This window comes from Mercenaria mercenaria, chromosome 3, assembly GCF_021730395.1.
Source record: "Mercenaria mercenaria strain notata chromosome 3, MADL_Memer_1, whole genome shotgun sequence".
Classification (NCBI taxonomy): Eukaryota; Metazoa; Mollusca; class Bivalvia; order Venerida; family Veneridae; genus Mercenaria; species Mercenaria mercenaria.
The window spans coordinates 80706671-80778759 of NC_069363.1; the positions used below are offsets into that span (position 1 = coordinate 80706671).

Sequence of the window (72089 nt, forward strand, 5' to 3'; positions counted from 1 at the left end):
TTTTCTTGCCACCAATATTATCATTTAAAGTTCAAAATATTTTCATTCTTATTTCCTGATGTGAAAATTTTAGTGAGTTTATTAATGTAGTCTGCTTCTATCCAACTGTATTTAATTTAAATAAATACTATATCATACTTTTGCTTCTCAAATAAATAAGAAAAAAGTTTTGTTTTATAGGCAATGTGGTCATTTACATGAACGTTTCTCTGGGAAAGTTAACTGGAATTTTATTACCAGAGCTAATGTCTTAGTCATTAGACAGTCATTATTTTTATTCAGCATAATACTGTACTGACTGATTTCTCTGAGAAATTATTAAAATCACTGTTTATGATGTGGCCTTTTTCAGAACTGTTGGAAATTTGGTCGTTTTATTGTTATTAAATTTTTATTCTGACCTGATCAGTCTATGTTTTTCCATAGATATAAGACCTAACCATTTTTTCTTCTTTGGTTTTATACTGCATTAGTTGGAAAAAGTAATTCAGAACTAGGCAGTTGCAAAAAAAGCTCTTACACAGAACTAATATCTTTTTCATGTATTTTGCTGAACATATTTTGTTTGGGAAAAATATTAAATTAAATGTGTTTTTTTCCCCCAGTTTGTCAGATGAATCAGGAGAACTAAAATTCAGCGAGGTGAAATCGGGAGAAATCGAAAAGAGTGACCTCGGAAGTGATGTAAGTTTTAAAACATGAGCAATCATAAAACTACCATTCTTGTTAGTTCAGTTGATAAACTATATATCTTTATGATCTAAAGAGAAGGATCCAGTACCACACTAACTGAATGATTTGTTTTTTATAACCTTTTGCACCTGGAACGTAACAGAACGTATTGGCGTCTGATGGCTCTGTCACGCTTCCGTAGAATCAACATTTATTACATGAAATTCATTTTGAACTCTCAAATACGGAAATATCTGATATCCAAAGCATATACTGACACTTTTAGACAACATCAAAAAGGACCTTTTGAACGATTTGACGAAGTTCCAAAGATCGCCATATACGCTTGCTCCGTTACGGACCCATGTGGTATTTGTGATATTTTTCGAGTGCAATATGTTTTTGTAGTCTAGATGAAAAGCTGACATGTCGTTCTAAAATCCAGTTATTTTCAAATCGTAAGAAAGTCCACGCGCATAAATTTTGACGGGCTGACCCTGCGCGTGGACCCAGACTACAGACCAATACAAATGCGACTTTCGAAAGTTAGCCTTTGTACTTTCATTCTTTTTCCTTCCGGGAAAAGCTGAAGGTCGTCTGACGTCATTTTCGTGTGTGTGACTGGCGTGATTGTATGATATGTATCGGCCGTCCTAAGGATACTGGTATATTACGTCGGCGATAGTCAAAGCAAATCAAAATCATTTATAATTAAGGCATAGTTAATTTTCCCAATCGTATTCCTAATGACTTCTAGAATTCCTTCCTTGATAATGAAAATAAAAGTTTTATTAAGTTTTCAATACCCTGCATGTAAACTGGGATATACTGCCAAGATGAAAATAATTTTATAAGATAATTAAACATGGAATAAAAAATATGTATCAATGACTCAGTGAGTTCTTATATTGCTGTAGGACGTGTTCCTGTTTGATTCATGTGACCAGATTTTTGTTTGGATTGGTAAGAATGCTTCGCCGGCTGAGAAGAGGAAGGGAATTGAATATGCCTATGTATGTATTTTATTATCTGCAATTTTTGTTTTGAATTTTCAATTACACAAAACAAGTTAAAACATGCATTAAAGGTGTTTTTATTTTTTGTATTCAGGATGTTCTAATGCTAACCTTTGTATGATATGCGGATGTATTTATGGTATTATGATTAAATGTAACACGACACTCATATGTGAAAATTAATTCAGTATAAACATGATTTTCTGGAGTAATTACACGAATGGATATTCTGATACAAACAAATTATTATATCTGCCCTGTACTGGGGGAGACATATTGTTTTAGCTCTGTCCGTCCGTCCTTCCGTCCGTCCGTCACACTTTATTTCCAGTTGATAACTGGAGAGCCATTTGATCTTGAGCCTTCAAACTTAATAGGATAATAGGACTTACAGTCTAGAGTAGATGGCTCCTATTGTTTTTCCATCAAAAGTCAAGGTCACAGGGGCCAGAGCATTGTTTGCGATCAGTAACTGAGAAATACTTGACCTAGAATGTTGAAACTTCATAGGATGATTGAATATGCAGAATAGGTGACCGCTACTCATTTTGGGGTCACTCAACCAAAGGTCACAAGGGTCAGAATCCGTCACACTTTATTTCTGATCAACACTGAAGACCCATTTGACCGTAACCTTTAAAATTTATAGGGTGTTAGGGCTTACGTAGTAGATGACCCCTATCGTTTTTGTTGTCATTCCATCTAAGGTCAAGGTCACATGGGCCTCAACAGGGAAAACCGTTTCCGATTAGCTGCTTAGAACCACTCGAACCAGAATGTTGAAACTTTATAGGATGATTGGACATACAGAGAAGATGACTCTTATTGATTTTAAGGGTCACTTCATCCAAAGTCAAGGTCACAGGGGCCTGAACATGGGAAACCATTTCCAACCAGTAATTTGAGAACTACTTGACCCAGAATGTTGAAACTTCATAGGATGATTGGACATACAGAGAAGATGACTCTTATTGATTTTAAGTGTCACTTCGTCCAAAGTCAAGGTCACAGGGGCCTGAACATGGGAAACCATTTCCAACCAGTAATTTGAGAACTACTTGACCCAGAATGTTGAAACTTCATATGATAATTGGACATACAGATTAGATTACTTCTATTGATTAGGGCCACTCGATCAAAGGTCAATGTCATAGGGCCCAGAACATGGAAAACAGTTTCCTATTCATAACTTGAGAACCACTTGAACAAGAACATTGAAACTTTATGGTATGATTGGACATGCCGAGTATCACGTATTTTTTCCCTATTGCATTTCAGTCACTAAGCAAACCATCAGTGTCTTTTTATTTTCGCTCCTGTCCCCTATTGACTTCTGGCCTTTTACTACTATGTTTTTGGGGATACATGCGCTTTCCTACCCAAGTATGTAGATATTAACTAAATATTTTGATAAAGATTTAAATAGTCTGTATGTGTTCAGAGTATTTTGATACAGTTGTAAGCAGGATATTCTGATGTCGATGTTTATAGGGTATTTTGATTCAGATGTATAAAGGATATTTGTAAATGATACAGTGTGTATAAGAATATCATATTATGTTTTTCAGAACTACCTTGGTGAGACAAATCGTCAACATTTGCAAATTCATAGAGTCGTAGAGGGTCATAACTCTGAAAGTCTCGATAATGCTTTGTCATGTTAAATATTCTGCAGGATTTATAACGAGGAGGAATGCCGTGTAAAGCTTCTAGACAATTTTAGGCACTTGTGAATAGAGATTTTATCATGTAGTAACTGTATATGTCAACAACATGATGAAATATACCCGCAGTTTTTGTCTTCCAGATTCAGATATCTAGCTTGAGTATTAGCAAATACGTGTGCATTGTTATTTCTTTTTGATAAAAATCTTATACTATTAAAGAGAACTCGGGGGAGTTTATATTTCAAAGCAGAAATGTTATTAAATTATGTCTTGTGTAAAGAGAGGTCCTATGTTCTTTTTATTATCATTGTTTTATTTCTTATGCTATTTTATTTATCTATAGAAAATGTTATAAGTAACTGCACTCACAATTTAAGTTTGCTATTTAAGGACCAAAATATTGTTTTAATTTTATCTAATACTTAGTGATATTATACTTGTGTGTGTATTTCATTTCTGTCAATCTTTCTCTTTCTAATAAGGTACTGTGAAGAAATGTGTTCACTGAGCTTGTACAAACTCATTTTTATAATAGTTATAAACAGAAATTAGAACTTGTTAATCAGCGTCGTAAGTGGCCCAATGTCTAAATAAACAAACTCCATCATTTGGGTATAATTTTGAATTTGAACTTGACCAGTGGCGAGGGTGCAGGCTTAGACTAGCCTTAAATCACTGTAAAAATTTTGGAACCAGTCCCAAAAGTTAACGACTGTGCCAAGTCTCAATCTCAGACAGATGAAATGATATAAAGAAATTAACCTTGTCACCAAACTCAATACGAATCTCAGAACACATGTCAAATGTACGACATGTTTCAATAAGATTATTTGAGCCGAGCCATGAGAAAACTGAAATAGTGGCTTTGCGACCAGCATGGATCCAGACTAACCTGCGCATCTGCACAGTCTGGTCAGGATGCATGCTGTTCGCTTTCAAAGCTTATTGTAATTAGAGAAACTGTTAGCGAACAGAAAGGATCCTGACCAGACTGCGCGGATGCGTAGGCTGGTTTGTATCCATGCTGGTCGCAAAGCCACTACGTTGGTTTTCACATGGCGTGGCTCAATTATAAAATCCTGTTGAAATATTTATGTTTTTCACGTTATATTTGCAATTATATATGGAATGATTTCATAAAATATATAACATGGGAATGATGATTTTAAATCTTATCCAGTAGTTTTGCTTGTAGAAGTAAGACACAGGTCTTGAAAAATAATCCAACAAAATGTGATTTATATAGAACCATTAATACAGGTGCTGTAATTTTAAACCTATCGAAGTTGCAAAACAACCCATCTTTCAAATGTTAAAACATAACACTGATATTTGGCCATTTTTGACAAATTTGAAGGCTTGTGTGGAGAACTGCTTTACTGGATTCTCGAAAGATTTGCTGGCAAAGCAAGGTAATCTGTCTCTCCTATACTGCAAGAAAAACTTGTTTATCAGCTGCTTCTATGATTTTACATTATGCTGCATAACAAGTGTTAAACAAACAAGAGCTGTCTAATGACTTTAAAGATCTTCCACCAATATTATCTTACACACAGAAGCTTTAGCAAAACTTTTAAAGTTTAAAAGTGTGGCATAATTTTGCTAAAAAATGTAAGAAATAAATGTAAGAAAATGGTACGATACCTGTAACATGAAGTCATTTAATAACGTCAAACTAATAAAGTTTGTGAATTTCGAAGTTGAGAAGGGGTATACTATTGACAAAATGAAAACTAGAGTTACGTAACTTGCCCTGTAAAATCATAAAATTTTATGACGCAAACAGACATAAATTTGTAAAATTTGAAAGCATTATGCCTAGTAGTTTGAGAGGAACCTGCTTACATACAAAACTTATGTGAGGCAGATGCTGATGTGATTTATTTAGCTTTCAATGAGGCAGAGCGCAGAACGGAAGTTTTTAACTATCCCCCACCCCGTTTGTCTTTGATTCTGTCTGGATAATAACTTCAAAATCTCTTTAAATTTTTGTACCAGTTAGCATAAGTAGAAGAGCTATTATTTGTACCAGTTAGCATAAGGAGAAGAGAGGCAGTTGAAGTACAGATACGGGATGTCAGACCATAAATATAGTGTCTAATGCAGAAGAGATGTCATACGTGAGTGACTTCCTTAAAGATGCTATTAAGGTAGTGGATCCGTGATAGTAATGTTTAAAAAATTGCATTAACTTGATACAGTCTTAAATTTAATATTGTTTCGCATTGTGTTGCAATTACCGTGTCGTTTTTTTTTTAAATTGTATAATTTACGATAATTCCTCAAGCTCAAATAAAGGCAAACTTCAAGGTGATAACCACTGTACAAAACGTTCGCAGAGAATTCATTATACCAATAATTTTGTTAAAAGAAACCTCAAAGTATTGATAAACAATTAAAGTACACAAAATAATTTTTTTTTTCTGGGAAGCCTCAAGTAAAAATATTTAATCGGACAGAAATTTAGCTCCCACACCGAAAAATAATGACAGAGTCCTGTGAAACTGTTTTAAATTTTGTTCTCTGCATTAGAAAATAACCATGGGGCAGAAGTAAAACCTACCCACATTTCTTATATAATATGTAAACTAAAGAGTAAAGGTGAAATAAAGAACTCAATATTTTCAAAGACGTCTTTCCCCTCACCTTTCTGTATCAGCGGTAAAATTCACTTTAACAGCACGAAATGGCTTATCAAATGAAAAATTTCCATTTTGTACAATAAATCAATAGTAAGCCTTGAAAAACACTTTAACTTACTAGAAAAAAAGAAATATAAAGAAAAAAAGTTTGGTCTTCGTGTGGTTTGAACTTACGCCCTCCTGAAAAACGGCGCTAACCCATTTAAAACATATGAGAATACATACAGGGGAGAAATGCTTTAAATTGATTTTTGTGATTATGCATGCAGACACAGAAATTATCTCAAAAGACATATGATAAAACATACAAAAGAGAAAAAATGCTTAAAATGTGATAAAGTTATAAATGTTAGGTGTATAAAAATGGTGTTTTTCAATGGCTTAATGGTTAAAGTCACTGGCTTCGAATCACTTGTCCCCTCGCTGCAGTGTATTCGACAATTTGACACGTGAATAGAAGTCATTCATGCGAGGAAACCTTCCAGCTGGCTTATGGAAGGTTGATGGTTCAACCCAGGTGCTCGTTCGCCTCAGAAACAATGAATGCGGGGGCACCAGTGCTTGTGTCTTTCTCCGCCACCAAAAGCTGGAAAGTCACCATATGACCAATATTTGTGTCACTGTAATGTCAAGTTCGATAAAGTACAAAATAAAATCAGTGTGGTAGAAATGTGAAAATATATTAAGGAGAAAACATCATTATGCATGTAATCTGAAGAAACCATATGTAGAAAGAGAATGAAAATTTATATTGGTTTGCCAATAAACACATCAAGGCTTGTGACATGAAAGACATATATGCACAAGTTCAGCTTCAAATAAATTGCAGATCTCAAAACAAAATGTTTCCAATGCTTAATCAGAACTTGATTCATAATTTAGTCGTATATAAAGCTAGTGATTTTACGAAATCAGCCATACATAAAGGCATAGATCAATTACCTTATAAATGTACCCTCCGCCTCCCAATTTGATTCACAACTCCAACTTTTATATACTACTTATCATCGGTTATGTAATTGGAAAGGATCCCTACTAGACCATTAAGATGAGTGCTATGGAGTGGAAAGAAATTCTTTCAGTGAATTTAGAATAATAATGATAATAATAATAAATCACAAGTATAGCGAAAACTCAATGTTTATTTTTGACTAACAGTATCTGCCAAAAAGGTGACATACCAGTGAAAAGGATCATAATGTTACATTTATATAATACAAGACTTTAAAAGATGCTAAAACTTTTATCATAAACTTGCAATCACATTAATTGGAATATAACATAAAGGGATAAAATCATATTAAAGTGTTTCAGCTGTATTGAATTTTCAATAATAAGTTGCATAAGGTATATATTTCTCATGCTTTAGTTTAGTACATAATACTTTGAAATGCACATGGGGTTGTCCATCTTAGACAAACATTTTTTAGCAATATTCAGAAAGCAGTAAATTAAATATTCAGATATGTGAATGTCACATTTTCTTAAAATTTCTATTTGAATTTGTGCCACTCTCAAACAAATGTACACCAGATAATGATTTCAATTCATTCTGAATAAAGTTGACAAAATAAAAGTAAATTTCTTTTTTAGCTCGTCGGAACTTTGTTCATGGAAAGCTATAGGTGGATGGTTAGTCGTCGGTCGTCCTGCATCAACATTTTTACTTAAACTTGTTCTCATCTGAAAGTACTGGTCAGATTTACACCAAAGTTGGTCAGTAACATCCTGGTTATACCCTAATCAAGTTTGTTTATTATAAATGGTTTACCTTTGCCCCTTTTATGAGCCGTCAAAGCTAAAAATAGAAAAAAACACTTTTAAACAACTTAGTGAGTAGACTCTTATGAACCGGGTGATGGATCTTCATCAAATTTGCTTTGTAACGTCATTATAAGGTTCTCTCCAAATTTTGTTCAGGTTGAGGTATATGGCTCCTTTCAAGGGCCGCTAGAGCTGAAAATAGAAAAGTGGTTAAACGCCTTCTTCACATGAACCATTTGACTAATCTTTATCAAACTTGATTTGTAGGATCATTATAAGTTTTTCTCCATCTTTTTTACAAATGGGGACAGTCGACCTCTTTTAGGGGCAGCTAGGGCTAAAAATAAAATTGCCATTAACCAACTTCTTCTCATGAACCGTTTGATGGATCTTCATCAAACTTTGCCTGTGCCATTATTAAAGGTACTCTCATACATTTATTTAAATGGGGGCAACTGGTCCCTTTTAGTGGCCACTAGAAATAAAAATAGAAATACCTTTAAACGACTTCTCCTCATGAACCGATGGATGCATCTCCATCAAACTCATTATAAGGTCCTCTCCAAAAATTGTTTAAGAGGGGGCAAACGGCCCATTTTAGGGGTTGTTTGAGCTTAAAATAGAAAAACCTTTAGATATTTGTTTGTTTGTTTTTAATGGGTTAACGCCGTTTTTCAACTGTATTTAAGTTATGTAACGGCGGGCAGTTAACCTAACCAGTGTTCCTGCATTTTTTACCAGTACAAACCTGTTCTCCGCAAGTAACTGCCAACTTCCCCACATGAATCAGATGTGACCTTTAAATGACTTCTTTTTATGAACCACTTAAGGATGTAGGAACGAATTTTTTCTAACGTTAAGAAGTTTTTCATACTCTGAGCTTGAAGAACATTAGTTTTGAAGACAAACAAGAGAAGAAAAAACACAGGTCACCGAACTCGTTTTAATTTTATAGAGCATTTTCTTCACCCTCTGTTTAAGCATTTCTGAAATTTTGTAAAATTAAAAAAATGGTGGTACTTTATAAAACATATAATATCCTATTTAATGTTATAGGGATTTCATGTCTTACAGGTTAATATGAATACAAGGTGATGTCAGTATTATATAAGCATAAATTTCACTAACAAATCTGTTTCATTTTTACATGTTGACATAATTACTCCACCCACTTTATTTTCAATGGAAAAAAAATTGTATTTGGACCTACAAAAAAATTCTGACAGTAAGATTTTAAAAATATTTTGCAGCTTTGATGAAACACAAAAATGCTTCAATATGGAAAGAAAAAAAGTTGGGGTCAGCGTTCATCTAAGAAATTTATTAAGAAAAAACTATCAAAAACTTGTAAATTTTGTTATTTTTTGTTCTTTTTGTTTTAATTCATATTTTCTAGATAAAATAAAGTGCTATCTTGAAAATGGTTATTTCAATTATAGCTTATCATTATATGTATCAGTTAGGAAAATATCAAAACCAAACCTGATCTACTTTCATAGATATTTGAAATTACCTACCCCTACCCCGTTGTAAAACTTACGTCAATTTTAGGCAAATGCCAGCCAAAATAAGGGTGAAAAATTTTTTTTCGCAAAAAGCAGAATCTATTTGTTTAAATGGTACATTATTAGCCATATTTTAATTATTTAGCATTAATTTTTGGCAAAACTTTTGTTAGAAAGCAATATTCGAAAAAATATTTTTCATAATGGCGGATATCCTGAAAAAAAAAAAACGCTCGTACATCCTTAATAGGTCTTCATCAAACCTAATGTGTATCATCATTATAAGATCTTCTACCAAGTTTGTTCAAATAGAAGCACTTAGCCCCTTTCAGGGGCTGCTAGAGCTTAGAATAGAAAACAACCCTTTAAATGACTTCTTCTCATAAAACGCTTGATCAATGTATCTGAACACTGACACTTTGCCTGTAGCATCATTATAATTTCCTCAGCCAATTTTATTCAAACAGGGGCGCTTGACCCTTATAAGGACTTTCCGTCCATCCGTCTGTCCGCTGATACAGCAGGATATTTATGTGGCTGGGAGATCAACAGTAATAGTAGATAACAGTAATGCTATTCATCAGTTTCTTTTATGTGGCTTAAATTCGTTAATGTGGCTGAAAAGAACAACAGAGAGAATATAGAACTTGCCACGTAATTACTGTACCGAAAGAACGTCCGTTTGTCCGTCCGTTCAAACCAGATTGCCTACAGCCCACATCAATGACTGGATTTAGTTCATACTCCAACAATCCGAATGGCAAGACCTACAAACTGACCTATATACATGATCCTCATATGACATTCACCTTCAAACTAAAAACCTTAACGAAAAACATCTTTGTTCCTACAGCCTACATAAATGACCCAATATAGTTCATATTCACACTCAAAAACATTGTGGCAAGACCTACAAAATTTAAACTGACCTATATATAGATGACCTTGCCCTTCATCCGTCAGTTCGAACAAGATTACCAACAGGCCACATTAATGAACTCATTCAGTTCATACTCACACTCGACACTCTTTGTTGCACGACCTATATATAATTGACCTTGACCCTCATATGACCGTTTACTTTAAACTTATAACCTTATTCAACTTAATAAACAACATTTTTGGTTATAATGATCATAACTGGCTACTAGTCAAGATTGAAATAAAACTACCAAGATGGCATTGACCCTCGTCCATTACCAGGCCAATATATAAATGACCTTTACCCTCAAATGACCTTCACCTTCAAACTTAAAACCTTAATAAACAATATTGAATTCCTTGGTACTACAGCCCACAAAAATGACCTAATTTAGTTCTTACTCACACTCAACAAGCCTTGTGGCATGACATACAAACTGACTTATATAGAGATGACCTTGACCTTCATATGATCTACACCTTTAAACTTAAAATCTCAGAAAACAACATCTTTTGTAATACACCCGGGGACATGATTTTGCGTTTTTTAAACCAGCTCCTTATTCGAAAACGTTTTTGTTTTGTATTGTTTAAGTTCTTTGACTAGTTTTGTTATTGCCAAAATACTTTTACAGAACACAATTAATCAAAGGATTCTTAGGAAGCATAGAACACAACCAAGCAAAAAGAAAGCAGATTCTTGCACATCGGACTGGCGTTTCCGGTGATTTTACACATGCCGGCAAAACCCATCTGGCCCCCCCCCCCCCCCATGCCAGATGACTCTCGTGCTGTTAATGACAACTAGTGGTTCATGCACTGATAATATATTGTTTATATTAAAATACGAAAAAAGCAGGTACCTTGATAGTTTCTCTCCGTTCCTTATAGTATATTTCTCGATTCAAAATACGTTAGTTTATCGTAAAAACATAACGTTACGCTACAACCGATAAAACTAATGTGGAAATTTGTTATTGTGCGTAACGCAAAACATCATGACGTCACTTCTGCATACGGACGTTAATTTCCCGCGCTTTGTGTTCATTTTCTATTATAAGAAAGAGTTTTAAAAAGAAACTATTTCTACCTTTTGTAAAATACGGTATGCAAGAAAAATAATTTGACAGAATAAAATGCTAACATGTATACGATATGCAAGAACAAATATCAGTCATGTGTTTACGAATCGGATGGAAATATCCGCCCCTCAGCCACCTGCACATGGGCGGTAATTCGGCAAGCCTCATTACCGCCCAATGCGCAGGTGCCCGAGGGGCGGATATTTCTATCCGATTCGTAAACACATGACAGATATTATTATTCTTTTGTTTGAGTCTGTTTGCGAGAGGTTATCAAATAAGCAACACACAGCGAAATTCTGTTATGTACAGTATAACTGAATGTACATCACGATTGCAAAGGACAAGAAAATCCAAGTATGGAGAGAGTTTTTACAATCGCCGCACGACTAGTTTGCTGTTGTGATAGTTAATGAAATGTATTAGAAGATCCTTTGGAAGCATAGAACGCAGTCAAGCAAAATAACAGAAGCCTCGATTTGATTGAGTGTATCATTGCGCAACACCACTCACGCCCCCTAGAAATCTTCTTACTAAATTACTTTAAATCATTCTACTACATTACAAACATGACCCCCAGTGGCCTTTGCAAAGATTCTTTTAATGGCTAAAGTGGATTGTTTGAGAATCCTTTTTGTCAAACTGTTGATGTTGATTTGATTCCATTTTTTTAACAGAACTGTTCTTTTAGTGACTCTCTATCGCATTACTTTGAATTACCCCGTTTCGTTAAAAAACATGGCTACCACAGGACGTGGATACATTCCCATATTATATGTGTAGTAGAAACGTTTAGAAACTGCTTATCCGAATTTCAAACAAATGCTTCTTTGAGCAGATCTTTGCCAAGATATTCAATTCATTCCGATTCGTCAAAAGCATGGCCGATAGAGGCTAACAACACCATATAAACTGTTTGTCTGATAATGAAATAATCCCACAAATACTCCGTGTACCAAGATTATTAAAACTATATATATGTCATTATATGGCTACAAGAGGGCTTATTCACATTTCCTTATTATTAATATGCAAATAATGATAACTCTAAAAGTTGTGTCAGAAATTGCCAGCCGGAAACCAAGCCCACCCGTTTAGATCAATAGGGAACGCAAATCTATAAATCATTGAGTCGTGAGTTTGGTCTCCGTCCGAAATGTCTGTTCTCCGTGACGATGTGATATGAACTATTTTATCTACAATCAGTCCTCCTCAACCTCTGATTCATGTAGATAAGTTTGCAATCACTTGCGGAGAATAGGTTAGTACTGATAAAGAACCAAGGAACACTGGGTAAGTCAATTGCCCGCCGTAACATAACTGAAATTAGGTTGAAAAACGGCGCTAAACCAATAATTAAACAAACAAAACAAACACGCGAGAACTCTGGCGAAATTGGAGAGAACTTCATCGAACGTTTTCTTGATGATCCGCAACCAGACTTGTCATCACGATTCCACCTATAAATCATGATCCGCAGTGCGTTAGGATACTTGTCAGTAGATTGCTGTATGTAAAACTGTGAAAGTCGTTCCTGAATCTAAATGTTATTATAATGATTCTCTAACAAAATTGTTACCTGTCTGAATTTTGGTCGATTTACACAGAAATTCAAACCATGATTGATTGGTGACCATTCATGGGTAGGACTAGCCCGGGAAGCCGTTGATAATATTTGTGCTTTGTCAGAAGAAATAATACGTAATATCTATGCATTAAAGATCCGACTTAATTTGCGCTAATTAGTGTTTTGTTTATGTTTATTTTTGGTTTAACGCCGTTTTTCAACAGTATTTCAGTCATGTAACGGCGGGCAGTTAACCTAACCAGTATTCCTGGATTCTGTACCAGTACAAACCTGTTCTCCGCAAGTAACTGCCAACTTCCCCGCATGAATCAGAGGTGGAGGACTAATGATTTCAGACTCAATGTCGTTTATCAAATAGTCACGAAGAACATACGCTCCGCCCGAGGATCGAACTCACGACCCTGCGATCCGTAGACCAACGCTCTACCTACTGAGCTAAGCGGGCGGGCTAATTAGTGTAAATTGGCATTTATCGAGTTTCTGATATTATCAACGCCTGGGGAAATCTGAAGGAGTTTCCATGTCACAATTGATTATCAATTTTCTATAATAAGCCTAATTAACATGTGATTATATAATGCGCTTGTTTGAAACGAAAACGAGGCAATGCTGCCGAAAATTCGTCAATTTTCGTAGGTCACTAAGTCTGTATTTATATAACATCTTGATAGCTATGACGCAAACTTAAATTTACTGACATATTTAAAAGTTATTACAACTCGCTGGAAAAGCTATGGGGGGTACAAACTGGTATTTGTCTATGACCCGGAAATGTTCGGAAACCTTCGGAGGTACACGATTCCAATCTTTTTTTTCCGTGAGAATTCCGTTTCTATTTTTAGCCATGGATTATTGCTTTCAGAAGTTATCGTTCTTTATCAAACACCCGCATATTTCGCGTGTAATATAGGTGGCGCTACGGTCGGAAAACAGGTTTCCACAGGCTGTCAATTTGCAGGTAGAAAAAAGTTAGAAATTGTCAGACTGGATTCTCAGGCTAGGGTAGGACATTCCTGTGAGAGGCGAATAAAAAGTTCGGCATATTACTTTATTGCAAGATTTATAATTGTAACTTAAGTCCATGTACATTTGACACCTCCAATAACATACACTAGGAAATACAAGTAAAGATCACATCAAACTAGTATTCGTTAAGTACTTGCAAGTCCTGTAATTGTAACTTAAGTCCATTACACTTGTACATTTACCACCACCGATATCATACATTAACAAAGACATATGAATAAATACAAGTAAATATCACAACAAAATAGTAATATATCGCCACTGAAACCACAACCTCTGTGATTAGACTTGTCATACGTCAGAAATTTGCCGATTGAAGTTACTTATAGGTCCGCTTTCTTGTTTATTTCCTTGCGAATTATTTCTTTCTTTTTTATTTGCGTGCGAACTATTACTAGCAGATCCCACAGTTTTCAAAGCGTCAGATATTTGGTCTACTTTCCTGTCAATGTCAATTACAATCTTTAAACCTTCTAACTGATGCATGAACTGCGTGAGAGCGTCAGGCAGACCTTGAAGGCTCTGTGTACTCGGTAAGCTACTGTATGGTATTTCAAAATCTTCATGTGGGCCTTTACCTTTTTTAAGTAACTGCATTTCATCCAAGTCACTGGATATGTGTTTACGTTTAATTTCTTCTTGGTACTCCAAAACCATTTCTGTGAAATAAGTGTTTAATTTTAGAACGTTTTCCCGTAAATATTAAATTGTACGTGTAGATAATTAAACCTGACTCTTCTTAATATGTTTTCTTTTATATAAATCGTCTCTTTATGCTTTACAAAGACTTAATTTCCCTGATTAGGATCTTTGTGCTTTTTATTGCCATTGGATCTTTTTTAAAGGCCTAGATCTTGGCAGTGGACCGAGCGATTTCAGTCTTCATTAGCACAGTAGGGGGGATAATAACTTTCACCACATGGTTTCAATAAAGAGGAGGCATAGTAAGTCACCCATATACTTGTATCGACCATTTAAGGTTTTTTATCACACGTCGCGGGATTGTAATAAAACCATTAGATAAAAATGATAATACACTAGTGTAATAAAGCTTTGACGTCGATGTCGTTTATAGTATACGAGACGTTGGTCAAATTGACCTGTTTATGTGGTAAAGGAAAGAAGAAGTTTTTATATTTTAACAGGAAAAGCTAATATGTCATAAAAAGATATTACATTTTTTACTTTCAACTTAAAATTTCTTAAAGTACTTGAATAAAATTGATAAAATGCTCGGCAGAGCCTCGCATTTTATTATTTTATTCAACGACTTTAATAAATTGGATATGAAAAGACACTCATGTAATATCCTCTATTTAATTGTAAAAGCTAGCTCGGCTGCGAAACACTTTACAAAGGAAATAACTATGCAAACTTTGTTTACCTTTATAATTGCACATGTATATTTTGACCTTTGATAAAAGCTTTACCTGTTGATAATTTTGATTCGTATACTTTTATTCTTCCAAGTAGTTGCTCTGCGTCGTTCTCTTCTGACAGTTGTAACCACTTAACAAGAATATCTACACAAAAGGTTCTGTTGAGAGGTTTATCTCTACTTGATTCTTCGACTTGTATTGATTCTATCCTTTCCACATATACTTCTTTCTTCTTCGTTTGGTCAGCATCTTGTGATGTTTCTGACTTTTGTTTCTTACCCTCCAGAACTTCAACAAATTCTCTTATGGTGAGGCGATCTGCAAAACAGTTTTATTAAAGTTAGAATGGATGTGGTCTTTTTTGGCAGTGTATATTTTGTAAATTTCAACCATTATAGTTTCTAAGTTTTTATAATAAGGTAAAAACGAAACGAAACAAACAAAAAATGTATTTCTGCTTACTTAAAATTCTGTTTAAGTATACTAGTTAAGAATAGACAGGCAAATAATTATAGGACTAATTAAAGAAATTCGATCACAAAAGCTCACAGTTTTTTATTCTAAATTCACTTCTAAGTATCCATCCATTAACTTTTAAACCACAATTCCTAATTTTGTATTACAAAATATTATCCTGAATTCAACATTATGGCGTAACTGTCACATTCTTGGTCTGCTGAGATTGTTGGAATAGCCGAATAGTTAAAATGAATCTACCTAAAATGATTTTTGAAATACCTTACACTTAAGTTCTAACTTAGCCCTAAAAGTACGATTTTGCACATGTACAGTTGTATGCTGTGTAGATTAAAATCATTACCAAATTTATTCAGTAGTCTTGCAACAGCAGCCTCAGCTGCCAGCGGCAAGTCTTTCCTGCTCTTTGAAGATATTATATGCTTTTTTAACTGTTTTATGCCGTCTGTAAGGATACGTTCATCAGATCTGTCTGACGTCAAGAACTCCAACAACTCTTTGTCTCGACCAAGTCTTTTAGAAGTTGTCTTGTCATGTTTAAGGTTTTGGAGTATTCTTTGTAGAGAATCTTTTATCTCTTTCAGCAAAACCTATGGTAAAATGTAAGAAAGCATTTATCATACATATTGTAATCGCACTGCATCAAAAGACGATTCTTTTGAAAGTATGACTTTTAATATTGTTGCAAAATTTACAAGTAAACATTGTTTGAAACACTTGACTGTTATATTAATTAAATATATACAATATACCTGTAGATAAAGTCACATTGAGCATCTTGGAAAACAGTTTGTTATATTTAACAACAGATAAATTTTAATAGGCTTACCTCATCACTACGCACTTTCATTTCCAGTTCTTTCCTTTTAATCATATGGTCTTCTATAGATACACACAATTTGTCTGCCAATTCTTTCCACTGTGCCATAATATCTTGTTTGATGATATTCGACTCTCCAACTTGAAGATTTTTGTAAGACCCTGTTACATACACTTTAGCCCGGCTGTCTTCCAAAAGTTTTGAAAAATGATGTGTAAATTTCCAGTGTTCCTGATATAAAAAGATAATTATAAAACTTAATTAAAATAGTAACTATTACTTTACAAGCATATACTAGCGTGCATGTGTACTGCGCAAGTACATGCCATGCATTATTTCTAGCTCTATTATTACTGTTACTAAAGTTGGTGTTATTTTTGAGTTTGTGGACCTATTTATTGGTTTTGTTTGTAACAATGTTCTCTTTGGCATAGGGTCTCATCATGAAATGCTAGGATGTCCTAAATATTCAATGATTGGGTTTAGAGATCCATCAACCAGCTCTGCAAAACAGTATTAAGATGGGTAAAACTATATATAAAGCGGATTTCCGTTGCTGTGTATTTGAATATTTTAGACATCTTAAGCACCGTCTCTTAACAATAATTTTGCCCATAGAGCATGTATTATGCAAAAAAACAACAACAATTTACACAATTGAACATGGGGCCTTCGTGGCTGAGTGGTTCATGTGAGGAAATCATCCAGCTGACATTGTGGAAATTCGGTGGTTATACCCAGGTACAGACCCGTGCTTTAAATAATGCTCAGATGGGACCTTGAGTCTTCCTCCACCATGAAAAGCTAGAAAGATGGCATATTACATATCACTGTATCTGGATGACGTTACACATTTGAACAATGCATCCATAAATAACTGGAAAATAGAAACGATTAACATTGATGTCATTATAGAATAGAAACCTGTATCTTTTGTAATATCTTTAAAACTTTGCTCACCCAAGGGCAGTGTAAACTTGAATTTGTTTTTAGTTCAGATAGTTTAAACGACAATTTGTTTAGCAAAAGTATTACATTTTAATCAGTAAATTAATTAGAAAACTGATGATAAACACCTTTAGAATGAAATTTTTTTGTAGCGAAAATCAATGTTTGAATTTTTTATTTCGGTTGTGAAATTATCGCACTTATAAAACAGACTCAATGTTCAATTTATTTCTAAATAAATGTAAGAAACGAATGCGTAGTACTAGACATTTACGAATTAAGTGTACGTGGACTGTGACCACCTAAGACGATCGATTTTTCAAGAGGACCGTCTCAACATGATAATTTTAATTTATGTGTGGTAGGAAAACATTCCAATAATGATGGTAAGGTCTGGCTTATTATGTTACCGCACAGGATAAGATTTGGATTTGTCTGTCCGTCTGTCTGTTCGCCAGAGAGGTGTTTTGAAGTATATGATCTAGCGTCATAACACTTTCCCGAAAGGTTTTTCAATATTATAAGTTGCTCATCTGCGACAAAGTTGAAAAGATGAGCTTATCTGTTCGCAATGTATCCGTATTCCATCGTCGTCGTCGTCCGAAATGAAAATAAATCTTAACTGGGTTAGCTGGGATCAAAATGTAGGTCAGCAGGTAAAACATTGTGAAAACTGTAGAAAACGTATTATCTTGCGTCTCCATTGCTTTGTTGTTATTATACGCCCGAAGGAACGTATTTTGGTGTTCGTCTGACCGTCTGTCTGTCTGTGTGTCCGTCTTAGGGGTCAAAGGTCATATAACTTTGTTTCGAGTGCGATGTGTAACTCTTAAACTGCTTGAAGGATTAAAAAAAAACTTGGCACAAATGTTCACCACATTGAGACGACGTGCAGAGCACATAGCTCGCTTCAAGGTAAAGGTAACACTTAGAGGTTAAAGGTCACATGACTTTGTTTTGTGTTTATGTTGCTTTGCATTGCGGTGCTCTTGTTTTTATTTGGCAGATTCTTTTTCGTTGTTCACTTACAATACTTTTTATTGAATTACTTCCCTTTTATGTTACTAGAAATAGGTTATTTTGTAACTATTTTATTATTAGCCGTAGGTAAAAACCGAGACCACTTTTCTTTGGTACAACATGGATGGTACCTGCAAAGTTAAGGTGTATTTTGACACATCTGTACCTGTTAATAATTTTAGTGGACTAAGAGTTTTTCGGGGAATTTCTTCCCTTTGTTGTCATTTTCCTTAGGACTTTGACCTTTGGGGGCCTCCGTGGCCGAGTGGTTAATGTTGCTGACTTCAAATCACTTGCCCCTCATCGATGTGGGTTCGAGCCTCACTCGTGGCGTTGAATTCTTCATGTGAGGAAGCCATCCAGCTGGCTTACGGAAGGTCGGTGGTTCTACCCAGGTGCCTGCTCGTGATGTAATAATGCACGGAGGGGCCCCTGGGGTCTTCCTCCACCATTAAAGCTGGAAAGTCGCCATATGACCTATCATGTGTCGGTGCGACGTTAAATCAAAAAAAAAAATATATCAAAAACTTTTACCCAAAATTCTAAGTTAAAAAGGGACATAACTCTGTCAAAATTCAAATCACAGTTATGAGGATTGTTTTTCCTGGTGTAGACTTCGATAGTAAATAACTATTTTAAGTTTCAAGTCAGTAGCTTTGAAAGTAACAGAAATATTTGACTTTATCAAAAACTATCACCAAAAATGCTAAATTAGAAAGGGGCATAATTCTGTAAAAATTCAATCAGAGTTATGTGGATTGTTCTTCCTTGTGTAGACTTTGATAGTAAATAAGTATTTTAAGTTTCAAGTCAATAGCTTTGACAGCAACAGAGATATTTGACTTTATCAAAAATTTTAACCAACGGAGACGCCGACGCCGATGCCGGAGCGAATGCAATAGCTCTACTTTTTCTTCGAAAAGCCGAGCTAAAAACAGGCACATCCAAATTTTATATCACCTACCGCATAGTGATGATATAATAACTCAAACCCTATTGCAGTTATAAACTATTTTTCATATCGCGCATAATATAATTAAACTATGTTGAGACGGTCCCCTTGAAAAATCTATCGCCTTAGGTGTCCACAGTCCACGTAGACTTAATCCGTAAATGTCTAATATGATTGATATTTAACGACTCGGAAACGATAATTAAATGTTAGTTGTTCATTTAACGAACGTTTCTGTAGGGTACAAAAATATTTGTTTATTCCAATAAAGGGACTCTTACACTGGCCATATTACTGTTCAGTGCAATAGAACCATTCTAGTTGTTGTGTAATTTTTTGAATACATACATACATACAACTATAATTTGCATTTGTCAGATCAAATAATTGAACTGCCAAACTGAACAAAACGTTCTCGTGCAATACCAATAAATACTTTTTGCTTATTATGTTCATCACCAACCTCTTGAACACAATTACTTTGTAATGTTTATATGAATTAAATGAAATCCGTATTCGTCATTAAATGTTGCAAAACAGTTTGAAATCAATTAAAACATTATAACAAGGCAGGTTTTGTCTTCCATACACATAGCTTACCGTTCGTTCTTTTGTTAGCTCTTCCATTTGCTTACGTTTCTCTTCCTCTAATTTTGCTTTCTCTCCATCGAACTCTATTCTCAACGTTTGCTTCTCCTGTCTTGACTTTTCAAGTTTTGAAGATAGACTTGATTTCTCTTCCCTAAGTATGGCTTTTTCAGCATCAAAATCTGTTTTTAATTTGAAGATTTCCTGTTTCGTCATTTCCATTTCTCTGTATAGGTTTGTTTTTTCCCTTTCGCTTTTTTCAAGCTGATTTTGCAAATAAAATTTGTCTTTATTCAGCTGACTATTTTCTGCATTGACATCTTTCAAGTTTACCTCAACCATATTCTTGGATGCATCTAAAACTATGATTTCCTGTTCTAACTGCTTCCTTGTTTTCTTTTTTACAGCTTCCCTTTTCTCTTGCAGACTCACAGAGTGGATGAGTTCATACGAATGTGACTCACCTTTATGGTGCACTCGTTCAGATGTTACAGATTTTGATCTTTTTCGAGCTTTTTTCCCTGTATTTGATTTCGGACCATCCGCCATAACTGTTCCGCTTCTTTTCTTTATAATTCCGTAATAGTGTATTAAATCACCACTGAATCTTTGAGCTTGAAATTGGATTAAATATACTTTATAACAAAGAATGATGTTAGTAATTTTCTATGTAGTCTGTAAAAATCTTTAAACAAAATATTAAATAACATGAATAAAATTCGAATAGTTTTTGTGAAAAATATCATTTATTTTGTATAAATCAGAATAAAGACACAATTCAGTTCTTTAAACTTCAAAATTTACCTTTAAATAAAACGAATAAAGACGCACATGTTGATATATAGTCTCAACTTAATTAAATATGTAATAATCGTACCTGTAATTCTGCAAATTAAACAAAACTGTTTTAAAATAATAGTCTATAGCAAACAATTGATCCTTCGTATACGGGTCAGTTTCTTGAAGAACTTCAATGGTTTTATGCAGGATATCGATACTCAAAAATATGATATACTTGAAATCGAAACTGCAAGGTAATCAATATATAAATATAGTATTTGCAAAACGTTGTTTATTTCATAATATTATGATATGATCACCTCATACCAAATTGATTTTTAGAAATATAAGGAACATTTGATTAGATCCTTGCTTTGGCAGTGCCGTGTTGCGATAGTAAATAGCCCTTCCGAATTTGACTCAGTTCAGTTATTATTATGGACTCCATTTAATGTTTCTATATAAGTGCCGCTTAATCCGGTGCCAGGGGGTAGGGAATGAGGGATGTTGCATAATACATTACCAGATGCAATCAAAATGAAAAGATGGAAAACTACACGTCGCCCAACTCGACATTAATAAAAATGTTGCAAGGTCTGTTTGAATGCGCCTACTATTATTTCGATTGTACATGCATTCTTTGCTTCCAAAGGATCTTATAGGTTTGGTAATTTGCAAAACAACGAATATAAAAATATCAAAATTATCTGTAAGTATATGTACATTTTATATCAATTGCTTATACGTCTTCGAAAGTATGACATGTCTGTCTATAGCGCAATGAAATAGTACAAGGACTGTCAACTCAAACACATTGCAATTCTCCTTCTTTGCTAAATACTGTACCCTCTATATGACGGAAGCACCATAAGATAATAAATTCATTAAAGAACTCTGTACATCCTTATAAAGTATGCAGTGGCTACATGTAGAGTATGCAATGGCTACATCCCTGTAGAGCTGTAGACTATGCAATGGCTACATGCATGTAGAGTATGCAATGGCATCGTTCCCGTCCACTATGCAATAAATTAATCTAATAACAACAATGACAAAATATATGTGTAACAACAGTGAGTCCAACTACAGAGAGACTTTCAGCACGGTGCTATAAACACAACTAGATCATGGGATTGCCCGACTCGTTTCTGTCTCTATATTTGGTTTGCAATATTTACTAAAAAGAATTTATCGTCATATTTCTGCCAACTACATATTCGCTTAATAGTGTAGATTATATTGCCATTCAAATGTTATATATTGTGATGTTAATGTGGCAAGTAGAAAATTTGTATTACCCGGGTAATTTTTCAAACTGCCTGTTAGTGCCCATTTCTACTCACATATTTAAGTTCATGTTGCGAAGCCAGTCAGTTGGGTAAATAAAAGCAGTGCAAGGGAAACTCGCATATGCGTTATCTGTTTAAGTTTTTTACTAAATACATTTATTTTTGTCGACATCACTTAATTAACTGACTAAAAATCAGGATATCTTGACGAATGTTACTTTAAATAGAAAGTTACAGCTTATATCTGGCCTCAAGAGCGCTACGAGTTTCGTTCGGGTAGGTTTTCTGTCGAATTTTGGCAAACTCGTACGGCGTCCGCACGGACATCGTTAATTCGTACGACCGTCGTACGGATATTTTGAACTCGTAGAGGGCCCGGAATGTTTCACGGAGCTTCCGAATTATTTACTAGCTCGTAGAGATTTTCGAAGTTAGGAGCTGCTCGCAAGAGCTCCATACGGGTACCGCACGGGCCCCGGAGGAGCTCGTACGGGCATCGCACGGATTTGGAACACTGCAAAGCTTGCTGATGCTCGCACGACTATCGTAGGGGACTCGCACGGTCAATGTACGATGTCCATACGATATTAAAGACACCGTACTGAGAACGTGCGATGTCTGCACGGGGCTCGCCACCGTACGAGCGCCGTACGAGCCAACGGACATCGCACGAGGTACGGTCGGGATCCTTGCGAGTTCCTTACGACTTTTCTGCGATGTCCATACGGATATCCTACAATTGAAAATGCAACTTTTTCAGACGTCGCCAAACTGGTTTATTCTTATCGCACGGACACCGTGCGGACATCGTACGAGTGCCGTGCGAAAGCAGTACAAACTCGCGAGCACCACACGAGGTATGTCCGGGCTCCCTGCGAGCTCCGCACGACTTGTCTACGATGACCGTACGGATATCCTACTACTGCATCATCTAAAGATCGCACGGGACCCGTAGGTACTGTGACCAGACGATACGATCGTACAGAGACCGTAAGGATTCTAAAATTGGTGGACTCGTACCATTTTTTACAACTGTACGGACATCGTACGGTTTTGTCACCGAGGCATAAGCGAGTTAGTGAATTTAGCACCATTTGTTTACAAAAAAATATAAAGCTCTCTAATGCGATTATAACGTGATATCAGTTTGATATCAGTTTGGTGCAAATAAGAAGAAATTTAGCAGCAATCTATCTTATACTTGAAAAACAATTATCTAAAAGTTTAGTAATAGTTCGTCCGAAAGCATGCGCCTTGCTCGGATGACATGAAAATTTATCAAAGAGATTAAACTTACAAGTATCAATATGAAGACAGTGTTCCATTTCAATGGCAAATACAAATCATTTTGAAATCTTAATGTAAAAACATAGCAGATTGCCACGTTGGGTACAAGTTGGATTTACTGGTCGGAGTTTGTAAGCCTGATCGGGATATAGCAAACATGATTTAAATAGAGACAAATACAAAAGAAGAAGTCATGCATCGCAAAGTACGCCCACAGCAAAAAGAAGCTGTAACGGAAAAAAAATGTTGTATGGAATGTAAGTATGCCTAAGACCACAGTTGTTTTACTATATGTTCTGTATAGACAGTATACACTATTGCAATTTTGCCTGCATTCCATCCACGGACAAAATATGCTGGCACAGGAATTGTGCCAAGACATTCAACCGATTGATTGTTTGACTTATTGGCTCAGACACCTTTTATTCAACATTACATCAGTTGATTTACCAGATCAATATTCCTGATTCACAACATAATTTTTTGAATAAACTTAAACCTGATTTTTGTGCTATGCATGTAACTGACAATTTATCAATGTATCTCAGAGACGGATGACGAATGGCACACTATCTCCTGTCACAGCCCACCGCGCCCGTGCTTTCTATTCATAGCCTTGTGCTCCAGTTTAAAAAAAAGTCATGCTTTCCCAGCCTGATTATTTCCAGGTTTTCTAGGGCAAACTATTATTCAAGCGATCTTTTTATTTAACGCCATATTTTTCGACTGTAACGGTTATGCAAAGCCAGCCAGTTACCTTAAAACATGTTTATGGATTCAGCACTATTACTGACTTGCCCTCTGCATATAACTGACAACTTCTCCACGTGACTGACATGTGGAGGATGAATGACACCAAATACAACTGTTTTCTGAGCCCGGATATCGAACTCGTCACATATTCATTCGAAGACCTAGCTGCCAAGGCGGACTGGCTGTTTAGTCATTTGCCTTCCTATTTTTTGTATAGATTTGCATTAGTGAAAGAGCTGTACAAAACAATTTTAGATATAAGCAGCTGCAGTTTATAAAGGTTCAACATGCACATCATAATTTTGTTGTTAGTTATCAAAACTTCCTACCGCACATGATAATATTCAAACCCATTTTACTTCTGCATGCCACGTTCTCCGACGACCCTTCTATACTATACATGTCCCTGACACATCTGAAGCCTTCATCAAAGTTTTCTCGTCATTTTTACAAGAGAATGTATACTGTAAATTACCATGCGGTAAGCCTCCGGGTCGGTATGCTTTGCGACTCGGCATCACGCATTACACGGGCTCAGGTTAGTATAGCGATGCCTACCTCCACTTCGGTCAGTATTTATTACATATTCAGTGTAAGCCCATCCGCTTAGCTCAGTAGGGAGGATCGCGCGGTCGTGAGTTCGATCCCCTGGTGAAGTGTATGTTCTACATTTCGATTTGATACAGAAAAAATTTGTCCTTCACCTCTGATCCATGTGGGAACTTTGCAGATACTTGCGGAGAACAGGTTTGTACTGCTAGAGAATCCAGAAACACTGGTTAAGTTAACTAACTGCCCACCGTTACATAACTGAAATACTGTTGAAACCCAAAATAACAAACGTTTTCAATGAGGCATTTTGGTGAGCTTAAGTAATTCAACGTTTGCTTGTCTTACCTTTCGATATATAGTATAATTGCTGTTATCAATATAGCTTACCCGCATTTACCATTCGAAGTCGTTTAGTGTCTTTGTTGTTTTTAAGAAAGTGTATGTCAGTAAGTCTTACTGAAATGTGTTTTGTTTGTTTTTCCTAGTATGGGTTCATCAATATCTAAATAATGTATCGACGGCCAGTTAGCCTGACCAGGTTCCTCCATTTCGTAACAACTGCCTAGATCTTTTAATTAACTTCCGTCCAAACATGGATGAAATACAGGAGTCAATTTAATTTAAACGATCTTAATTACAGCATTAGAAAGCACATTTACTTTGCTCGAAAATCGAACTTTATATAATACACCTATCACACTACGGGCGGAGACAGGCCAAGATAACCCGCTGTGGATTGCCTCGAAATAATTATGTAACCACATTTTGAATAAAGTTTTTTTCCAAGTTTTCCGAATAAATGACGTTAGCCATAACTTCCAGTTTACCAAACAAGTTTAAATAGCAATCTTTCGATCTTCCTTAAAGGTAGATCTGATGACAGCCCATTCAAATTCATCAATTCCAATGTTGCTATTTTTATTTCCACGAGTCTATTTGTTTGTTTGTTTGTGTATTTTGGGTTTAACGCCATTTTTCAACAGTATTTCAGTCATGTAACGGCGGGCAGTTAACCTAACCAGTGTTCCTGGAATCTGTACCAGTACAAACCTGTTCTCCGCAAGTAACTGCCAACTTCCCCACATGAATTATCAGAGGTTGAGGACAAATGATTTCAGATACAATGTCTTTTATCAAATCGTCAAGGAGAACATACGCCCCGCTCGAGGATCGAACTCGCGACCCCGCGATCCGTAATCATACGCTCTCCTTACTAAGTTAAGCGGGCGGGCCTCCAAAATAAAAATAGGAACTATCAAACGACTCGTTTCAACAAGCGTTTGGCTAAAATGGACTGAACAAATCATATTTCTTTACAATAAGTTTCATTATGTTATGAATATAAGAACATCAGATTTTGTTTCTTTAACAAAAGAGAAATCAAGAGAAAACCACGCCAGAATCGGAATCGAACCCTGGAATAAATATTTTCCTGCCTTCATCACCAATACACCATAGAGAAACACGTACTTATCGATGGTAAATATAAAGCTTTATGATTAAGGCAGTTTACCTCCGGTACCCCTTACAAACGCTTTTCAATTTTGAATAGAAAAACAAGGTAAAGGTAAATTTTATTTAAAGATCGCTTTGTGAAACAATGAACATAAGCTCTGTAGAGCTTTTGGGCGACCCTTTTGTAAAAACAGTTAAATCCAGTTAAACCTCCAGCAATTTGCTTGTACCCATTTACAACTGGGTCAACTGAGGTAATCGTGATGAAGTGTCTTGCCCAATTGTAGTAGCCAGGAATCGAACCCAGGGCCTTCACGTCCGTAGGAAAGCGTCTTAGCCCTCTCGACCAATGCGTCCACTAAGCTAATTCTCTATAAGCTTTCCTATTAGAATTATAAACCCGTATATCGAAAACTGGAATCCCAGGTTAAATATAGATTTTTTAAAACTTCAACTTTCACTTTCAAAACGCAAGTCTCTGCAGCCCGTCGTCAGATCCAATGCGTAGCGTTAACTGGAGATGATTTTAATCAGACTGTGTCACAAGTAGACCCAATTAAAATACAGTGCATTTCCCCCTTATGTTTTTCATTGGACATTGATTAACGGCACTGCTGTAGATTGTTACAAGTAATATAGATTGTGTAGATAACATAAGTACACAGTCCCTGGGGACATCCCGTGTGCAAAAAAGTCTAACGGCTGATTTTTATATTAATGTTTAGATAAATGTGTAAAGTGTCAGATAAGTTAAGGTGGAGTTGCGGCATCATGGTACGTTTTTAAAAATCAAAGATGGCGTCCAAAATGGCCGCCAAAATTATGAAAAAGCACAATTTTTTAGTAAAACTTTTATGGAAATTCGAATAGTTCAATCCCGAAGTTCAAAAACAATAGCAAACACATTCTGACACCAAATAAAGTCATTTTTCTCAAATGTGTTTACATTTATTGAAAAAAATTGAAAAATATTCTTCAAAATAATGCGAAAAAATGACTAAAAAACTGATGCAGTTGTATATTTTCATTTCTTATATTTATAGTTTCAATGATATTTACATTTTTTTAGTTTACGATGTAAGTGCCATGAATTTTCTTTATATTAATATCATTTTTATTGTATATGGGCGCAGGCCTGCTAGTCCGTTGTCATTTTAAGTGGGTGGAAATATAAAAATTAATCCCAAATTTGCTTTTAAGACGCTAGCTACAGTTTCGTAATGTTTTTCTCAATAATAGATTTTGATGAAATGGTTTGTATTAAAAGATCATGTTATGATGTATTGAAAAATGAAATAAAAATACTAGGTCATCAGCTTTGTTTCAATTTAATTTGCCCCTAGATATGGTGCTATTTTAAACATTTTTCAAAATTTCTGTAATCCTAAAATATATTTCAGTAAAGTACAATAATCAGCATAAATTTGATTATCTAAGCATTTTTATAATGGAAAACAATATATCTATTTGAAACATGCTCAGAGAAATCAAAAGAACATGATTTTGTAAAGAAAGGAATACTTGTTAAGCAGACCCAAGGGCTATTTTTGCATATTTTTGTCAGTTTTAAGTTGGTACTTCTGCCATTTTATCTAGTTTCACATAATAGAATTTAATCAAACTCTGCAAATACCTTTGGTTATGTCTACCTAATCTAAAACAAAAGAAAATTGATAGGTCACCATATTAGATTTCGCTTAAATCAAATTACAACGAGGTGGGGTGTGGCGGGCATTTATACAACGCAGGTTGGCACGAAATACTCTTTCAGTGTTTGAGCAAATGACTTAGAAATGTATATATAAAATTATCAAACGACAGGTTTCTTAATAAGCGGATTTTAAGGCGTTTCTGAAGCATTTTGATGGTATAGAACGATGAAAGTTTCCGCCTTTTTTTTTTAACAAAACCTATAGTTTACGAATGTACGGTACGGGATTAGAAACAGCTGTGACTCAATGCAGAGTAAGAGCGTTGGTATAAATAACAGACTCCAGTATATGTCGGATTGAAGCAATTTGAACTAAAAGTACTTTAAATGTATATATTTTGTAACCATGGTGATACTTACCCTAACCTTTAGTCAGTATATTATACATTTTGTACATTAAATGCATGCGAACATACAATAATTTGCGATTTTTTGCCGTACGCGACATTAGATGATCACTTCCGGGCATGCGCAGAAGACCGAACCAATACTGCAGTGAGCTACATCGAAACCAAATTGGCACGGTGTTGGGGTAAATATCGACCCGTCCGGAAAAACTGTAGCGAGTGCCTTTAATTACTAATTTTTTTAATTAGTTTTCTACAACATTTCTTCAAAACATATGGTATTTATACGATGTGTACCTAGTTCTTGTACAGTTGTAATTTTTTTGAAAGATCTCTTTGCTTGAAAATTTAGTCCTTTGTCAATGTTGCAATGGTAACAACTTAAGAAAAATATATGAAAGGCTTATTGTTGTCATTTCACAAAAAGAACTAGTTTAACAAGTAATCGGTATTTAATTATCAATCGCTTATGCCTCACAATTTAAACCAGTAGAAGTAGTGTTGCGAAAATTTATGTATTTCAAAAGTGTACCAGTACTCGGATTTATGAAGTTTTGGATAATTTGTATATATAAGATGCATGTTTTAATGACCCAGAAGTGAAATTATCACACTTTAAGACTTCTTTTGTAATAATCCACAAGATGGCCACCAATGTAGATATCAAAATCTAGAAAACCACCATTTGCTTTCAAAGCTCGTATCGACTGTGTAATCTTGATGACTATTTAAGCTTTTGTTGAATTACATGAATGCTTTATTTATACACCCGCAAAACGAAGTTGGGGGCGGAGGTGAATGGGGGGGGGGGGGGGGGGGGGGGGGAGAGATATATAGGAGTGGGCTTGTCGGTCAGTCTGTCGGTCAGTTTTGAGGTCAGTATGTCAAAGGTCAAGGTCACAATGACCCTGAACATTTAAGCGGTTTCCTGATGATAACTTGAGAACGCTTTGGCCTAGAATCAGACATTTTGGTAATTAGGTGTAACATCATGGAACACAAAGTTCGACTTTGAAGTTAGTAGGTCAAAGTTCAAGGTCACAATGACCCTAAACAGTTAAACGTTTTCCGGATGATAACTTGAGAATGCTTTGGCCTAGGATCATAAGTTTTTGTACACAGGTGTAACATCATAAAATACAGGTCAAGTTCGACTTTGAGGTCAGTAGGTCAAAGATCAAGGTCACAGTGATCCGGAAGAGTTGAACATTTTCCAGATGATAACTTAGAACGCTTAGGCCTAGGATCATGAAAAATGATAAGGAGGCTAGTTATGACCAGCAAATGTCGCCTATTGATTTTGAGGTCGGTACGTTACAGTTCAAGATCACAGTGACCCGAAACAGTTAAACGATTTTCGGACGATAACTTCAGAACGCTTGGGCCTAGGATATTGAAACTTAATAGAGAGGTTGGTCATGACCAGCAGATAACCCATATTAATTTAGAGTTCAAAAGGTCAAAGGTCAGAGTGACCCGGAATATTTCAACCGTTTCAGGACAATAACTCGAGAACGCTTGGGCCTAGGATCATAAAACTTGATTAGGAGGTTGATCATGGCCAGCAGATGACCCCTATTGAATTTGAGGTCAGTAGGTCAAAGGTCAAGCAAATTCTGCTTTGACATTGTTTTAGTTCTGTGACAAGGCCGTATTGTGGGGGTATAATTCGTCACTCCTTTGACAACTCTAGTTTGTATTGTTTTTATGTTGTTTTTTTCAGCACTATTGAACTAGTAATCCAATTAATTCTACTATACACAAAAGAATTAAGAATCTGTTTAACTACCGTTTGAATTATTTTAGGTCACAGTCTAGTTTCTGTGACTCTGAACATATTTCCATGGATATCATTTACTTTCTGTTGAACGTCTACGAGTATTTTAAGCCCTTCAAGCTGATGCATAAACTGTGAACGCCTATCTGGAAGTCCCTGTAGGCTTTGTCCCCTGTAAATATTGTCGGAAGGTATATAGATTGAACCTGTTGAGTTCTCCGACAGCGTCAAAGAAGGCATCTGAGTTGATACGCTTTGCTGTAAACCGATTGTTTCGTCTTCAAATTCCTTGACCATTTCTGAAATTGAACCAATGCCTAGATCATGATTATACTTAAAACGAAACAAGAACAAAAGTCTAGCATAAAACGCAATTTTAATTCTTTGAAAGTGCGACTATATAGCAATCCAACTGAAAATATCTGCATGTGTAAATATATACACGTACACAGCGGCTGAGTATATATAATTATCTCGCCGTCTATAAATTTCTTGTATTTCTATTGGTCCACAGACGTCACGTGTAGACAGGAAATATTCCTTATCCTGCTAATAAATCCGAAATCTTGATTAAGAAATAATATATCTCATCCAGCGATTTGTCGTTGAATAAAATCGTTGTTTAGAGTTCTTATGCAAAGTAATTAGATCTATATCATGAGACCGCAGCCCTAGTGATATAATAATACGCATCGAAACGACAAACAATGATTTTATTCAAGAGCAAATCACTAAATGAGATATATTATTTCAATTCTAGCACGTTACCAAGGATTTGAAATATATCCTTGACTACGTCCATCAAATATTTGCCTGTTTTTTGTCTGTTTGTTTTTTTGTTTTTTTGTTGTTGTTGTTGTTTTACCAACGCGCCGCTATGGCATTTCACTCTATGAAATAATAATTGTGACGTCAGAACAGTGAGTTGTTGTCAAATAACACACAAATGTCAGTCTTCTTTGTTGAAAAGGAAAATGAGTCAAGTCGTGTTAGAATTTATGTTAAATCGTCGTAAAGCAAAGGAATCAACCTACTTCTTACTCAGCAGTCTGTTGTAGGATCATTTGATCTACGTGCAAGATAAAGGATTTAACAAGAGACGGGATGAAAACCGAAATTTCAAGACATCGTTAAATCTGATGATTTGATGATTTTTGTGTTCTTATCTAAACCAGTTCATAACCTGTATAAATGAGCTTTTGTGTTTTGTTATTCAGTCAAAATACAGTTCATTGTGCATTTTATGGCTTGTGTGAATCATTTAGAAAAAAAATCATGATGACCAAAACATGCTTGCAGGACTGCAGTCTGCACTGTAAGAAACTTCGTTATTTACAAAATGTGTTTATTACAGCATGAAAGTAAAGAGTGGTCGGCAAGAAAAAGTCGTTACACTGCTTGTTGGTGACAGGATACGCGATATACGCTGCCTCGCCTGATATATCAATAAGAGTAATTAGTGTGTCTTTGAAAAAAATAACATGGTTAAGTGGTATTTGAAATGTTGTCATATGTGTGTACAATAGGTACAGTATGAATATTCTCGGTATTAATTTCTGCTATTTTTGCTAGAATAGATTTATCCCAGAACTTTCATATTTTTCTTGTGATTAAGTGCTCTTTTGAGGTAAGATGTAATGGCAACTATTGGTCGGGTATATAGTTTTTATTATGTATATTGTACTTGTTCATTTAGTTTTTACGGTAGATCTACGGGCATATAGAGGTAATACCGGAGGAAAATTTAAGTTAGTTATATCGTTTGTTGGTAACCGGACACGGCATATACGCTGTCGAAGAAATCAATATCTGGCAAAACAAAACATGTAACAATTTTATTTAACCATGCTTAAGTAAATGTATTGCTATATTAATGTTTCATAAAACACTACACAGGTGAAATAGAAAATACAGCATGGTTTACAAACCTGTAGATATTTTCGATTCATAAATCATGATTTTCTCTAAAAGCTTCTTAGCGTCATTATCTCGAGACTTTTTCATCCAGTGGACCAGAATATTTTCGCACATTCTGCTATCAAGTTCTGAATAGTGTTCAAGAGCAGGCATACTTTCGTTAGGTTCAGATAATAATCTTGACAAGTCAACTTCTAGAATCTCAGCAAACTTCTGACAGTCACACTTGAGGCTCCCTGAAATTGAAATAACACGGTAAATAGTAAAACTTCAATAGAGTATATAAATGGTATTTTTTAATTACATATATGTAGAGTAATAATTCTTGATAACGTGTTAGAATCGAAACGATATATATCTCAGTGATTTGTTCTTGAATAAAATCATAAACGTCGCTAAAATGCGTATTATTACATAATGTCTTTTATTCTGAATTCAAATAGTTTTTTTTTTTGGATTTAACGTCGCACCGACACATGATAGGTCATATGGCGACCTTCCAGCTTTGATGGTGGAGGAAGACCCCAGGTGCCCCTCCGTGCATTATTTTATCACGAGCGGGCACCTGGGTAGAACCACCGACCTTCCGTAAGCCAGCTGGATGGCTTCCTCACATGAAGAATTCAACGCCCCGAGTGAGGCTCGAACCAACATCGATGAGGGGCAAGTGATTTGAAGTCAGCGACCTTAACCACTCGGCCATGGAGGCCCCCAGCGGTTGTTTGAACGACATATCACTTTTATCTGCTTCCACACCTCCCTCATTGTAAAAAGTCAGATAAAATCTAGCCCACATAGACCACCGCCACATCCTTGCCAGGAATCTAAAATACCTATGCCAAAATTAATACTTTTAAAACATTTTTTTTTTCAAATTACAAAGTACTAGTACTAGATTCATCTGAAATGCCCTCCTCAGCTATAAACACTTCTGCGCGAAGTTTAGTTCATTTGCTATCAGGGTACGGGGTTTCTTTCGTTATTTAACTGTACTTGTATTATTGCACTGTATACTTTTTATTATATACTTATATAAATTCTGTGAAAAATACGACTTGAATTTCACAAGTAAACACGAAAAGGCAGATAAAATCCCGTAACGGTTTTGAACGTGTGGCAATCAGTGCTTTCACCCGTATATTATGGGGATTTAGTTAATAAACTTCCGAAAATTAAACATAATGCTTATCTTATTTTGTATAAAAAGGTTCATAAAAAGATGATACAATGCGAAAATGGTAATTTACAGTACATGTTTGGTGACTGACCCTTCAACTCTTACTCGCTACGCTTTTCTATTTGATGGTGAGATGACTAAATAAGTAAGTTTGTTTGTTTTAGGTTTAACACCGTTTTTTAAACAGTTTTTCAGTCATGTAACGGCGGGCAATTAACCTAACCAGTGTTCCTGGATTATGTACAAGTTCTCCGCAAGTAACTGCCAACTTTCCCATAGAAATCCGAAGTGGAAGAGGAATGATTTCAGACAAAATGTCTTTTATCAAATCGTCACGGAGAACATTACGCCCTGCCCGAGAATCGAATTCACGACCCCGCGATCCATCAACCGACGCTCTCCATATTGAGCTAAGTGAGGGGGCTTAATAAAGTAAGACTTAACTGGTGCTCTTCTCCTAATTGATACAAAAGGAAAGGAAATAAAATGGACGGAGGGAGGAGGGAGTCGAAAGAAAATTTGTCTTGCATGCTCTGACTTTAATTTTTGTGTACATTGGTGTAGTTATACTTATATTTAACCTATTTATATGTTTTCTGGTATTTTGTCACTAATGTAAGAGTCTCTCATTGGGGAGATTTTTTGACACTGTCTTGTCTTGTTGATAGTAGGGTTTGTGCGAGGCTGGCAACAAAGGAATAAAATGCAAAGGCATTAAACTATGACTGAAAATTCATCGGAATTCAAGCTATACAATGAACATTATATTAAAACTTCCGTGATCTACAGTCTACAGGTACGTTATCATGAAGGTCATTCATCATAAAATGAAGCGTTCTAAACAAATATAACCGCACTTTTCTTACAACCTATTGTATTTTCAAAATGATAGAGTTGCTCCATTAATTTTTTGTTAGAAAGCATCTGTACACAGGATAACAGAATAAGATAAAGAACGTGTTTAAAATTGTATTTATTTATTTTATTTTATTTTGTTGGGTTTAAAGTCGCACCGACACAATTTAGGTCATATGGCGACTTTCCAGCTTTAATGGTGGAGGAAGACCCCAGGTGCCCCTCCGTGCACAATTTCATCACGAGCGGGCACCTGGGTAGAACCACCGACCTTCCGCAAGCCAGCTGGATGGCTTCCTCACGTGAAGAATTCTACGCCCCAAATGAGGTTTCGAACCCACATCGATGAGGGGCAAATGGTTTGAAGTCAACGACTCTAACCACTCGGCCACGGAGGCCCCTGTATTTATTTAGCATCGTTACAAGGGGTTGAACATTTAATGACAAACCCCGACCCCACTACGCGCAATGACAAGGTGTCATGCAGCAGTTTCTTGTTCAATATATTCTAAATGACAGAAAACTGCAAAAATTCTTGTTTTTACTCTACTGCAATGTTAGATGCCTATCTTCTTCTCTCTATTGTTCTACTTGATTAAAATCCTTAATTTTTTCAAGTCCACATTCAAAGGTCACAGTCACCCATAAAGTACAACACAGTGCAACACGGTGGCGTATTGATGTATATAGATATGATTACAAGGTTTTGAATCGCATTCCAAATACATATCACCGGAACGAAAATATATTTAAAGGTGTTAAAGTCAAAGACACAAGTAACATTAAAGGGAATATGAAGAAAAACTTAAGTGGGAATACATTATATTATATATTTGATAGAGTTTATAAAGGAAACATAATATACCAATGAACTTAAGTACACAAATACATCGTAAAAAACACAACGCCTAACCAAGTTCTCTACCTAGAGTTTATTTAATATAAGATGAAAAGCTATTACAATAGTAACTTGATCTGGGATGCTGTATCGATTGGATTACGCCAGGTCTGATCACACGAGGTGCACGAGCGTCGAGTGTGATCTGACCTTGCAAATGCCACAAGAGTGCTACTATTGTAATAATTCTTTATTATATGCCCCAACCGTTTTGTTTGTTAGTTTGTTATGGAACGAAATCTTAAATGTATCTTAATCAATTTTATGATAAAAGTGAGTGTCGTTTTTGTGGTCATATTTAGGATCTGTGTCAGGTCATGCATGTCTGGCAACACACAATACAAAAGATACACTACAGATGTCTTTTCTGTCTGAAATATAAGCCGTATATTTTACCAAATCTATATAGATATATAGTAAAGGACTTTATTATCTTGCTTCAGGAACTTTCTACATCCGTACAAAATGGGTAATGTGTGCTAAGTATAAGACAATATCGCCTTTCCTAAAGTACGGGAACTTATCTCAAATATAAAGGCTATTAATAAGAATGCATTTGGTGCTAATGTCATTTACGTAAAATGATATCGATGGAAACAATTCTAGGCAACTAGGAAAAGATATATGTTGCTGTGAATTATTTAAAACTTTGATAAAAGGGACTAATTTTAACTTTAACACTTTTGTCTGTAAGAAACACATATTGCAACATAATGAGTTGTTTGTATTGTGACAACCATGGCTAAATGTTTTATGCGCTCATTCAAAAATACATACCAAACTTGTTAACCAGTCTTGTTATCGCAGTTTCTGTTTGTAACGGAAGATCAGTTATATCCATATTTTCATTTATAAATCTCCTAAGAAGCCTAATGCCGTCGGTTATGACGTTTTCATCTGTACGATCCGATGTCAAGACTTCAAGAAGTTCTCTGTCACGACTGAGCTGCTTTTTGAATGTATTCTTGTCAAGTGTCTTGAGCGACTCCTTTAGTATGTTTAGACCTTTATTGAACTCTTTAAACATAACCTAAAAACAACGAAATCATACTAGCTTAATTTTGTGAATAAAACTACAAAATGCTAGTATTGAATCATATGTAACAAACACATAAATTTGAATTCAAGAAAATTTTTGTCCTGTCTAAATTTAGACTTTTAGGTAAAACATTAATTTAGGAAATGAAATATTCAGAAACATGTTAAAACTCGTCTGTAAAGAAAAGCGGTACAAATATTAAAAGAAGTGTCAAAGTAAATTCAAATTTTATACATCATAATTCCTAAGCTTTCTTTCATCTTCCGCTCTTTCTTGCGTATTTGTCTGTATTGCAGATGTTAGCTTGTTTGTCAGTTCCTCCAACTCGGCGACCAGTTGTTCTGTATTGCCTTCATCTTGTACAATTGTGTTGTCGTCACCTATTTGTACATTCCTCGATCCCATAATATACACGTAATAAGGGTTATTGTGCAAAATCGTTTCAATCTTTTCTGACTGTTCTTTTTTGCTCTGTAAAGTAAAACATATAAATTATTTTTACTTCAAAAGAACGGAATACTGGATCAATTAAATCGATATGACAGAAAAAAGGAAAAATAACCTATTAGATGCACGCGTGTTTTAAACAATCATGAACTTCTTACACAATGGAAATTATTCAAACAAGGCTAAATATCCAGTACATAAAGTGCTTTATAACAATGCTCCAGCCTTGCTGTATTGTGCGTAGTTTTAATCAAAGCAAATGTATTTCAGTTGAAAATACAAGAATGAAATAAAATCATAAAATTTTGAAAACTGTTATTGTTCAAGTAACAGATAAAGTAGTAACGTAAATAAAGTGACCTTGTAACAACTATGAATTAGTTATTAATACTTCAGAAATGATATCATACATCTATTGCTTTTCTTTTTTCCTCTTCCAAACGCCTAATTGTTTCGTTTGCATCTTTAAGTTGTTGCTGCAAATTTGTACACCTTTTCTTATTTTTCTCAGCTGCTTGTTGTTCTTCTCCTACTTTTATTTGCAATTCTGATAATTCTTCTTTACAGATCACTAACTCCTTTTCCAGATTTCCTCTGGGAATTTTCTTCTTATTTCTCCACACGTCTTTCAAACTAAATGTGCGATAGAGCCCTGGTTTCGGTTGATTCTCAGTTTCATCTACGGAAGACGAGCTTTGCCGTTTTTTATCCATGTCGGATACTGTGACTTTGCGACCTTCGGCCATTTTAATTACGGTGAAATCTATTTAGATAATCTGAAAAAGCATTTATCATTCTCTAGCGTTATACGTGTTTCTAAACAAGAGAAGTATTACAATATATTTCCACTTCGATTATTAATGTCTAATTATTTCAAAAAAATGTTTATCACTTTACATTGTAAAAAAACAACATACGGATGATTCCAATTTAATACGATATATTCCTAATAATAATATACATTATATATATCTGATTTGATATTGTGTCGGTGCGACGTTAAATCCCCCAAAATACAATTGTCAGCAGTTTGTCTATGAGCAAGCTATACATTACATAACGTCTTAGTCAAAGGCCATTAATCAAAAAGACAAACATTGTTTAAAACAATGAAAGCTGTAAAGCGATACGATACTAGAAATCAAATAAACCATTTAAAAACTTAAATAAAGGAAATAATCATCTAGCTTTTCATAAACATTATCACGTTACTTGTTCTTTTGTATCTAAATTGATCTCCTAAGTCTAATTGGAAGTGCTCCACTATTGTTTTTCTTGTTAAAGACAAAAAAGACTACATGGTTTCATTAAACAGTTATGAAAGAACAAAAGAATGCAAACTTACACATATACAGTTTGACTTTCACCATAAAAAAAATATTTCTCTGCATAATCGAGGCTTCGATATAGTTTTTAATTAAACTAGAATATAAACATCTGAAAAAAAATGGAAATAAAATATCAGATAAAAATATTTATCTATACAAACGGAATAAAGCCCTGGAATGTTAAAATGTGTGTATAACTAAATAAAAAGACCCTTGCCAGTTTTAATATGCAAGTATTATATATTATATTTATTTATTCCGGTCTCATCCATATACATTATAAACAAATATACATGTATACAGTCATTCTATAAGAATTATTTGAGACTATACAGCACATAAAACAACAGTATTATTTGTATGTACAAATATCAAAAAATACAATAGCATTTGTACAAATAACAAAAAATAGCATTTCAGGAAACCTTTCCAGTGTACAAAATATATTAAAACTGGTTCTTGAAAGGAGTACAGTAAAGTTCCGATTAACGACTGGTCCGAAAATGAGACCATTCCGTTAATTCGGGCAGTTTTTTAAAGAACCGATTTTTTCCTCTAAAATTTAATGGTCGCAAGGTCCGAAAATTTGTATGTAATATTGGAGTACGTCAAGGTTAAAATCTATCACCTTTATTATTCTCACTGTACTTAAATGATTTATATGACTACTTCAACAATAGCAATGTTTCCGGTACCATATGCAACATGCATGAATATGAATCAGATGATGCTACTTTAGATTTTGTAAAACTTTTTTTTCTTACTGTATGCAGACGATACTGTAACTGTTGCTGAAACAGCCACTGACTTACAAGAAGCGTTAAATATTTACAAAGAATATTTTGATACATGGAAATTGGTACTTAATACGACAAAAACTTAAGTTCTTGTTTTTTCAAATGGTCGACGCCAGGGTTGGCAAAAAGACGGGAAGTACTCGTATTTCCCGGGACTGCGGGAAATACTGGTAATTCCTGGGAAATACTGGTATTTCCCGGGAAATACTGGGGAATACTCTTCAGGCCTTACATTCGTTGTAAATTTGACCCAAAAATTTAATCAGTCAAACCTCTGAGCATTTATTCACTTTCTCAAAACAAAAAGCAAAGTGTAAAGACTGTGGATGGTTTGTCAGTGCAAAGAGTGACAGATTAAGGACTCATAGAACTAAATGTGTCAAAGTGCTTCCAAAGCCGGATATTGATATTGACCATGTTAAGTTATCTGAGTGTGAACCATCATCAAGTACACCATCTAAGAAACGATCTTTCTTCGAGATGAGCAGTCCTTCAACTGGAAAACCAGGTATGTATTTTACAAAAGCCAGCAGTGTGGTGGCGTGCTGTGGAACGATCACAAACTGTGTGTCTGGAACTTTGTGAACTAGCAAAAAAACTTCTGGTTATGCCAGCTAGCTCTGGTGGCATTGAGAGTGTGTTTTCTAATTTTGCTGTCATTCAACCAAAATTTAGAAATAGACTTGGAGTGAAAAAAGCAGCAAAACTGGTGTTTTGCTTCCGCATGTTAAGGTCTAAAGAGGAATTGGACTGGTGATGAAGGAATTTTCATGGTCACCAGGGGTCTGACAGTGGAATATAATATGATTTTTGCCATAGTGTATGTGTGCATGCAAATGCTAGTTATTTAACAGATATTTTGTGGGTTTTTTTTATCAAAATAAACTTTTTTTTTGCTGAAAATTTGAGTATTTCCCAGTATTTCCCACTTTTGCAATTTTTAGGAGTATTTCCCGGTTCGGGAATTACCGGGAATTACCACCGGTAATTACCGCACCGGTAAATACCATGCCAACCCTGGTCGACGCATGCCATATAATTTTACCTATGGGAATGAATCGTTAGAAATTGTAGACGAATATAGATATTTAGGGGTTATTTTTAGCAGAAGTCGCTCTTTTTTCAAAGCAAAATTATCTATTGCTAAACAAGGATCTAAAGCTATGTATAGCCTTATTAAAAATAGTAAAATGTTAGAATTACCTATTGACATGCAGATAGATCTATTTAACAAAATTGTAAAGCCTGTACTACTATATGGCTGAAAGATATGGGGATATGGAAACATTGAATGCATAGAAAGAGTTCAGCTTAAGTTTTTAAAATACCTATAAGTTTAAAGTCAAGCACACCTAACTGTATGGTGTATGGTGAAACCGGTGTTAAACCTTATATATTTATTCTTTATTATAGTCTCATCTGTGTACATACAATACATGCACATAAAATAATCAAAACATTAAAAAACAACAGTACACAGTCATTCATAACATTAGAATTATAAGTGACTTTGTTTTATATCACTATGTCTAACATAGATATCAAATGAGTGACCTCGTATTGGTCTAATTTAGTTATACCAAGATATCATAAATTGCCATGTTTATTGTATCGTTTTCTGTTAAACAATTTCAAGAATTGTCAAACAGTGTCAAGATTACGATTTCAGTGGTTAAAATGTGTTCAGAATATCCTATTTCAATGTGGAATGTACAATATTTGGAATAATCATGAATTCCCTAACCATAAATGGTTGACATTATCAGTAAAACTGAAATTGTCAGACTTATTTTTAAATGAATGGTATTCTACTGTAGAACAATCAAGTAAATGTATGAACTATAGACTTTTCAAGCACCAGTTTTGTTTTAAAAAATATCTCGTGAAAACTCATCTAAATTTTTGAAATATATTATCAAATTTAGAACTAGAAACAAGTTGCCAATAGAAACTGGAAGCTGGAATGATATTTCACTGAACAACCGTATCTGTACAACTTACCAAAAATCTATTGGCGATGAATTTCATTACATATTTGAATGTCCCTCTTTTGCTCTTTTGCTATTAGCCGGAAACGCTATTTACACCCTAAGTATATAAAGAAACATAATATACATAGCCTAGATTTGTTAATGAACACGGATCCTGTAAACATTTCAGAATATAAGAAACTTTGTTTATTTGTTAAAGAAATTATCATAAAGTTCAAATGAAGTCACTTACTTTTTATTTGAAGTAATTTGTAACCTCTCTCTCTCTCTAGCTTTCTCTGTAGAAATAGGTTGTATTACGTGCTCTCCCGCAATATTTATATTTATATATATGCACTGTAATGATTGTTTTCTTCAGCCTCGTATATCATTTATAATTGTGTTATTACCTCATGTTGTCATGTTTATTTGCATGATCTGAGTGAAATAAAGAAATTGAAAATGAACCAGTCCGCTATTACGTAATACGACCACTTTTTAAAGAATGTGTTGTTTTTGGTCTCTTTAATGCGACCGCTCAACAATTATCGAGTGTCAACTAATAAGCGGTTATGCACGGACTGTTTCATTTTGCAACATTACCTAAGGACGGTTTACGACATGCGGCAGAGACGTGTGAAAAACAAAATAAGTGACCGCGTAATGGCAAGTTGATTGTTTATTGTTTGTTTATATCATGTGGCTTTAACTGATTGTTCATTCAGTTAAAACTATGTAACGAAAATGAAGTCATTGATTCGGCACATGTATAAATTAATTAGATAATTGGAATTGCAGCAAGTGGTAATTGTACCCGATTTTCGGATTAGCAAGTAATTAAACTAATAATGTTTTGAGCGAAATTTTACTTTAATATGATATGAATGTTTCAAAATCATTGCTTTAGTGCAATGAATTAGAGATTAACTGACAAACATAGTTTTATTCTATAACATGGATTTTTTTTCTGAGTATCATCTTGTAGGGTCTCCATAATAAGACCGACTCGTTAATAAGACCACTTTTTATCAGTCCCTCGAGTGGTCTTAATAACTTTGCTGTATTTCTATTTATTTAATTTTACTTTATTTATTTATTCATATCAATATGAGTTATGTCTACTCTTGAGGTGTATCTAGTATACTTGACTAGAGATAAATAAAATTACTAATTACAATCACCTAAACTTCAAAAAGAATACAGAAAGCAACAAATTTAAGTATTAGATGTACACTGGGAATGTTTTACTGCTAACTTTAAAATATGTACCATTTAATTAAAAATGATTTCTATATTTAAAAATAATACCTGTTTACACTGTTTCCATTTAAAAATATATACCGTTTCAATTAAAAATCATTTCCATTTCTAAAAGTAATTAGAGTGGTCCACAAAATGGAAAGCTAGACTTTTCAGTGCTCGACTATGAACTGAAGCATTGCCAACAAAAGGGACATTACCTGTCAAAATTCTAATCAGAGCTTTGAGGATTATTTTTATAGTGTGGACATTGGTAACCATTTCTAGTTTCAGTTTAACAGCTTTAATTGTAACAGGGATAAAACTTCAACAAAAGGACTAGGTTAAAACAAAGGGACATAACTCTGTCAAACTTAGAATCAAGGGTATGAAGATTGTTTCCCCTGTATTGGACTATTATAGTAAATAACTTTTAAGTTTTGATAGTAACAGAGATATTTGACTCTGTCTAAAACTTTTAACCATCGGCTATGCCTAAGTCTACAATGGGGCGAGTGCAATAGCTCTACATTTTCTTCGAAAAGCCGAGCTAATAAGTATTTATAGAATAATATTTTTACTATACAGCGTGTTATTTCTCAGTTTTAAGATTTCGCTACAGGTTTTAGCTAGGATTCTGACCATGTCTGGGTGAGTAAACATGAATACCAATCTATCATCATCACACATACTATCAAAACCCTCATCTATAGACTGAACCTTCCTATAAAGTTTATCACGCAGTGATGCATATAAATGACATTCAAACAGTACATGCAATTCTGACTCGACACAGTTTGTACAAAACGGACATGTCCTTTCAGAAAGAGGTAAATTAACGTATCTTCCGGTTTCAATTCTTAGGGGTGCAACCCCGCATCTGAATTTGGATAGTGCTGACCTATGACAAAATGGTAATTGTAATTTACAATAAAGCTCAGTTTCATAAGTATTCTTAAACAACCTGTAAGTTCTAAGCTTGTTGTTGCTAGTGCCGTTAACACTCGTAGCTCTATTTAGATCAATTTGCCACTGAGCAATATGAGTACACATCAGTTTGGTACATATATCATTCAACATCTTGTTTTTTTGGAAAGGTAAAACAGTATACATATCTAAATTCATAGAACATAGTTTGTCTTTTACAATACATGGCCAGTTTTTACATTTAGTACTGCCTTTATGGACTGACCAGTTAAATATTTTCCTATTTACTCTATCATCTGTTCCAGTGGTTAATAACTGATTTCCACTGATCAATAGTGATTGGTCTCTAGCCCATATCACCTTGAATTGCCACAACAGGTGTATATTTCCCAGTGCCGAGGTAAAACCTCATAGCTCTATGATGAACAGCATTTATGCATGAAAACGATCGAACACCCAACACAGAAGATGCATATGTTATGACTGGTACAACACAAGAATAATACAAGTTTGTATAGACGTCATAGGGTAGACCACCGAAAGATTTGTACTTTGCAATAAGAAGCCCTAGGGCACGACCCGCACATTGAGCTAGCAGTTTAGCTGTCAAGTTGTAGTCCAGGTGTTCTGTTAAGGTTAAACCAAGGTATACATATCAGGGGGTAGGACGTGTAAAATATCCATCGGTGGTTTAAGCTAGTAAAATGTGTTTTTCGGTGCAAAATGGCGGAACAGCGTTTACATGTGTCACAGAAATTTTAAATTTCTTCAAAGTAAGTGTGTTTTTCTTGATTTATATCCATAACGAATACGTCCATGTTGTGGCAATATTACTTGTCTATCGTCGACTATCAATCCGGGGTCAATGATTTTCGATGTAAAAAAGTTATAGAAGGGACAGTGGTGAGACACGGCCGCAGAAACCTTTCCAAACTCACTTTATAATTGCTTTTTTACACAAATCTTGTAGTTTTCGCCTTAGTTACGTTGTTGATCATTGCATTTTCACTTATGCTCCATTTTCTATACTTAAAGCGGGCGCTAAAGCCCCTCACGCCCGATTTTTTTCAGGTATAAGCCAGTTTTGGTATCTTTCGGGTTGGTTTAAGACGACTTTGTATCTACTCGGGAACGTCCTTATAATCTTAATGAAGGTTTTAAGATTTTTCATAATGTTCTGTGAATGTAAAGACCATAATGGTAATAACTATCACTAGCGGATCTCTAAAATCGCCAGAGCATAGGTGATTGTCTTCTGTTCTGGGTAAAATAAGTGCAATATATATATTTTTTCTCGCTCGCTTATTTTTCTTTTATTATGACTGAAATATATAAAATATGATTTTTTCTCGCTCGCTACGCTGTCATAAATAATTTATTTTTTGTTCTGGGTGAAAAATATGCATTCTTTCTCGCTCACTATGCTCGAATACGTAATTTGTTTTCTGTTCTGAGTGAAAAATATAAAATATGCATTTTTGTCTCTATCGCAGAGTTAAAATTGTCTTTTGTTCTGGGTGAAAAAAATGCATTTTTTTTCTCGCTCGCTCTGCTCACACATGTAAAATCGCCGATTATCGGACAAAGTTTGCACGAGCTCTCATAAAGCTCTTTACAATTTTTCTGTTAAATAGTCTTAGGTAAACCCTTCCCATAAAAATCCTCAGAAATCGGGCTAAGAAATTATGGTCATTTTCGGTCACGGAATACATTTAATATTACTATAGTAGAATTCAGCTTGAGCCGTTGCTAGGGGTGTGAATGGTTGTTATTATACCTTTAATAAAATAATACATACAATAATACAATATTCCTTCAAAAACTGAATTCATCCTTCCTTATGTAAAAGCGTAAATGTACCGTTTCTGCTTCAAAATGTTTTTTCCCCCGCTACTTACGTCTTTAAATATTAATTTGGTGTAGAATGGCGGGAAGTGAACGTGTATGCATATACAAGAGAAACAACAAATAAAACAAAGGCCACACAACACTAAATATACGCAGACTTAGCGCTTCGTTTTATTAATATTTATACACATTTTTTTAACTACCCTTGTTCTGGACTTCATTTTAAATACACTCAAAAACTTAAAAGAGTCTATTGAAAAGTAAGACATAATGTTCACGTGACTAAGCCACAAGATTCTTCGGAAATACCCTCTTATACTTTCGTATGATTAATCTGCAAGTACAAATATATATATAACCCATTTTTCAGATTCATCTTTGCGTTCAGATACAAATAAGATATAGACCATACGAATGTCCTGGTAATAACAAGAAACATATATCTAAATTAATGTTGTTATTCAACATAGTATGGTTAGAATTTGAGAAAGTTACAATTTGGCACGTGCTTATTTAGATTCTAGTTTGACTTTCATAGTTATTACCATTATATTCTTTGGATTCACAGAACATTATGAAAAATCTTAAAAACCTTCACTAGGATTGTAAGGACGTTCCCGAGTAGATACAAAATCGTCTTAAACCAACCCGAAAGATACCAAAACTGGCTTATACCTGAAAATATCGGGCGTGAGGGCCTTTAGCATTCGCTTTTAGTATAACAATTGGAGCACAAATGATAATGCAACGATCAACAACGTAACTAAGGCGAAAATTACAAGATTTATGTAAGAAAAGCAGTTATAAAGTGAGTTTGGAAAGGTTTCTGCGGCCGTGTCTCACCACTGTCCCTTCAATAACTTTTTTACATCGAAAATCATTGACCCCGGGTTGATAGTCGACGATAGACAAGAAATCTTACCACAACATGGACGTAATCGTTATGGATATAAATCAAGAAAAACACACTTACTTTGAAGAAATTTAAAATTTCCGTGACACATGTAAACGCTTGTCCGCCATTTTGCACCGAAAAACACATTTTTCTCGCTGAGAAATTATCGCAATTAAACTTGATTTTTTTTGTTTTTTAATTCTGGACCCCAGATGAATAGAGCTACAACAATAGGAAATATCTCCAGTGCTGTAATATCTGAAGTTATGCCTGAATTATGCCACGAATCCGGCCATGAACCGTTACACCATTGTCCCTTAAAATAAATACCAAACCCCATGCCTTCGCCACCCGCGCTGTCAGTAAACAATAGAACGTCCTCGTTTGTGACCCAGTAACGATCATGATATACGGATATACCGTTGTGATTTTGAAGAAAAGTTAACCACATTTCAAGGTCAAGGCGAACTTCATTTTTAATTCGGATGTGATGATGCGGTTTAGAAAGGCCACACGTGGTATTTATCAAGCGGCAAATAAAAGGTCTGCCAGCGACAATAGCCCGACAACAAAAGTTCAGAGAGCCAATTAGGGACTGCATCGCCTTCAAAGTTGTTTTAGGTTTAGATAGCAAATCCTTTATTTTTTTAACAACTTCTTGTAATTTTTCATGGGGAATTCTAACAACCATTTCGTCCGAATCCAATTCTAAGCCTAAAAATACCAAAATCTCAACAGGGCCTACTGTTTCGTCTTGTGCTAAAGGCACCCCTAACTCAAGCATTGTCGCTTTAAAGATGTTTAAGGCCAAGGCAGAAGATTCGGTGGTTTTCGCACCGCCTAAAAATCATCAAGATAATGTATCAAACTTTCCGATTTCATCTTTAATTTAGCCAAAACATCTAGAAACGTAGCAAACCTTTCGAAAGTGATCGATGCAACTAATTGACGCCCCAAAAGGAAGAGCTTTGTCAAAATATACATTTTCACCAAAACGAAACCCTAACAATTCAAAGTCCGATGGAGAGACCGGGATTAAACGAAATGCACTCTTAATGTCTACTTTAAACCATTTACAATGTCTGACAGCCTTATCGAAACTTGTGTACTGAACGGAACATAAATCCGGATCAATATAATCATTAACCGACCCCCTAGGAGAGTAGGAAAGATGATGGATCATTCTGAACTCCCCTGGGCTTTTCTTCGAAACGAGGCCTATCTGCGAAATAACCAAATTAGGAAAAAGTGGCTCCTTAAAAGGTCCCGCAACTTTACCCGCTACAATTTCAGTGTTTATTTGTTTTTGAATGATATCAGGGTTCAATTTTGTAGACTTCTGATTTGGCGAATCTCTAGCTTTACGAGTCCCATTATACTGTAAAGGAAACCCATTTTTGACACCTTTCAACAAAAATGCTGCCTCGTGTTGATCGTAGGACCGCAGATAGTTTTCTAAAACTAAAACGTCAACTGGTGAAAAGACTAAATTAGATACATCGAGATTACATGGCTTCGTGAGAGATTTATTTATTGGGTTGACCCTAGCCTTGACCCCTAAATGGTCGGTGGTAAGGGCGGGCTCAAAATGGTTTAGAAGGCGGCGTACTAACTTGAAAGTTTTGTGACTGATTTCTCGGACAGGTCACAGCGGGATGTGAATCGCCACATATTTTACAGCTATGAAGAAATTTGCAGTTTGGCCATCTACAGCTAGCTTGATTAAAATCATTACACTTATAACTGAACGATGTTGAAGGCCTGGTATTGTTCCGCACCTGCATGCAACGCCACCATAGGTCATTATCAATACAGACCAAGGGGAAGGCGATATTGCTTGACGGAACTTTTCGTCATAGGTCCTCCATGCGTGACCCCCCTGACGTGTTGCACACTCCCTTATTGTGTACATATAATGCAAGAGTTCATAAACTTTGTCAGAATGAGTAGATAGGTAAATTGATGCGTAAATTATAAACGCATCTGTCCATCTTTCTACAGAGCTTATTTTCTCCTTATACTCTTTTTTAGAAGACTCAATATGGCCGTCTAGACCTACTAACCTGAGAACGCTGTCGCTACAAAACTCAGCTAACTCTACCGCCCCTTTTAAAAGAAGAGCTAAGTTAACATATTCCCCTTTACAAATCTACTGCTTAATCAAAGAGGGAACATGCGTTGGAAGGTTATCCCCCGACAAACGCATGTCTGCTGGACTTAATAAAGCATTGGAAGCGGGCTGGAATAAGGACTGGGGAAAGTTAGCAGTATTAACTCCTGGGCTACTCATGCCGCGACCTGGATTCAAAACATCGGAATCCGGCCTGGATTGGTTAGTTTCAGGAGGTAATAACCCAGATTCCCTAATTACATCAGCAAAATCAATAAAATTTGACCTACCAGCGTCAGGCTGCAGCAAGATGTCGTCTCCTGGCCCAGTAAGTTCTTCCCGAGGGGTTTCGGTGGGTCCCATGGGTGGCGGGTCCGTCTGACACCCATGCGACTGTTTGGTGGAGGCGGCTTCTTCGTTCGCTAGAGGTGCAGCATCTACGGCAGCGTCCTGGTTAGGCTGACGGGCTGCAGCAGCCCTCCTAGAAGGTCCCTGTTGGCGTAAGCCTACATTAGCACTTAGACGGACTCCTCGACCACGGGGCATATTCTCTAAAGTTTATATCGTTCCTGAACACTGTGTATAACAATTAATATAGTTGTGTATCGGTTGAAAGCAGAATGAGGGATTTGCACGGGGTTTTCAGGCTTAAATACCGTTACCCGCAAAAGAGTTGTTCCCTGGCTTAATCGAACTAAATAAACATATAAGGCTTGCTTGATTGGACCAACCTCGGCATGGTAAAAGATAATGTATCCAAATGCATAGTAACTGTTTAGAGGTGTTCCGAATCGCATGTCAACGGCATAGCAACGACGTTAGCAGCGCTGTAACACTGTTTTTCTTGACAAGTAAAGTAAATTATATTTAGTTCAAAATAATTTGTATTATTACACTGAAAGATTATCAACGAGCAAACAAAAGGACCTAATGGCTTTTTGCGGCCTTCTAAAATTCAGATCACACACAAGTTCTAATTAGTATTAATTAGTACAATAAAGTTGAAATTTCTGTCCTGTCAAAAACATTTTAGAAATCAGTCAAAGACTTTTATCGTGACTTCAAATAGAATGTTCTTGTTACTTAAATTTAACAAAGCGGTTTGTGAAAATATGACAAAGAGCATTAATCATATTGGTAATAATTACAACTCAGTTGGAAAAAAATGTCAAAAAGTTTTTCCATTTAATCAAACTTTAAACAGAACCCCGCTTAAGTCGGTGATAGGTGCGTAAGGGATTTTGCACATTTCAATACCACTCATGAGCAGACAAAGTTAGACCATATCAGCTATTAGTTTGCTTGGTTGTGTTCTATGCTTTCAAAGGTCCTTCATATATATCTTAAAAATCTACTGTAATTTCTTTTTATATTTGACGTAAGTGCAATCTGTTCGAACTAAAAGACTAAAGTTCCTATATGGTCATAAATATACAATGAGAATTATGAGGACCCCGCCTTTTTTTACTCTAAGTTTGACCTTTATTTCACATATATTTTAGTTTGGTAAAAGTATCACAATATTGCGGGGTGCGTTAATTACGTTGTGCATTGCAAAGTACACACAATCCATCTCCTGCTTATTGGGAGAAAGTTCAGGCGGTATTTAGAGTCTCAAAAAGTTCACGTTTTTGGACGGCCATATTTCTTACTCATATTTCGATATTTTGTACTTGATAAGAAATATGTCAAAGCTTTTTGTAGGAATCATACCTTTTGTCTGTCGTCTTATTTGCAATGTTGAGATCAGGCAAAGGATAATTTCACGCATTGACTTTGAGCACTTTCGTTTCAATTTTATCTTTAGTGTCCTGTCTCCTGTCGATACGAGTCATTGTAAGCAGGACTAGTGTTGAGAGGAATAATGAGAATCTTAGAGTTATAATCCCCTCTCCCACCCGCTTTGTCTTGCGTCTCTTCTAATCTTGCAATACACTATTTAGCTTAATCATCTATATATCAAGAACTCGAGTAGGTAATATGAGACAGTAGCATTCCCTTACCCGAACCCCTCCCCCCAGGCACCCACCCCCTCCCCGGAATTTTGATTTTAAAAATGTGTAGTAGAAGACATTAGAAAATTTGATATGTTTTATTCATGTTTTGATGAACACTTGGTGAACTGTATTATGCGCTATTACTTGATTTATGCTATCAATGTGTGTACATATTGTTTTAAAAATAAAAGGGGTTGCCTTTAATTAGGGCCTCAAAAATATGTTCACGTTTATAAATAGAGATAGACCCTAAATTTTTCAACGATAGAAATACATTAGATAAAGTCTAGAAATTGATTTCTTTGTCCTTGAAATAACCAAAAATGATTTTACAAAATTTAATGTGAAATTTTTGTTAATATCAATAACAGAAGTTTTGATATTTAATTTAAAGTTGTGATCCGCAAAGAATGACAACTCTTGCCTTAGGCCAGTACTTATAAGCAGAGATATCTATTAGTTTACTTCCCTTGCAATTACACAATTGAGTGGAAAATGAAAACGGTTTAAGACACAATATCATACCTTTTTTTGCACAACAAAAACATTTAGGATTTATTCCTATGTGTTTGATTTACCATTTTAAAACCTGCTTCATATGATTTTGTCAGCTTACTTATGGTAAAAATGTCACAATAGAAGCACTTTTGTAATACAGAACAGGTAGGATTAATAAAGGTACAATTATATTTATCTCTATTTCCTATGCCTATTATATGGTATTTACCACAGATTGTGTATTTATTTTCATTGCTGGTCAAATTGTCAAAGATGCATTAGATATATATCTTATAAACAAATAAATTTATTAAGTAAGCTGCTCACACCAGTAATAGCAAGGAAAATGCTTCCACATGTTTTAACTTAACTTAACAGTATTATCATGGAAATTCCGAACATTTTGATTTTCTGATAACTAGACTTATTCAGGTTAGACAATTACACTGCAAAATGAAAATGTAATCAACTGTGACAATTTTATGTGTTTTTAACATTTAGCTCTTGGAGGTCCCCAAAATAAACAAAAGAATTCGACAGCCATTATCGGCGGGAAATTTTTTATTTTACTTTTGAAACTCTGCCTTGCTTGCTTTTGATTGTACGCAGTTTTAACAATGCCTGTAATTTGTCAACGGAATTCCAGTTACGAAAATGCAACTATGACTCTAGATGTAAGTAACGAACAATTTAGAACATTTCTTCAGTAGAATAAAAATAAATGCGAGGCCAAATTCAAGTTTGAATTGAAATATTTAACTTAATTGACTAACAATTATGCTTTTATGTGTAAACTAAATAAACTATATTTATATTATAATTAATATTATTTCAAATGGTGGGCAATTGCAGATGTACATCACAATATCATTCTCAAACGGATAACATTGAATTTCATAAATGAATAATAAATCATATTGTACTAGTACAATTAAAATTTTAATTATATTCCTTCTATTAAATCATTTTGGGCTTGACTTTTGTGCAACGGTATTCCACATAGTACAGTGTAGGCTTTTTATTAAGTAAAAGCGTTTTTACAAAAAACAAACACCTACAATGTATAAGAAGAGTCATTGGAAGCCTAGAATGTCCCCAAGCAAACTAATAATTCGGTTTGGATAACTATAAACTGAAGTTCGGAATAATTAGCACTTTATTGGAATAGGTTTGATATAAAGAAACAGCTATGAAGTTTTTAAAGTGGAAAGGTGACGGAACTTGCCGTTTTGAAACATAAATCTCCCTACATCATATCAGATAAAAATTAATGTTTGTCTACGCGGTACCAACCAAGAGAAAAAAGTAACCCGATTTTAAGCCTTCACAAATCGGGGAAATCGTGTAAAACACAGAGATCATTTATATGATTTTCAGGGTCCAATGTAAACAAAAAATGTATCCGTACCAGTTTTGGCCGGGACGGAAAGGCCTAGGACTTGTGGAATTATTAATCTGCGTATTCCATAAAATATCATTTTTAGCATACATAAACTGGCTTTCTCTCTTGATCCGCGCCTGCACTGACGTTGCGCATGATTATGCATCATACACATTTCAGTTTAATCCTCGAAGACATACAGCATATAGAAATAGAGAATATTAGGTCACTGTCTTATAAGTAAAGGAGAAAAGACGAAAACTGTTCATTATGTGAAATAATGGACAAATCGAGGCGCAACGCGCCTTTCACATAATGGATAGTTTGAGGCTTTTCTTTGACTTAAAACATGGTCCTCACGAAAAAGTCAATATTTTCGTGATATTATAAAATTTCTGTATTATTGTCCTCGTTAAGGCAAAGACAAATCATTGATTTGTGTCTCTGTACTAGACTAAAAACAAGTCAGACGGAGCTAAAATTAAATTGCATGTAACGGTTTATTGCAAATAAAAGATTTTTTTAACATTGATGATATTCAGTGCTCATTCTTAGAAAAGTTTTTTAAAAAATTCGTTTTGGTACATTTGAATGTTTTGAAGTGCCTTTACAAAACTTAAATTTAACTTAGCCTTATGATACGTGTGTCAGTAGTTGCCCATGCTTTGTCCGTGCTGAATTTTGCAGTTTTATATAAGTCGAGTAATTTAATACAATGACGGGTCCAGGTGGAGACATTTTAAAACGTATGTATATTTTTCAAATATTATTCAGCATTTTTAATCAAACCATGAAACAGACATTCCCAGAAAATGATATTTTACCATAAAAATCGCTTAATTTATGAAAATAAAATTTAATTAAATTCTTTGTCTTCTGTTGAAATTCTGCTTTTACTATGTTAGGAAGGAAAATCTTACTGCTTGACTTGAACTTTCTGCAACAGCTTCTTTTGAGTGGCGGGGGTTCTTAGAGTTGCCGTCCGTCTGTCCGTCCGAATTCGTGCCATGCATATCTCAAAAAAGTATTTGACACAGAGTCATCAAACCTCACAGGACTGTTATTCAGCATGTGAAGTTTTGCACCTGATGTTTTAATTTGGATCTCACACAGCCAGGCCAGGGTTATGGTTCTTGACTTAGTAAAAACATGCATAAAAAGGGCCTTAAAGTTTGTGTTGCATGTATCTCAAAAAGTATTTGACCTGTGATTATGAAACGTTACATGAATATTATTCAGCACGTGGAGTTGTGCACCTGGGGCTTTGTTAGAGATTTTATTCAGCCAGACCACAGTTGTGACCTTGACTTAGTCATAAATATATCATAAAAGTGCATAAAAGTTTCTTTTGCACGTATCTTAAAACGTATTAGATCTAGGGTCATGAAACATAAGAGGAATATTATTCAGCATGTAAAGTTGTACACCTTGGGTTTTGTTTTGGATTTCTGTCGGTCAGACCGGAGTTATGGCCATTGATTAAGTCAAAAATATGCATAAGGCGTACGCAAATTTCTGTCACATGTATAAGTATTTGACATAGTCAAAAAACATTAGAGGATTATCATATAGCATGTGAAGTTGTGCACCTGGTGTTCTGTTTGGGATTTCACTCAGCCAGACCAGAGTTATGGTCCTTGACTTATTGAAAAATACACGTAAAAGTTTTTGTTGCATATATCTTAAAAATATTTCACCTAGAGTCATGAAACCAATTACAGTGACAATGCATCTGGTGTTTTCCAAAACAGAAGCAATCTCCAAACTACAACATTGGAAAAATGAGCTTCTTATCCCGTAATTACTATCTTATTACTTTTCTATCATTATTACAAGAAAATTACCCGTATCACGTAACTACGAGATCTTTCCTCGTTATGACGACTTCCTATCTCGTTTTTACATAGAGGATATTACATGAGTGTCTTTTCATATTGAATTTATGAAACGAGTTGAATAAAATGATAAAATTCGAGGCTCTGCCGAGCATTTTATCAAATTTATTCAACGTGTTTAATAAATTCAATGTGGAAAGTCACAAATGTAATATTCTTTTTATCACATGTTAGCCTTTCTTGTCGAAACATCAAAGATTCGACTTTCTTTTACTACATAAACAAGACAATTTGACCGACGTCGCTTATACAATAAATGACGTCGACGTCAAAGCTTTATTACACTAGTGTATTATCGTTTTTATTTAATAGCTTTGTAACACTCCCGCGACGTCAAACATGTGATAAAACAAAATATTACGCTATTACAATAAATAATATCGTTACTACAAGAAAGTCGTATCGTTATAATGCGATCATTAAGGTCAAATTTTCTCGTAATACCGAAACGTATAGTAAAACTTTAGGGAATTTGTTTTCGTTTTTTTTTTTTTTTTTTTTTTTTTTTTTTTTTTGACTTTGTAGTAGAAAGGTGAAATTGCACATTTCTGGGTAGGATTTCAATAAATGTCTGGCAAATCTTTAACCAATTTTACACGCACACTGCATGAGAAAGATAGGTCCTATTTTCAGCTGTTTTCGTCCGAAAATGCCATACCAGGTGTATTTCTGCGGTACTTTTCTAGGGCGATTTAGGGATACACAAAGAGTATTTTACTATTTTCTAACAGTTGAAGATTTAAACTAATTTTCTGTAACTACTTTTGGCCTAGTCTTTGATTTTAATTTTTCTGATAATTTTGGGGTCGATTTGGGCTAAAGTCATACGTTCACCTTCAGACGTTTTATTACAGCTATAATTTCTGTAAAACGTTGCAGTTTATATTTCATTTTTTTTTAAATTTCATAGGTTGAAATACTCACACCTCTCAACGCACAAGGTTGTTACTATACATATCCATTATCTGCTAACTGCCCATTCTTAAAGTATCCATTATTTTAAGAATGGACAGTTACAGGTTAATAATGGATAGATATAGTAAAATAATCGTGTGTATAGAGCGGTATCGGTACAATAACTATAACGGACAAAACTAACAAAGGGTTACGTCACAACCGTGTTTTAAATTCAAATTTATTAGGTTAAGGGGACGCATATTGCTACATTCACAGTTCATACAGCAATGCGGAAGGGGTGCATATTCAAGAAATCGATGGTGGGAAAATAAAAAACATATTCCTAAACTGATATAATACTGATGGACACCTGTAATATTCAGTATTTTGTGGATAAGGATGTGGTACTATGAATGTAATAGGAAAACAGAGGTCTTTGTGAAAGTACATTCAACACAAAATATTAAGCTTTTGTATAAGGAAAATACAGGTTTTTTACAATAACAGTGTTCCAAATAATGTTGAAGGGATGAGATTTTCTTTCTAACACACCAGGTTTGCTTAAACATGTAAAAATTTAATGCCACGTCTGTTTATCTCGGGATGGACGCCATATTTCTCACTGATAAAAAATGTAAACAAAAAAATCAGAGTGGGATTAGCATTGCAAGGGCATAACATGACATTCTACACAATGAATACCTTAGAACAGATATCTAAGATGCTACACAGGTCAGGCGGGTTAAATGCATAATGTCGATCACTTGAAATTCATCTTGAAAATTTGGTTAATTTTAGTTTGTTTACATGGTTTTTAATTTTCCCACGACTTCTCGGCGATTCACTGCAAATGTATTACTGCGCCGGACGAAAGGTAACTCTAATAAACAACGGGAGACAACTTAGGTGTCAGCACGTGTAAGATTTTTAAAAAAACATGTCGATGATTATAATTTCTTATCAAATAATGAATCCTATTCAGATATTCGTCTTTAATATTAGAAAATTATTAATTTCTGTGGACATTTGTCAAATAATATTACTTACAGTGGACTACTTTGCGCATCAAACTGGTTTCCGCTTCAGTTGTGAGGCACTTCCGTTATACTTTTTGACAACAATAACAAAACACAAAATGAATCAATAAAGTCACTTATAAACCGACTGCTACTTAAATCAGTGTAAGTAAAGTTGTTGTTACAACATTATACATGTTCGTTACGTTATGAGATAAAGTTTATCTTGAACTGCATAATCCATTAATTACGTTTAGATGATATTGCATTTACAACTTATTTGACCCCGTTTTTTACGTGAATGACAGCATTCTCGTGCAACTCGTGCAAACAGAGTTATGAAAAGTATGGTGGAGAATTCAAGGACAAATTATAAATGACATTAAAGTGAGGATAACTGTATATTCGTCCAGTTTTGATCATTGACATTCCTGCTGTTTATTAGTAACTTTTGTGAACAAGATTAGAATGTTGCTTTTGCACATATACACATTGATTGGACCTCTCAACCAAATTTCATGCCTTATTTTAGGGATTTTTAAGACAATACATTTTCAAAAGTTTGTTGAATGTGTTTTGATATTTAAGTGCATTGTAGTTCATGAATACCAAGTTAAAAATTAATAATGGCAACATTTCTAGGCCTTTATTGTAAGCCACTAGACTACTGTAACGATAAATGTTTAATGTATTAAGGGGAATACACTCTTTTAGTTTTGTTATGTGGCATTCCTTGACCACCGTATCTTTTCTTATGCACTACTTTGTAAACAAACTAAATAATGTGTTTTAGCTCACATATGCGAAATGAAAAGCAAGACAGTGAACTTATTTCACATTCTTTCTTTAAATTATAATCTGTAGGACATTGATAAATGTTTGGACAAAGTGAAGCACTATTATTTTCGCACCAAAAAGTCTTAATTGTTGACTTTGAATGTACATAAGAAGTCTTATGTAATTCAACAATAACTTTCTTGTTTCAGTTTTTCTCATTTTTATTTTAGTGAGCAATCCTTTGTGTACTTATAACAGTTGAAACAGTATTCATTTCATTTACCAAAACCTTGTACTTTTTTGCAGGTAAATTTTATAATACCCCACCCACTTTTTTCTAATTTCAAAGTATGCGTCCCCTTAAATCGAAGAAAATACCATTATAAAAGTCGAGGCTTTAGCCGAGACTTTTATTTTTCATAGACGGACCTAATAAATTTAAAGTTATAAAGACAGTGACCTATGTTCTATTTTTCCTACTTTCCGATTTAAAATTATTTAAAATTATTTTTGATAATATTTTCCCACCAACTAGGTATGTGTCTGCCTTATATTCTAAAGTTGTTACGATTTCCAAATTACACACATACTGCATTAAAATAGCTCTCAAAAATCCCAAACAATATAAGATAAAAGCAGAAAAACAAAGGATAACCTTGTGTCTTTGTACTGCTGAACACGTATGACTAATTTTAGTTTGCTGCCAAATGAAGTTTTATCCGAAGTTCAGATGCAAAGTGGATACAAATTCTCACCCATAGGTATTCGGCACATTTGTTTGGTCAATAATGATGCTTATATCCTTTCTACGGCCGTAACATAGTAAAAGGTATTAACGCCTGATGGCCCTTTCACGCTTCCTTAGAATCAACATTTATTATTCGAAATTCATTTTGAAAATATTTCTGAAATGTCTATGTCTGCAGCTCTCACATACGGAAATATCTTACATCCGAGGCATATAATGACACTTTCAGACAACATCAAAAAGGACCTTTTGAACGATTTGACGAAGTTCCAAAAATTTCCATTTACCCTTGCTCCGTTACGCGCAAAATTTTAGACGGGCGAGATGGTATATAAATGTGCCGGTAGCCCTTAGGATATATGATTAAAAAAACAACATCAATAGACAGTCCAGGACCCAAAAATAAATCCAGCACCAATTTACTATGTATTGTCTACACCGGCAGTGCTGCATTTAAGTCGACCTTCGTTTCAAGCTCTGTCATTTTTCAGCCGAAAAGGATATGGCCAAATATCCGCATGCCAACAACATTGAATAAATCTAGATCATTTACATGTCGTTGTTCATTTTTGAGAAATAAGTTTGTGAAAATTGACAAATTTGACGATTGCGTTAGTCGTAAAGGATCGTGGCAGGGGGTTTTTTATTTGGCATTTAAAACTGATTTAGTGCAGATCTCATCCTTTGCTTTTATTTATGTTTACGAATTCTAAAACTAATGTTAATACGTAACAGTAAAATCTCTAGTTTTTATTTTAAGTTCCAATTCAGAAAATGAGATTGCATTTTTTAATGAAGAATATGAGTATAGATTCTTAAAATAACATTTACATTTCAAATAAATGTTTGCTCAACATGTAGACGATCTGTACAATTACAATTGGCCCGGAAATGCATACTGAAACTGTTTTATTTTACTAAACGCTTGTATTTACAAAAATATATATTCAGTGGCTTTGGCTTAGGTTAAACTATAAAAAAATCATTACGATACATATAGATTATTAACAAATACAATATTACGTAAAGCTACATAACTCCAAATTAACAAAGTAAAGTAAAGTGTTTGTTTTTGAAAGTGTCATCCCTACTAAAAGTCCAAGTCATGATGGCTTATGAGACACTTACATACCTTGTACAGCATTTCTCTTCTGTTCCTATTTTTCCTATTTTTCTAGGGAGGTAGGCAATCTGTTAACGTTATTAAACTGGCTGGCGGCCCACCAACCGATTTTTTCCTTAACAGGACCCTCCTCTGACAGGGCTCGAAGCTTTGACCTCCCGATTGCGAGGTAGATGCCTCATCCATTAGGCCAACGTAGCATTGTAAGGCTTTCGGCCCGTATATACATCCTGATACTATTTTATTATACTATTTCGTGTATCAATACTGTAGTAGCCATGTAACATGACCGATGTAAGTTGTTATAATGTTATATATGTTTATTTTTACGGTCGCATACGCATAGCTTGTACGTTTAAAGCCTATCTCTGACAACTGCGTCAGCAAATCGACTCTTTGGATCAGTGGCTACAGCATTGGACAAGCATCCGAGCGACTCGGGTTCTCACCAAGAAACACACCCACTGCATATAAAGCAAGATCTTGCGATTTGATTTTGTCCGTCCTTGTGTGTTCTGTTACAAGGTCCTTGAGGTTTTAGGCTACATAAGTTAATTTATATCTGAAAACTATGATATGTTGACACGAAACTTCACAGATTCTAATGATGATTAAATTACATCACTTCATTATATATTACATCGCTTCATTATATGGAACCATTAAAATGATATACAATAGGCAGACGTTAGATATCTTTGTCATTATAATACCTTAAATAAGCAAAATGTATGTAATTAGTTTCTATGGCTTTTATGAGATCTACATAAATATACGAACGTACAATGTACGTGTGTACAATGACAGATGAGATATATTGAGTTCACTTATACAGTGTCTGAATATTTATAGCAGTGTTATATTTGTTCAACATCCAATAAGTTCGTTTTTCTTAGAAGCGAATGCTAAATCATTCTATTTGTTTTTAGCTCACCTGAGCAATGCTCAGGTGAGTTTTTCTGATCGCTCAATGTCCGGCGTCCGTCGTCTGTCGTCTGTCTGTCTGTCGTCTGTCCACATTTAGCTTGTGTATGCAATAGAGGCTGTATTTTTCAATTGATCTACATGAAATTTGATCAGAATGATTACCTTGATGAAATCTAGGACGAGTTTGAAAATGGGTCATCTGGGATCAAAAACTAGGTCACTAGGTCAAATCAAAGAAAAACATTGTGTATGCGATAGAGGCTGTATTTTTCAATTAATCTTCATGAATTTTAGTCAGAATCATTACCTTGATGAAATCTAGGCCGAATTCGAAAATGGGCCATCTGGGGTCAAAAACTAGGTCACTAGGTCAAATCAAAGAAAAACATTGTGTATGCGATAGAGGCTGTATTTTTCAATTAATCTTCATGAATTTTGGTCAGAATGATAACCTTGATTAAATCTAGGCCGAATTTGTAAATGGGTCATCTGGGGTCAAAAACTAGGTCACTAGGGCAAATCAAAGAAAAACCTTGCGTATGCGATAGAGGCTGTATTTTTCAATTAATCTTCATGAATTTTAGTCAGAATCATAACCTTGATGAAATCTAGGCCGAGTTCGAAAATGGGTCATCTGGGGTCAAAACTAGGTCACTAGGTCAAATCAAAGTAAAACCTTGTGTATGCGATAGAGGCTGTATTTTTCAATCAATCTTCATGAATTTTAGTCAGAATCATTAGCTTGATAAAATCTACGTCGAGTTCGAAAATGGGTCATCTGGGTTTGAAAACTAGGTCACTAGGTCAAATCAAAGAAAAACCTTGTGTATGCGATAGAGGCTGTATTTTTCAATTAATCTTCATGAATTTTGGTCAGAATGATTGCCTTGATGATATCTATGTCAAGTTTGAATATGGGTTATCTGGGTTCAAAAAGTAGGTCACTAGGTCAAATCAAAGGAAAAGCTTGTATATGCGATAGAGGCTGTATTTTTCAATTGATCTTCCTGAAATTAAGTCAAAATCATAACCTTAATGAAATCTAGGCCGAGTTTGAAAATGTGTCATCTTGGCTCAAAATGTAGGTCACTAGGTCAAATCAAATAAAAACATTGTGTATGCGATAGAGGCTGTATTTTTCAACTGATCTTCATGAAATTTGGTCAAAATGATTGAATTGATGAAGTCTAGATCAAAATTTGAAGATGGATCATCTGGGGTCAAAAATTAGGTCACTAGGTCAAATCAAGGAAAAACATTGTGTATGCGATAGAGGCTATATTTTTTAATTGATCTTCCTGAAATTAAGTCAGAATGATTGCGTTGATAAAATCTAGGTTAAATTTGAATATGGGTCATCTTGGGTCAAAAGGTAGGTCACTAGGTCAAGTCAAAGGAAAAGCTTGTATATGCGATAGAGGCTGTATTTTTCAATTGATCTTCCTGAAATTAAGTCAAAATCATAACCTTAATGAAATCTAGGCCTAGTTTGAAAATGGGTCATCTTGACTCAAAAAGTAGGTCACTAGGTCAAATCAAAGAAAAACTTTGTGTATGCAATAGAGGCTGTATTTTTCAACTGATCTTCATGAAATTTGGTCAGAATGATTGCATTGATGAAATCTAGGTCATGTTTGCATATGGGTCATCTGAGGTCAAAAATTAGGTCACTAGGTCAAATCAAAGAAAAACCTTGTGTATGCGATAGAGGCTATATTTTTGAATTGATCTTCTGAAATTAAGTCAGAATGATTGCGTTGATGAAATCTAAGTAAAATTTGAATATGGGTCATCTTGGCTCAAAAAGTAGGTCACTAGGTCAAATCAAAGAAAAACATTGTGTATGCGATAGAGGCTGTATATTTCAATTGATCTTCATGAAATTTAGCCAAAATGATTGCCTTGATAAAATCTACGTTAAGTTGGATTACGGGCCATCTTGGGTCAAAAAGTAGGTCACTAGGTCAAATCAAATAAAACCCTTCTGTATGCAATAGAGGCTGTATTTTTCAATTGATCTTCATGAAATTTGGTCAGAATGATTGCCTTGATGAAATCTAGGTCAAGTTTGAATATGGGTCATCTGGTTCAAAAAGTAGGTCACTAGGTTAAATCAAAGGAAAACCTTGTGTATGCGATAGAGGCTAATTTTACACTGGATTTTCATAAAATCTGGTCAGAATGGTTGCCTTGATGAAATCTAGGTCAAGTTCGAATATTGGTAATCTGGGGTCAAAAACTAGGTCACTAGGTCAAATCAAACAAAAACCTTGTGTATGCGATAGAGGCTGTATTTTTCAATTGATTTTCATGAAATTTAGTCAGAATGATAGCCTTGATGAAATCTAGGTCAAGTTCGATTACGGGTCATCTGGGATCAAAAACTAGGTCACTAGGTCAAATCAAGCAAAAACCTTGTGTATGCTATAGGGGCTGCATTTTACACTGGGTTTTCATAAAATCTGGTCAGAATGGTTGCCTTGATGAAGTCTAGGTCAAGTTCGAATATTGGTAATCTGGGGTCAAAAACTAGGTCACTAGGTCAAATCAAACAAAAACCTTGTGTATGCGATAGAGGCTGTATTTTTCAATTGATCTTCATGAAATTTAGTCAGAATGATAGCCTTGATGAAATCTAGGTCAAGTTCGAATATGGGTCATCTGGGATCAAAAACTAGGTCACTAGGTCAAATCAAAAAAAATACTTATTTATACTCAAGATTTTTGCTCCAATTTTAATGATAATTGGTCAGAATATTTTTTTCCATGAAATCACTAGGTCAAACATGTTTACACTGTTATGTTGTGTTTCTCAGGTGAGCGACCTAGGGCCATCTTGGCCCTCTTGTTTTAATAAAATATGAGAGATTATAAAGGACAATGCTTAATCTGAAATAACGAACTATTACTTGAACACGTTAAACAATTTCAGCTGTAATATGGTATTCAAATGATAAAGAAGTTCTCCAAAAATTACTACGCATGACAAAAATACTTATTTCTAAATTAACCCTGATATGAATTAAAAGGTTTTGTAAAGTACTTATATATGATGTCACCTCTACAGGAATAGATATTCCTTAAACAAAGAAATCCTGCTCTTTAATGACGCTTTCTTTCCATTTCAAACATCAGTGTTTTAACACAGAAAGAAATGAACCAGTCTAAAACGGGATTTTTTTTTTCAGAAATTTGGAAACTTAAAAAATGTTTCATGCCTAGTAAGACATTTCTGTAACTGAACAAGTCCACTATAATCCAAAGTGAATTGCAGTCAGTTAGTTTTAGCACATTAGCAATAAATAGACACAGGAAAGCTAAGGTTGTGACAGCAAGAAATATCTAGTTGGTGCTTACTTGTGTTATGATTTAATACGTGTTTTTTTTTTTTTTTGAAGCGCTTACATTTCTTTCAATCTTTAAAAAACATCCATCTTCTGATAAATCAGAAAAAAAAGTATTTTTGAACTATAAATTTAGGGACTTTATAACAGATAAAATACCATAAAAGTAACACATTGAATATTGAACATGTTGAATAGGCACATTAAACAGGCATTAAAGTATAAAATAATTACATTTTTATCATCTTCTAAGAAATTATTGGGAAATACAAGACTAATAATTTTTAATTAAATTTTTAATTAATTTGATAAAAACGTATAAATGTTAATTATTACAGTAGGGCTTAATAGTTTCTTTAAATTTAATGTACGTCTGCCTTGGCCTTTTCCATGAGTTGCAAATAGTCTAAAGTAGAACATGGAATCCCCTAAATAATCTAAAGAAATCTTAAAATAGATGATAGGAATATTTTAAGTAATTTCCGTGAAAACTGTAGATGTAAAAAAGAAAGGAGACAAATTAACTTCCGCTTGAACAAATCACAATATCTCGACGTTTCACGAGTTAATCAATGAAGGCTCTAATCTTGGTTTGGAAGAACGAAATGAAATCGTTTTAATGTCTGTTAGGAATTAAATGTACATTTACAAATTATCTATTTATTTCGATGTTTTCAATCTACATTTACATATTATCTATTTATGACCCTTACTGGGAGAGAAAACTTAACACATATCTGTTGTTAAATGGTCATGGGATGACCTTATTTATTTGTACAACATATAAGAGATAATCATTGAATTGTAACACAAATGTATAAGCGTTGCATTGGAAATCATTTTTCTATAAAACAGTCAGTGAAAACAGATGTATAAGATTAACGAATGGTAACGAAATGTGAAGGGTTCGTTCGAAATGACAAAATTGTAAACCAATGTATAAAATTCTTGAATGGACACAAAATGTAGGGGGTTTGTTCGTAATAGCAGACAAAACAATAACATTTAAAAGTTTTTGACATGGGTACCTCCTTGTATTTTTAATAACTACAGTGGTGTAGGGGATGGCGGTGGGCCAAAACGCGTATTTTTCTTTGTGTTTATCTAACCCACGCTAAAGTAGACTGATTAATCCGGTTCTGACCAGTTTTGATAGAACTAAATTCCTGACCATTTGCTGTCATATTCCTGACGGTTAGTCCCTCCCAGTACATGTCATAAAATACGCTACACCGTGAAGTGTAGCTTCCCTTTATGACCCTTACTGGGAGAGAAAACTTAACACATATCTGTTGTTAAATGGTCATGGGATGACCTTATTTATTTGTACAACATATAAGAGATAATCATTGAATTGTAATACAAATGTATAAGCGTTGCATTGGAAATCATTTTTCTATAAAACAGTCAGTGAAAACAGATGTATAAGATTAACGAATGGTAACGAAATGTGAAGGGTTCGTTCGAAATGGCCAAAAAGATAGATATTTGCTAAATTTCTATCTGCCCCACATTTCGTCCAGGGCGGTGCTGTATGGTAAGGAGGCACCCAGTTAAAGACATGATGTAAAATATTCATGTAATAACAGTAAACATGATTGACTAGACCAGATTATACTGGCATGATGAGCATTCGGAAATAAATATTTACAACAAAAATATAATAATCAAATAGACATTCATGATGTTTAGCTCAAACTTTACAATGAAATACACAAGCGAAAATAGACATTACACCTATTTGGCACACATATTTGGCACATCAATGCAGAAAAAGGGACCAATACTAGTAGTTTAAACATATTGCGTAAACTGACTTTAAACATGAAAGTCTAACTTTAGGGTTGAAATCCTTAATACTGGTACCGAAAGGGAAAATTAATATGTACATCTATATCTATACATAACCTATGTTTATGGATTTCGTATTCGAATTCGAAATGTTAAAAACAGTGAAACAGTCATCACTCATGTATGTGTGAATTGAAATATAATCAATTTATCAGTATCATATGTTGTCTTGAACTACTTTCCCTTTGTTACTGATATCATCCTGCATAAGCAGAATGTAACACGCGATTATGAAATCTGTCTTTAACAAGGCTTGTTGAGCGACCTGTGAAGTTTCCACTTTTCTCTATTTTAAACACAAATATATTTGATATCAATGTAATACACGTATGTTATGTACAAGATACAACTAGTGATGAAACTGTAAGAATAAAGTTCTAATACTCCCGCTTTCATAGCTTTGGGTATTGTTTAATCACCCTTTGGATATGGTGCCTGCTTTTTAATTTTGTCTTTTGGCAGTTCCTGTGATATGCAGGCTCCATAACCTCAGATCCCCTTTCTAAATTCCAGTTTGTTTAGTTCTGCTCATTGTTTTCTCGTTTAGGGCAAACACATTATTTTAACTGGGGACCATACGCCGCTTTTCATGGAATTACACACTAGTGTGGCATTGAAGGTTCCATGTGCACCGCCGTATGAACACATCTGCGGATGTCTCTAAATTGTTTTTTGTACTTTTAGCATGTGTAAATGTTGAGTTCTGCTCAACCCGGGGCTAGAGGGCGTGGACGGTAGCATGCATTTCCACTACCGTCCATGAACAGGCTCAATCAAACCGAGCCTGCAACATTTTCGTTTTTGTTGTGTTGAGTGACCTGTGGAGTTTCCACTTTTTCTATTTTAATAAACATCTGAAGGTATCAAGCCCCAGCATGATTTCTCCAGAAAAATAAAAAAATATATCTATTACAAATTCTTACATCTGTACATCTAATCATACGAAGTGTGTATCGTTTTCAACAAAATAGCGACAATTACATATTTTGTACAGAACCGACTGCATCATGCTAAAACTACAGACTCTTACTGACCAGACTGAAATTTAAAAATGTGTTTTAACGGTTATAAGCCCCAGCACATAACCTTTAAACCTTCATGTTTTCAACTTGAATGAAGAAATAGCGTAATCGTTAAAAGTCACAAAATTATATACAAAGTAAATAGAAAATAGAACCCAGTGTTAAAAACGGCTATGAGCCCAAGCACATAACCATACATGTTAAACTGACAATATAGTGTGTTATAAACAATTACATACAACTGAAATATAAAACAACTATACATAATGCAAGCATTGGTAATAGTACCTGATAACTCTAGGTGTAGAGTACCTTATGCATGTAATAATAGGCTATAAGCCCCAGCATATAACCTTGGCGCATATATTAAAATGGGTCTATGCTTAAGAACATTATTTATTGTGAAAAAACACATACCGCAAGCCCCAGCATGCCGCATGCTATTTTCATGAGCTCTATTCAGAGTTTCGTATATATTTTTGGAAGGCATTGCTGTTCCACCGACCCAAGGACCTAATTTTTGCATCAGAATAGCCTCTTTGGGCACAGTCGGTAGCTTTTCCTATCCTAAAGATGTGTGATTTGTATTTCTTTCCGTCAAGTCCACAGAAATTTAATGTGGACGCAAGTTTCTTTTCAAACATTTTGCGTGGGACTGGTAGGCCTGATGTCAAAGCAAACAAAGGACCGTCATGTCTACCTCGTAGAGTAAGGTAATCATGCATTGCGACAGGTGGTGAAATATTCGTATGCCCGTGTGAGTATGAAAGTACATGAGGTTTACCATAATTGTGCTTGAAATATCTAAACGTAACTGTGACTGTTGTCGGCTTCTTTTCTTTATATGTTAACTCTACATCAGCTAACTTTAAGATAAAAGACTTCGTGCCTGGTTTTGATAGAGTAATCTCGCTACATCCGGCAAAAGCATTGAATGCAAACAAGAACATGGCTATGAATAGCTTTTGGTGATAATAGGTTTCGCATGTATGTTGCAGCGCGTCCGTTAGTTGTTTAATACGGTAACAGTGATTGGTAACCGTAGGTCTTTTTTTTTATTTTATTTTTTATTTTTTGCCACTACACAACAACACAAAATTATTAAAAGCTGCTCTTGCCGTTTGAAAGCCACTGTATTTTAGTCCCCTCTTGTACAACACCACAAAGAATGCCAGTATGGTATTCACAGTGGGTTTAATGGGATTACGATTCCTTTTCTCACAGAATCGTATCCATCTTGTAATGTAACTATTATACTGTTCTTTAGTGCTTTTTCGCCAAGATTTAAGGACGCGTATTTTTCTTTGTGTTTATCTAACCCACGCTAAAGTAGACTGATTAATCCGGTTCTGACCAGTTTTGATAGAACTAAATTCCTGACCATTTGCCGTCATATTCCTGACGGTTAGTCCATCACAGTACATGTCATAAAATACGCTACACCGTGAAGTGTAGCTTCCCTGTATTCCGATGTTTCTGGTACGATGTGAAATGCAAAATAATTTAGTTTAGATTCGTAAATAGATATAAATGTAATTGCCAGGTTTTAAAGACTTTGCGCGTCCTTGTTTGATAAAGAACTTTATGGCTTACTTCTACGCAAAATAGACCCTCCCGCAGTCTAAAGATAATGTGTTAGTATGCGCATTGTAAAGTCTATGAAAATAGTCGGTACGTGTGTTGACTGACTTTTAATAGAATTAGTGATTTTGAATATATATTAACAACGCCTAAACATGTCTATTTTTTCTCCTTAAATACGCATAAAGCACTACTTTACCACTGAAATAAATTTATTTATTAAGAAAGATTAACACTTATTTTGATAAATACATGTTATTCCATGTATGAAGAAAAACTATTTAAGTTGTGTAGTAGTTTCGGAAGCAAACATTAGTATAGTAGTCTTAATTTTAGGTCTGTATAATGATTATATTATATAGACTGGTGCTCATGCGCACGCAGGCCTAAAAAGATGATCAATGCTTTTACATTGTATCAATGTTGAAGAAATAATCTATTTTTAACATTTACATTTTCTGGTTGTGAAGTTAGCTCTCTATGACCTTAGCGTGCAATTTTTTTTTTTGAAATATTACAGAGGTACATTATATAAATAACACAGGCCAGCGAGGGTGATATTGGATATTGTCAACTTGGTAAAAATAATAACACACGAGGCGCGGGTGTCATTGTTTTTCGAAGGTTGACTATATTCCATATCACCCGAGCAGACCTCTGTTAACTTATTTGTTTTATTACACCCAAAAAATCAAATCTTGAGATACCAAACGAAAAAGTTAGCATTAAAAATCTTCAGTTGCAACGTCATTTGTTTTCTTCAAAATGAGGGACTCATTAGGTTTATGTAGGATCTTTTTAAGAGTCTGAGTCGCATGATCAACTCATTGGAACGCTTGTGGGCACAGGGTTTGGAAACAAATGATACCTGGGATGTTATTCAGAATCGCGTATTCTCAGTCACTTGATCAAAACTTTGGAACGCTTGTCTTTGCGGGGTCTCGGACACGAATAACACCCAGCCGGGTGATATTCAAAACAATTATCACAGCTAGATAGTGTTTAAAATGTACTATTCAAAATTAATCCCTGTTTGGTCTATTATTATTATTATTATTATTATACCAGATTTATATAGCGCCCTTTTCATGATAAACACGTTCAAATGTGCTTTACATATGTATAGCAAACGCAGCCACACAGGGCGCGAAATTCATCCTCTACTAGTACAGACACAGAGCGATCTGACCAGAGGGACAGAGTGTGATAAAGACCCCCAGAACAGATAGAGAGAAATCCTTTTTAGATACAGGCCTGTCCGGCTAACTTAGCCTAGCTCTTTGTGAATAGACAGTCTGGTTCTTTAACGTGCCCGGTGTATAGCACCGATACACGCGAAAAAAAAAACAAAGACAAATATCAAACAGGGAATGCCACGTACCAAAATCGCAGCCTCCCCAAAAAGCCGTCTTTCCTGGGAAGAACCAGTACAAGCCTCTTAGTTAGGTGGGAGACACTCAAGAGCCTCTTAGAAATTTCCAGTGTCTGGACCGGGATTCGAACCCCGGACCTCTGGATTGACAGTCAAGCGTCTATGGAAATTTTACATTGAGTGTTTACTTGAGGTGTAATAAAAAAAACGCAACTGAATAAGCTTATATGAGAATTGTATATTCGATCTAAACTTTTTTCATCGTTTGTCTGTAGGTATTTTCCAATTTTCGCAACGTTATTATCTGTGTTAATAAGTGTATCCTTCAAGTGGAAGTAAGTTAATCTTACTACAGATTAATTATTTAGGATATACCAAAAACAGTAAATGTATTTTTGCTCAAGCCTTCATCACGCATAGTTTAAGGATAATGCTGTGTCTGTGTCCAGAGAAATGAAAGTATATACAAGCCAGTATTTGACAGATGATTGTTAAAAAGCAACAAATGACAGGTCGTTTAAAGTAGACATTAGTGCAAATGTACTTTTTTGGAACATGTACATGTCCATTTCAAAATTTAAATACATAGCAAATTGTCTCATTATTTTACGCATACCCCTATGGGATCCCGTATACGCCGAATATACATAAATGTATATTTCCCGTATATATGCAATATACGAACTTTAAAAAATAAATCCCTAGAAATGGTGTTTATTCGTGTCCTGCTTTAACATAAGTTTCATTTTCATGTATTCGAAGGGTCTTGAGACTTTTTTCCCGTATACTTTCCGTATTTTAGAATATACGGAACACGTATACGAGCCTGTATATTCCGAATATACGTAGTATACGGATCCCGTATTTTTGTCATATACGGACTGTGATTGCATATACGGACTTGTATTTTCTAATATACGGGCTTCGGATTTTTTTCGTATACGCATGATATACGTAGTATACGGATCCCGTATTTTTGTCATATACGGACTATGATTGCATCTAATATACGGGGCATATACGGACTTGTATTTTCTAATATACGGGCTTCGGATTTTTTCCGTATACGCATGATATACTAAGTATACGGATCCCGTACTTTTGTCATATACGGGGCATATACGAAACTGTACTTTTTGATATACGTGCTACGGACTAGTCCCGTATATGCATGGTATACGCAATATACGGATCCCGTACTTGTGTCATATACGGGGAAAATACGAAACTGTATTTTTTATTATACGGGCTACGGACTAGTCCCGTATATGCATGGTATACGCAATATACGGATCCCGTACTTGTGTCATATACGGAATGTATTTGCATCTGATATACGGGGATATACGAACCTGTAGTTTTTGATACACGGGCCAGGTTTTTCCCCGTTTATGCAAGATATGCAGATTATACAAATTCCATATTTGTGTCACATTTAGACTGAATTTGGTTTTCGTATTCGGGGAATTCACGGACCAGTATTTCTAAAAGATACATTTACCAGACTTTTCCCGTATATGCATGTATAGTATACAAGTCCCGTATTTTTCTTTTATGTAAACTGATTTTGTATATGGGCACACACTGAAAGATGACAAAATGAATGTCGGTGATACCTACAGCAGAATACGGATTGTTAGAAAAAAGCAAGACAAAGACAGGGTATGAGAAAAAAATCATATTGTTATTAATTGGAGACATGTCAGATTAAACTAACATTTTATTCAACTTAAATACTTTTAAATCAGTTTTTCAAACGGTTATGAATCATTTTCATTTCTTGTCCAAATGAAATAAGCAGAATTAAAATGTGAGTAATCAATAACACCAAGCATTTCTTTATATTATTATATGTTCATTTCTGATTGAAAAACTAGCAATTCGCACATTTAATTCTGCGCGGTTGACTCAACAAATCAGTTGAGTATCACTTCTTTTACTATTGTCTGTACATGTTTTCGTTATTCCCATGAATGCTGATTACCGCTATAGGCTTTTCGATTTGCCGTCTTCTAAAAAGAGCAGTACACCCCTCCTAATGTCCGAAGATGTACTTTAAAAAGACGCATGTTGGTTCTGTACTGGAACACGATATGTAAGCAGGTTACAAATGATGAACCACATGGAAATATTCAGTTTCTTGATCTCAATAAGTATAAGCTTTTATCTGTTGTTACGAATGTCACTGAGAACGAATGGCTCATCCGGGCTGTCTGTCTGCATCTGTAGATCAAACTAGTAAAAACTTCACACATAAGTATATTCTCTATCGTGAAAATAAATAGTCGTCCCGTTTTCTGATTCCAGTAAACAACTCTTGTGTCAACCTGGAATAAAAAAAATGCACGCATTAAAAGTTATAAAAAATCGACTCTTGCAATTCATGGATACTGATAATTATATCTATTAAATGATGTGAAAATTATGACGAATAAAATGACATGTGGTCGCGCCGGGAAACGAACCCTGACCGCAGCGGCAATAAAGAAGTTTTCCACTGTCGTTACCAATTATAACGCAAGGGAGGGTTTAGTGTTTAATGCGCGTTAAATATACAATTTTTATCGTAAAAATTAGTTAAAACATCTAATTCTCATGTGTTTCCGCAACATTATAGTCTGTCAGTATACGTAGCATAATTATACACCATTAATATCCATATATCTAAAAAAATATAATGCCGTGCCATGAGAAAACCAACATAGTGGGTTTGCGACCAGCATGGATCGAGACCAGCCTGCGCATCCGTGCAGTCTGGTCAGGAGCCATGCTGTTCGCTTTCAAAGCCTATTGGAATTAGAAAAACTGTTAGCATGGATCCTGAGCAGACTGCACGGATGCGCAGGTTGGTCTCGATCCATGCTGGTCGAAAACTAAGACTATGTTGGTTTTCTCATGGCACGGCTCAATTATATATTTTATTTCTGTTCTTGTCGGACGATCTGGAGGCCAGTGCCTTTTTTTAGTATTCGTTTAAACATTGCGTTATTTCTTAAATTTATTTTAACCCCAAGATTGCATACAGTTACACTAAAAATAAGATAATTTAATTGTGTCAAATGTATAATCACCCTTTAAATTTCATTGTGTATTACAATATTGCCTGGGGATAAGAAATATCCGGTCAGTGTTGTTTCAAGCTGGGTCATAAAAATATGATAACCCACTTACTACAAGTGATAGGTACTTTAAATTTTATGGTTTTATGGTTAACCTGTTAAGTACATCATTTTGCGCCCTGCTGAAAAAAAAGACGTTTGTGGTCATATTTGAAGATTTACAGCTGTAAAATGGCGTAAAACAGAGAACTGAAAAAATACCAGTCAATCGGAAATATCGTCAACCTTAATTTGTTAAAATGTCAAAATGGTCCGTTGAAAATCGATTTAAAATAACAGACTAAGCTGAGCAATTACTTATTGTTTGTACATGTATGGCCCTGAAAGTAAATGTTTGTTTTAGATGTATAATATATAACGATTTTAAATATGTTAGATACCATATTCATATTACTAAATATTTATTTTATTTTGACAATAAATAAAGTATTATATTACATATTCGACTTGTTCCGCATTTCACTTTAATATTAATTTAAACTTCATTAAGTACATCGTTAGTAAACCGTTTGCCTGTAAATGCATCAGATAAAAAAAATATAATGACCAAAGCTATTAGTTATCGATTAACCCCACCCCACCCCCGTGTTACAACAAAAACACTTTGTACGGAAATCGACAAATTGGATTATTTGTTCTCCCGCTTTATCGGTTTTAAAGATGTTACTAAAAATTGGTAATGCAAAAGATCTATAGTATGTATGTATTTTAGGTCACTATAAAATTCTTATAACTTTCAGATTAATAATCAAATTCTACATAATATAAATTTTTATTATTACCAACCTTTTTTATATAATACTTTGAAAAAAAAATACGCATGACAACCGCTTACATAGACTTAAAAAGTCTGTAGAGATAAAATAATCTGTAATAGTATTAATTTCTTCATACTGACACTGATATTTTCGCAGAGAAAAACATTTTCTCTCTAGACAGAGGCAAGAGATGTTGTAATTTTTTGCAAAAGTGCCATCTAGAAAAAAGCGTTATTTTGTCAGATTACCGGTACCCATTTTCTAAAAATAAAAGATTGTAATTATTAACTTTATTAATGCTTTTCCGAGATTCCAGTT

The 72089-nt window shown here is 34.8% G+C and overlaps 2 protein-coding genes and 1 long non-coding RNA gene across 3 annotated transcripts; 1 reads left to right on the plus strand and 2 right to left on the minus strand.

Annotated features, from left to right (window-relative positions):
* Positions 1–569: 569 nt before the first annotated feature.
* On the plus strand, positions 570–3760 carry LOC128556060 (uncharacterized). Its single transcript, XR_008370412.1, has 3 exons — positions 570–684; positions 1590–1685; positions 3257–3760. It is a non-coding gene; the product is annotated as an uncharacterized LOC128556060 (long non-coding RNA).
* A 10115-nt stretch (positions 3761–13875) lies between these two features.
* Positions 13876–20827, minus strand: LOC123523410 (trichohyalin-like). Its single transcript, XM_053539032.1, has 5 exons — positions 20080–20827; positions 16569–16790; positions 16083–16329; positions 15314–15580; positions 13876–14542 (listed from the first exon to the last, which is right to left on the minus strand). The coding sequence occupies exons 1-5, from the start codon at positions 20614–20616 to the stop codon at positions 14175–14177; spliced, it is 1641 nt and encodes a 546-aa protein (XP_053395007.1). The 5' UTR covers positions 20617–20827; the 3' UTR covers positions 13876–14174.
* An 8225-nt stretch (positions 20828–29052) lies between these two features.
* Positions 29053–37351, minus strand: LOC123523407 (uncharacterized). Its single transcript, XM_045301090.2, has 5 exons — positions 36762–37351; positions 36139–36375; positions 35643–35895; positions 31947–32171; positions 29053–30317 (listed from the first exon to the last, which is right to left on the minus strand). The coding sequence occupies exons 1-5, from the start codon at positions 37095–37097 to the stop codon at positions 30049–30051; spliced, it is 1320 nt and encodes a 439-aa protein (XP_045157025.2). The 5' UTR covers positions 37098–37351; the 3' UTR covers positions 29053–30048.
* Positions 37352–72089: the final 34738 nt, after the last annotated feature.

Excerpts from the sequence above, each read along its gene's own strand:
- LOC123523410 (XM_053539032.1), bottom strand. The coding sequence starts at position 20,616 with ATGGCGGATGGTCCGAAATCAAATACAGGGAAAAAAGCTCGAAAAAGA. Across the intron at positions 16,791-20,079 it reads AGCTAACAAAAGAACGAACG|GAACACTGGAAATTTACACA; the intron begins GTAAGCTATGTG and ends TTTTTATATCAG. Across the intron at positions 15,581-16,082 it reads AAGACTACTGAATAAATTTG|ATCGCCTCACCATAAGAGAA; the intron begins GTAATGATTTTA and ends ACTGTTTTGCAG.
- LOC123523407 (XM_045301090.2), bottom strand. The coding sequence starts at position 37,097 with ATGGCCGAAGGTCGCAAAGTCACAGTATCCGACATGGATAAAAAACGG. Across the intron at positions 36,376-36,761 it reads AAAAAAGAAAAGCAATAGAT|AGCAAAAAAGAACAGTCAGA; the intron begins GTATGATATCAT and ends TTTACTTTACAG. Across the intron at positions 35,896-36,138 it reads GAAAGCTTAGGAATTATGAT|GTTATGTTTAAAGAGTTCAA; the intron begins GTATAAAATTTG and ends CGTTGTTTTTAG.